Source organism: Mustelus asterias, chromosome 18 (genome assembly GCF_964213995.1).
Source record: "Mustelus asterias chromosome 18, sMusAst1.hap1.1, whole genome shotgun sequence".
Classification (NCBI taxonomy): Eukaryota; Metazoa; Chordata; class Chondrichthyes; order Carcharhiniformes; family Triakidae; genus Mustelus; species Mustelus asterias.
The window spans coordinates 10,921,598-10,993,040 of record NC_135818.1 but is presented as its reverse complement, the minus strand read 5'-3'; the positions used below and the strand labels follow the sequence as shown (position 1 = coordinate 10,993,040).

The window sequence follows — 71,443 nt, the reverse complement described above, 5'->3', positions numbered from 1 at the left end:
CTTAGTTACCCTGCTAATCCCTCTAACCTATCACATCTGGGGTACTAAGGGTTAATTTAGCATGTTCAATCAACCTAACCCGCAATCTTTGGACTGCATTCAAGAGGGCATTGGATGATTACTTGAATAGAAACAATGTGCAGGGATACAGCGAAAAGTCAGGAGAATGGCACTAAGCTATAATGCTCATACAGAGAACCGGTGCAGACACAATGGGCCACAATGAGGATTTTCACAGTAACTACATTGCAGAGTTAATGTAAGCATACCTGTGACTAATGAATAAACTTTAATAAATAAACTTTAACTTTAAATGGCCTTCTTCTGTGCCGTAACAGTTCTGAGTTCTAGCCTCTTGCACAGTCCTCATTTTAATTACTTCACCATTGCAGGCTGTCTTTAGCTGCCCAGGAATTTAGCTCGTAAATTCCCTCCTCTTTTGAGAACATTTCCCCTCCTCCCCCCCCCCCTTCTCTTTCTCCTTCCTGTCTCTCCCCCTTCCCTTGCCCCCTCCTCTCCCTTTTACAACTGTAAGGATGTTATATAAATGCTGATGTAGGTTTCTCAATTAAAAAGCTATCAGCATGCTTTGCACCGCAGCTGTGCCCCAATTGTTGCATACAGAATATCAGCCAGCCTGTAATTTGATACAGAATAGTACATTTGGTACATAATAACATATCCGGTGATTGAGATAACATTGTAATGTGGAAAAGCAAAGTGCGTTCATACCAAGCTTTAGACGTGGTAGTGTTTTGTAACATAACCCCAGGCTTTGACTTTTTCAATAATTTACACACACTTAAGGGTTTGTTTTTGGTAGAAAATACAAACATGCCTAAAACATAATTGTTTTTATACAATGTTCAGCTCAGAAAGCTGCAAGTGGGCCTGCAAATTTGGATGTGGAGATGCTGGCATTGGACTGGGATGGGTACAGTAAGAAGTCTCACAACACCAAGTGCAAATTTGGGAGATTAAGAGATAGAGCGCGTTGTGAAACTCTAGAACTTGCTGGTCGATTTTGTCTTTAGTCTCCCTTTTAACCCATTGGATTTGAATAATAATTTCCATTAAACCCAATGCAAAAAGTTAGGGCTCAAACTTAATAATGTAAGGATCACGATAATTGCTGAGAAAAAAAAACAATAGCTTGGCAGTTAACTGTTCCCTGCTGCGTTCTCCATGCAGTGCTTCTACCGATCAGAGTCAACTTGCCAACCAATCAGTATTCTCTTCTCATGCAGTATAAATTGTTATTCCCTTTGCTGTTGGTAAACTTGCAATCTGTCCTGATGAGTACAAGTTGAAAAGCTTCGATGGCAGGTTTTATTTCAGCAATACTCAGTTTCTGTTCTACCAAACAACTGTTTAAATACCTGGTGGTAAAATAGAAACTAACTGTGCTTAAGATGTTTCGTGCCCAGTTGAAGGTTGTCAGTGACATAGTAGAAGAACTACAAATGTATGATGACAGAGAAAATTCCTGACTCAAAGAAAAGTAGAAACTATCTCTAAAATAAAGCACCTCCATTTATCTCTGTGTCAGATGACCCCTGAGGGAATGTCTTGGATGAAGGAATAGAGAATTGTACAATTGCTGGGAAAAAAAGATAATAGCTCGGCAGTTAACTGTTTCCTGGTGCATTCTCCATGGCAATGCCTCTACCAATCAGAGTCCATTTGCCAACCAATCAGCACTCTCTTCACATGCAGTATAAATTGTTGCAGTTTCAATTTCCGATTTAATTTCTGCAAGCAGAAAATTATTAAAGTATTTTAATAAATGTAAACTTTGATATCTTTTGTCTTTCTCAATCCAATCTAACTTTCCCTCTCTTTATTTCTTTCACTGCATCTAATCTATAGGAACATGGGAATATAATTCAGCCCCTCAAGCCTCTTTGTCATTCATAGGGGAGTTTCACATTAACTTCATTGCAGTGTTAATGTAAGCTTACTTGTGACACTAATAAATAAACTTTTTAAAAAACTTTTGAGTTTCAGATTGGTCCATATTCCAATTCCATTGGCTTCAACCCCGTGAATACCCTTGGCTAGCAAAAATCTAGTAATCTCAGATTTCAAGTTAATAATTGAGTTGATATATAATGATTTTTTGGGGGGATAATTTCACATTTCTACTGCCTATTGCCTTTCCTAACTTATCTCCTGAATGACATAGCTGTAATTTTAAGGCTGTATCACCTTGTCCTGACTATCTGACTAGTAAAAAGATGTTCTCTCCATCTCATCACAGAATCCCTACAGTGCAGATTGAGGCCATTTGGTCCATCGGATCTGCACCAATTCTTCAACAGTCCCACCCTTCACCCACACATTTACCATGGCTAATCCACCTAACCTACTAATTTTGGGACACTAAGGGGCAATTTACCGTGGCCAATCCACCTAACCTGCATATTTTTGGACTGAGGTATACAGCACAGAAGAAGGCCCTTTGGCCCATTTCGTCTGCACCAGTCAAAATCCCAGGGAAGACCTTATTTTAAATAATCCTTTAAACCTCCATATCTCCTGGAATACCAGCTTAGTTAATGTAATTTCTCCTTGTAATTTAACCCCTGGAGCCCTGATAACATTCTGATGAATCTGTAGTCCATCCAAGGACAATATATTCTTTCTAAGGTGTGATATTCTCTTTTATATTCTCACCCTTAAGATACAAAAGTCTACACCGTATTAGCCATTTTGATTATTTTTCTCTACCTGAGCACTACATTTTAGCATTGTGCGGGGGAAGATTGATTGACAAGTCAAAGTCAGGTGGTTTGTTCCCAGAAAAATCCAAGGATTCACTTTCAGTTTTGGTTCAGAGTCAGAAGCTGCCCTGGTTGTCAAGTGGCAGGCAGGTTTTCTCTCTCTCTCTCAACCTGGTCTTGTGAATTCTGCTGGCCAGCTAGAAGCAGGTCTCCTGGCCTTCCTGGGGTGAAAATTCTGCTAGTTGGTGGTTTGCTAGTTAGCACCTAGAGTTTCTCTCCCTCTGGTGTTCTGGGAAGCTGTTCTGACATCAAGCTTATCAAGAGAACTGCAGCATCCAACTAAAGGACTAAGTTCCAGCATCACGTGAGCATTCATATTTTCTGTGTTAAACCTGTGGCAAGGGTTTTGTTTATGGGATTGGTTTGGTTGGAACGGTAGTTAGTTGTCAAGGTTTAGGCAAGATCTTTTTTTTTCTTGTTTGTAAATGGTAAACGTTATTGCTAATTTTCTTTCCAGACATGTTAACTGTATTCTTAAATAAATTTTGTTTGATAAATTAGTTTGATTTGATTTATTATCGTCACATGTGTTAGTATACAGCGAAAAGTATTGTTTCTTGCGCGCTATACAGACAAAGCATACTGTGGTGATATAAACAGGGCCTAGTTTTAAGGCTGATAAAATTGGATATCCTAAATTAAAGAATTGAGCATTTTGAAATCAAACACAGTCAAACCTCAGGCAGGCCAATTGTACAATACACAAATGTGTCTGGGCCTGACCCATCAACCACCCATCAAAGGTCGTTACACTCTACTTGAGACTTAGCAGGAGATCATGGCACCTCATTGAAATGCACCGGCCTATTGTTAGAAGCCCAGATCGGACCAGACTTTCTGTCACCAAGAGTTCCTGTAGATACCTTATCTGATAACGAGTTCAACAACATGGAGATGGACACCTGGGGGGCGGACCCTGGTGTCCTGTCAGGCAGACATCAAGAAACCCACTGGGTATTGGAACCCCCTCCTGGGACCTCATTGGCCGGAAGCCAGAGAAGTTTCTGGAAAGGCAAGCAGGCTGGGGGATAAAGGGACACACTTCGAGTCACACAGGAGTGAAGACTCGACAGGGGAGACGGCCGTGACCATTCGGACGACTGACCAGAGAAGGAAGAAGCAGCCATCGAGACTCACCTTCGTGACGACGGACCAGAGGGACTCAGAGAATCGGACCTGCAGTTCAACCAAACCATCTTTACGGGTAGTATACTTGAATCTGCCATGGTATCCTCTTGTTTTATGTGGGTAATTTAAGGGTTAATAGTGTTATTATTAATAAACTTGTTGAACCTTTACTTGTGTTTGTCCTTTGCCCATCTTGCAAATAAGGGCACCGGGGTAAAACCTTGGAGTAAGTAAACTGGTTGAAAGTATCTGAGAATTAACAGGTATAACAATACCGTTTATAGAGAAGGAAATGAGAGGGTGCATAATGTAGTGTTACAGTCATGGCTAAGGTGTAGAGAAAGATCAACTTAATGCATTCAAAAGTCTGACAGCAGCAGGGAAGAAGCTGTTCTTGAGTCAGTTGGTACGTGACCTCAGACTTTTGTATCTTTTTCCCAACAGAAGAATGTCCAAGGGTGCGTGGAGTCCTTAATTATGCTGGCTGCCTTAATCATGCTGGCTGCTTTGCCGAGGCAGCAGGGAGTGTAGACAGAGTCAATGGATGGGAGGCTGGTTTCATAGAATCATAGAAACCCTACAGTGCAGAAGGAGGCCATTCGGCCCATCGAGTCTGCACCGACCACAATCCCACCCAGGCCCCACCCCCACCCCCACATATTTACCCGCTAATCCCTCTAACCTGTGCATCCCAGGACTCTAAGGGGCAATTTTTAACCTGGCCAATCAACCTAACCCGCACATCTTTGGACTTTGCATGATCGATTGGGCTACATTCATGACCTTTTGTAGTTCCTTGTGGTCTTGGGCAGAGCAGGAGCCTTACGAAGCTGTAATACAATAAGAAAGAATGCTTTCTTTGGTGCATCTGTAAAAGTTGGTGAGAGTCGTAGCTGACATGCCAAATTTCCTTAGTCGTCTGAGAAAGTAGAGGTGTTGGTGGGCTTTCGTAACTATATTGTCAACATGGGGGGGACCAGGACAGGTTGTTGGTGATCTGGACATCTAAAAACTTGAAGTTCTCGACCCTTTCTACTTCGTCCCCGTTGATGTAGACAGGGGCATGTTCTCCTTTACGCTTCCTGAAGTCGATGACAATCTCCTTCGTTTTGTTGACATTGAGAGATTATTGTTGCTCACCGGTTCACCAGATTCTCTATCTCATTCCTGTACTCTGTCTCGTCATTGTTTGAGATCCGACCCACTATGGTGGTGTCGTCAGCAAACTTGAAAATCGAATTGGAGGGGAATTTGGTGTATAAGGTGTATAGTAGGGGGCTGAGAACACAGCCTTATGGGGCACCGGTGTTGAGGATGATCGTGGAGGAGGTGTTGTTGCCTATCCTTACTGAATGTGGTCTGTGAGTTAGGAAGTTCAGGATCCAGTTGCAGAGGGAGGTGCCGAGGCCCAGGCCACGGAGTTTGGAGATGAGTTTCGTGGGAATAATGGTGTTGAAGGCTGAGCTGTAGTCAATAAACAGGAGTCTGACATAGGTGTCCTTGTTATCTAGGTGTTCCAGGGTTGTGTGCAGGGCTAGGGAGATGGCGTCTGCTGTGGACCTATTGCAGCAGTAGGCAAATTGTAGTGGATCCAGGTAGTCCAGGAAGCTGGAATTGATACATGTCAAGGCTAGCCTTTCGAAGCACTTCATAATGATGGATGTCAGTCACCGGCCGATAATCATTAGCCATGGTATAGGGTGGAGTGGTGAGTCTGGGTAAGATACTCTGTAGAAAGTTGGTGCAGACTCGATGGGCCAAATAGTCTCCTTCTTCACTGTAGGGATTCTAAGACCAACCTGTCTATATCTTCCTGCAACCTAAGACTTTCTTCCTATTATTCACCCTGCCAATCTTCCTGTCATTCGCAAACTTGCTCATCATTTGCCCCACATTCTCATCTATATATACTTTATATATATATCACAAACATAAAGGGACCTAGCACTGATCCCTGTGGTACACCACTGGACATCGACCTCCAGTCACACAACAGCCTTCCACCACACCTTTTACGTCCACCACTCAGCCAGTTTTGGATCCCATGCGTTTTTGCCTTCTTTATCACTAGGGAGCTTTTAAGTAGCGTGCCTTAATGATTATCATTTGAATCATACCTGGAGTGAAACATCATATGCTTTCCCGAGTCAAATCCAAGATGCAAATTTATGATCCAGGCAGACTTTATAAAACACTTTGGAGTTTCTGACCTGAATTATAACACCCTATTAACCTGTCCTGCCACTTCAGGGATCTGTGGACAAGCACCCCAAGATCCCTCTGAGCTTCCGAGTGTCCTGCTGCCATTCAATGAGCACTCCCTTGTCTTGTTACCCCTTCCAAAGTGCATCACCGTGCACTTTTCAGTGTTAAATTCCATCTGCCACTGACCTGCCCATCTGGCCCGGGTTCAATTCCTGCTTTGTTTGACTGTCTGTGTGGAGTTTGTACGTTCTCCCCGTGTTTGCGTGGGTTTCCTCCAGGTGCTCCAGTTTCCTCCCACACTCCAAAGATGTGCAGGTTAAGTTGATTGCTAAATTGCCCCTTAGGTTCCCAAGATGTGTGGGTTAGATGGATTAGCCATGGTATAGGGTGGAGTGGTGAGTCTGGGTAAGATACTCTGTAGAAAGTTGGTGCAGACTCGATGGGCCAAATAGTCTCTTTCTTCACTGTAGGGATTCTAAGACCAACCTGTCTATATCTTCCTGCAACCTAAGACTTTCTTCCTATTATTCACCCTGCCAATCTTCCTGTCATTCGCAAACTTGCTCATCATTTGCCCCACATTCTCATCTATATATACTTTATATATATATCACAAACAAAAAGGGACCTAGCACTGATCCCTGTGGTACACCACTGGATACCGACCTCCAGTCACACAACAGCCTTCCACCACACCTTTTACGTCCACCACTCAGCCAGTTTTGGATCCCATGCGTTTTTGCCTTCTTTATCAGTCTCCCAAGTGGGACCTTGTTCAAAGGCTTTGCTACATCAACTGCACTACCCTCATCTACACACCCAATCACCTCCTCGAAAAATTCAATCAAATTCGTTAGGCATGACCACCCTCTGACAAAGCCATGCTGACTATCCCTGATCAAACCTTGCCTCTCCAAGTGGAGATTAATTCTTTTCTTCAGAATTTTCTTCAATAGTTTCTCTATTCTCTAATAGTTTCTCGGTGGCAGCTCACGGCGCCACAGACCCGGGTTCAATACCCAGCTTGGGTCAATGTCTGTGCGGAGTCTGCACGTTCTCCCCGTGTCTGCTTGGGTTTCCTCTGGGTGCTCCGGTTTCCTCCCACAGTCCGAAAGACTTGCTGGTTAGGTGCATTGGCTATGCTAATATTTGTTTTTTATTCATCCGTGGGACATGGGCATCACTGGCTGGCCAGTATTTATTGCCCATCCCTAGTTGCCCTTGGAGGGCAGTTGAGAGTCAACCACATTGCTGTGGCTCTGGAGTCACATGTAGGCCAGACCGGGTAAGGACAGCAGATTTCCTTCCCTAAAGGACATTAGTGAACCAGATGGGTTTTTCTGAAAATCAACAATGGTTTCATGGTCATCAACAGATTCTTATTTCCAGATATTTTTTATTGAATTCAAATTCCACCGTTTGCCATGGCGGGATTCGAACCCGGGTCCCCAGAACATTAGCTGAGTTTCTGGATTAATAGTCTAGCGATAATACCACTGGGCCATCGCCTCCCCTCAGTGTACCCGAACAGGCGGCACAGTGTGGCGACTAGGGGATTTTCACAGTAACTTCATTGCAGTGTTAATGTAAGCCTACTCGTGACACTAATAAATAAACATTAAACTATCCCTTTTGTATTCCAGGTAGTAACACTGATGTGACAAAATAGTTCTAAATTCCAGGGAATGAAAACCTAGTTTGTGTAATCCTTCATGATTTGATAATCTCTTTCTGTCCATTTGTATGTTCTCTAACCTATTGTCAACTGTGTTCATGTCTGTCCTGCTAAATATTTAGTTTGAAATATGGCAGGCGGACTAGCATCATTGAAATGTGGAATAAAAAGTTGACAGCAGAAAAATATTTATTCACTCCTAAATCTGCTGAGCAGGCAGCAGTATTGAATTGCGTTTAGTTAGATTAGGTCAGGATGAACCTCTGTAAATTATTCATGCCTCATATTAGACTGGTCCCAAATGCTGCTATAAACAAGAGGAATAATTCAGCAACCAGGGGAAGAAATGTTGCAACGGCTTAAAACAAAATGGATCTGACTTGAGGATAAACCACAAAGCAGACACAAAAAACGAACTGTGGTCTGGCCAATCGCTGTCACAGCAAGATGATGAGACTGAAAGCCGACAATCGGAGGTGCAATAATAATTTTACCGGGTGTGATATTTATAATCCGGCTTTACATTAGGCATGGGGAGGAGCTGAGAAGATGATGCGAGGGAGAGCCAGGCAAGGGGAGTGGGAGGATCGCAGAGGAGGAGAGGGGAGGAGTGTGGTAAGGAAATAACAGTAAGAAGTCTCACAACACCAGGTTAAAGTCCAACAGGTTTATTTGGTAGCAAATACCATAAGCTTTCGGAGCGCTGCCCCTTCGTCAGATGGAGTGAAAATCTGTTCTCCAACAGTGCACAGAGACACAACATCAAGTTACAGAATACTAGTTACAGAATCAAGTTACAGAATACTAATAATTAGTATTCTGTAACTTGATGTTGTGTCTCTGTGTACTGTTGGAGAACAGATTTTCACTCCATCTGACGAAGGGGCAGCGCTCCGAAAGCTTATGGTATTTGCTACCAAATAAACCTGTTGGACTTTAACCTGGTGTTGTGAGACTTCTTACTGTGCTTACCCCAGTCCAACGCCGGCATCTCCACATCGTAAGGAAATAAGGCAGGGTTTTGATTTATTGTCACATGTATCAGCATACAGTGAAAAGTATTGTTTCTTGCACGCTATACAGACAAAGCATACCGTTCATAGAGAAGGAAAGGAGAGGGTGCAGAATGTAGTGTTACAGTCATAGCTAGGATGTAGAGAAAGATCAACTTAATGCAAGGTAGGTCCATTCAAAAGTCTGATGGCAGCAGGGAAGAAGCTGTTCTTGAGTCGTTTGGTACGTGACCTCAAATTTTTGTATTTTTTTCCCGACAGAAGAAGGTGCCCGGGGGGATGCGTGGCGTCCTTGATTATGCTGGCTGCTTTGCCGAGGCAAAGTCAGAGACAGAGTAAACAACTAAACAAGTCTGTAGACAGAGTCAATGGGTGGGAGGCTGGTTTGCGTGATGGATTGGCCTTCGTTCATGACCCTTTGTAGTTTCTTGCGGCCTTGGACAGAGCAGGAGCCACATCAAGGTGTGATACAACAGATGCTATGCTACATCCGTTTGTGAGCCCAACTCCCACTCATCTGATGAAGGAGCGGCGCTCCGAAAGATCGTGCTGCCAAATAAACCTGGTGGACTTTAACCTGGTGTTGTGAGACTACTTTCTGTAAAAGTTGGTAAGAGTTGTAGCGGACATGCCGAATTTCCTTTTTCTTCTGAGAAAGCAGAGGCGTTGATGGGCTTTCTTAACTATAGTGTCAGCATGGCGGGACCAGGACAGGTTGTTGATGATAAGGACACCTAAAAACCTGAAGTTCTCGACCATTTCTACTTTATCTCAATTGATGTGGACAGGGGCATGTTCTCCACTACGCTTCCTGAAGTCGATGACTATCTCCTTCATTTTGTTGACATTGAGGAAGAGATAGATTATTGTCGTCATAGGGAGAAGGGATGCATGGAGCAATGGGAGAGGAAAGAGATGCGATCTAAGGCTCTGACAAGCTTTCTCAGCCAGCTGGCTGGTAGCAAGCCAACAGTTACTAAAATGAAGGGCTGTCAGAAGGGGTTGAAGGAAGACAACTGCGCTGGAAAAAAAGTTTAAAGTTTTCAGTACAGGGATGATTAAGCAGGTTGTTCTTTGTAGTGACTAACATCCATTCCTACTCACAGAGGAGGTGGGCAGGGGAGAGGTGGGTGCTGTTATTCCAGATGTTAACTGGTGGTAGCTTTAACTGTTCAGGAGTCATTCTGAGATGATCTCAGGTGACAGCTGTTGCGCTTTGCAGCTTTACACTATGTGTTTTGATTTGATTTATTATTGTCACATGTATGAGTATAGTGAAAAGTATTGTTTCTTCTTGCGCGCTAGACAGACAAAGCATACCATTCATAGAGTACATAGGAGAGAAGGAAAGGAGAGGGTGCAGAATGTAGTGTTACTGTCATAGCTAGGCTGTAGAGAAAGATCAACTTAATATAAGGTATGTCCATTCAAAAGTCTGATGAAGGGCGGCACGCTGGCACAGTGGTTAGCACTGCTGCTTCACAGCCGCCAGGGACCCGGGTTCGATTCCCAGCTTGGGTCACTGTCTGCGTGGAGTCTGCATGTTCTCCAGCGTGGATTTCCTCCGGGTGCTCCAGTTTCCTCCCACAGTCCGAAAGACGTGCTGGTTAGGTACATTGGCTATGCTACATTCTCCTTCAGTGTACCCGAACAGGCGCCGGGGTGTGGCGACTCTAGCATTTTCACAGTAACTTCATTGCAGTGTTAATGCAAGTCTACTTGTGACACTAATAAATCAACTTAAACTGATGGCAGCAGGGAAGAAGCACTTCTTGAGTCGGTTGATGTGTGATCTCAGACTTTTGTATCTTTTTCCCAACGGAAGAAGGTGGAAGAGAGAATGTCCAGGGTGTGTGGGGGTCCTTGATTATGCTGGCTGCTTTTCCGGGGCACCGGGAAGTGTCGACGGAGTCAATGGACGGGAAGCTGGGTTGCCCTCTTTGGACTGGGCTACGTTCACAACCCTCTGTAGTTCTTGTGGTCTTGGACAGAGCAGGAGCCATACCGAGCTGTGATACACCCAGAAACGATGCTTTTTATGGTGCATCTGTAAATATTGTTGAGAGTCGCAGCTGACATGCCAAATTTCCTGAGCCTCCTGAGAAAGTTGGTTGGTGTGCTCTGTTTCAAGGTTTATCTATGTTCAGTGACAATTGACTGGATACCATCAGTGCATCTTTGGCCAGGATATATATTTATTGGAAGAGTAGGTTGTTTTCTGTTCAGTGAGGTGAGTGGACTCAATTTCGTTCCATCTTCGTGGTTACAGGTATTGCCTGCTCAGATGCAATTGTGCAGGGATTTTTGAAGATGATTTTGCACTCAGTGGCTGTTTTGCTTTGCAGACTCTGATCCCTCAGCTTCTGCTACATCCCAGCGGTCTTCTGTATTCCCCCGATGATTCACTGTGAACCCATAACCGCCTCTTCAACCCAGGGTGTTCAGGTTTACGTTGCTGTTCTCCTCCAAGCACTTTTTTCAAAAGGTGTGAGTGTTTGTGATACACATTAACTTTGGAGTTTTCAGGTGGAATGTTAACTTAATAGCTATCAAGTACAGATCACACAGGCTGTTTCCACAGTTGGGACAATTCAGTTTAACGGCTCCTGCCATCCAACAATCCTAATTGTTTTCCCCAGGAGTACCTGACAGTTATTAAAGGCTCGGTTCAAGTGGTTTTACTGCACAAATTCCTGTCCCCTTGCAGCCAATTAGTCACATAACACTATTCCACCACCTGCTAGCACACTATCTCTGAAATTCCAAAGCAACTTGTCTTTGTAGTGGCTCAGGGATAAAATTGGACAGAAACCCAGAAGACAATTCGTATATGGAGGGGAAAGGTACATAATCCTCGCGTCATAGAATCCTTACAGTACAGAAGGAGGCCATTTGGCCCATCGAGTCTGCACCCACCACAATCCCACCCAGGCCTTATTCCCGTAACCCCATGCATTTACCCTGCTAATCCACCTGACACTACGGTCAATTTAGCATGGCCAATCAACCTAACCCACACATTTTTGGACTGTGGGAGGAAACCGGAGCACCCAGAGGAAACCCACGCAGACACAGGGAGGAAGTGCAAACTCCACACAAACAATGATCCGAGGCCAGAATTGAACCTGGGTCCCTGGTGCTGTAAGGCAGCAGTGCCAACCACTGTGCCACTGTACCGCTCACAAAGCCACCGCCCATTGTGTCCATATACTCATGAACCTTTTAAAATGGACATCAAATCAGGATTGCTGGCTTTTTTCTAAGAATACAGAGAAAAATCAAAGAGGTATGCCACTTAGGGCCAATATGAGAAGGGATTTCTTCAGTCAGAGGATGGTGAATCTTTGGAATTCTCTGCCTCAGAGGGCTCTTTGGCCCTCATTGAGTATGTTCAAAGCCGAGTTCCACAGATTTCTACATACCAATGATATCAAGGTACAGGGAGATGTAGGAAGGTGGCGTTGAGGTAGATCAGCTATGATCTGGTTAAAAGCCAGAGCGGGCTCGAGGGGCTGAATGGCCTACACCTGCTCCTATGTTCCTAGTTCAGAGAAGCTGATGTCGCCTCTCGTTCTTCCCATACTGTACTGGGGCTGGAGTAAAAACAGAAAATGCTGGAAAAGCTCAGCAGGTCTGGCAGCATCTGTGGAGAGAGAAGCAGAGTTAACTGGGCCTGGGGGGGGGGGTGCAGATTTTTCCAGCCATTCCTGCCAGCGGGATTTATTGGTCCCGCTGCAGTGAATGGAGATTTGGCTGAGCGCTGAATTATTCTCTCTCCTCACTTGCAGCAGGGTGTGAATGGCCAGTAAGATCGCACCCAACATTTTGGGTCCAATTTGATTCCATACATGCTAGATTCAGTTGACTAAATTTTTAAAAATGTCCTTCGCAAATTACACCCTGAATTACTTCATGGCAAATGAAGTACTTTTGAAGTGGAATCACTGTTGTAATTTGGAAAACATTGCGGCCAGTTTGCACACAGCAAACTCCCACAGAATACAAGGCGACGACCATCAGGTAATCATCCTTGTCATGTTGACTGAGGGATAAATATTAGCCAAGATATCAGGGATAATTCACCTACTCTTCTTTGAAATGTTACCATGGGATCTTTCACATTCACCCGAGAAGGCAACCGAAGGATCAGTATGATATCTCATCCGAAAGACAGCATCCCTGACAGCGTAGCACTCATTCAGTATCGCACTAATGCAAGTACTAATATACTAATACATGTGACAATAATAAATCAAATCAAATTCACTGGAGCATTACCCCAATTCTTGTCTCTGGAATGGGACTCAAAACCACAGCTTTCTGCTAGAGGCAGGAGTCTAAACAATTGACACAGAATCTACAGCCTTCCCCATCCATGTTTATGGATACCTGGCTATTTTTATTGGCCAATTTGTGTTCCCAAATTATTGTATGGTTCACTGTTCCTTTTTGATTTGATTTATTGTCATATGCATTAGTACACAAAGTACTGTTTCTTGCATGCTATACAAAGCATACTGTTCATAGAGAAGGAAATGAGAGTGTGCAGAATGTAGTGTTACAGTCATAGCTAGGGTGTAGAGAAAGATCAACTTAATGTGAGGCTGGTCCATTCAAACGTCTGACAGCAGCAGGGAAGAAGCTGTTCTTGAGTCATTTGGTACGTGACCTCAGACGTTTGGAGCTTTTTCCCGACAGAAGGCAGCGTTCCCAGGATCAACTTTTGAATGAATTGATCCCGCTGTTGAGGTAGCTGCAGGCTCATAAAAGTGATTATTTAAGTATGAAGTTTACCTGGGCAGCGTGTAAAAGTTTTGAAGTATATTTATTAGGCACAAGTAAGGCTTACATTAATTAACACTGCAATGAAGTTACTGTGAAAATCCCCTAGTCGCCACACTGCGGCTTGGGTACACCAAGGGAGAATTTAGCATGGCCAATGCACCTAACCAGCACGCCTTTCGGGGGAAACAGGAGCACCCGGAGGTAACACACGCAGACACAGGAAAAACGTGCAGACTCCACACAGTGACCCAAGCCGGGAACCCCAGATCCCTGGCGCTGTGAGGCAGCAGTGCTAACCACTGTGCCACCCATGGCCATGGCATGTGTCGTGACTGTCCAAAAAAAAAGATTCTGGGTACTCATTTTGATTTTGTCATCAAGCCATAACAAGAAATGAGTAATCTCTAGCCACTTTCCTGTGATTTTTGAAGTGATACTGTTAAGAAGGAAAATTACATCAGACAATTCTTTGCATTGGTGGTGCTCAACATATTGCAGAGATTTGTTTAATGTTCCACACTACTGGCAAATGCAGGAAATATCACCGGAGGTGAGCATCAAAAGTATATGGTCTCACTGAGCTTGTACCAGAATGTTTTCCATAATTTAGTTGCTGAGTAGGGCACAGTGGTTAGCATTGCTGCCTCACAGCGCCAGGGACCCAGCTTCAATTCTGGCCTCGGGTGACTATGTGGAGTTTGCACATTCTCCCCGTGTCTGCCTGGGTTTCCTCCTGGTCCTCCGGTTTCCTTCCACACTCCAAAGATGTGCGGGTTAGGTTGATTGGCTATGCTAAAATTGCCCCTTAGTGTCAGGGGGATTAGCAGGGTAAATACTTGGGGTTATGGGAATAGGGCCTGGGTGGGACTGTTGCCGATGTAGGCTTGATGGGCCAAATGGCCTCCTTCTGCACTGTAGGGATTCTAAGATTCTAAGTCCGGAACTCAGCTCACTTAGCTCTACAAATAAATACTCCTAAATGAAGGTTAAATCAAGCTTGGCAGGGACCTGTGCAGATTTGTATAATTTTAGTTGTTCACACTCCTTTATTTATAGGGCTTTCTTGGCTCTTGCCAATTGTAATAATAAAAATTGATTGTTGGCTGATATTCTTTATTGCAAAGTACAGTCTAAGATCTTAGAAACCTCGCTCTTCCCAAAGGAAATCCAGGGCTGTGGTAGGGTTTACAAAGTTCCAAAGTGTTAAATAAAATGCAATTGGTCATCCAAAGTGCTAATTGGGTTAAATGGTCCATTTTTATATCATCTGGCGTCACCATCATGATGAACATCTAGTTCCTGATTCATGTTAATATGTGAGGGGCACTGTTTAGTTCTGGGAAGGTTATTGTTGTGGAGGTAAGGGAACTAGAATGCTGGGTTTGAGCGTCTACCAGAATATCTAAAAGAAAATGGGTATAGAAATAGACACTAGCCAGACTTAAAAGGGAAGATGCCAGTCAATATTCAAATTTGGCAGCCAAACCCATTAAAATCTTTTAACTAACCCCAAGAAAATCCCATTTCTATTTTTCCCCCAAATGATAGCTATTACATAAATTGTAAGTCTGAATTTAAAACACTGCTGCCTCATTGGGAACATAGGAGATAGAAGGGGGAGGCGGCCATTCAACCCCTCAAGCTTACCTTGCCATTCAATCATGGCTGATCATCTACTTCGACACTATCCCATATCCCTTGATCTGCCTTGAACATACTCAATGACTGAACCTCCACAGCCCACTGGGGCAGAGAATTACAAAGATTTACCACCCCTGGAGTGAAGAAACTTATCTTGGAATCTGGCCTACCCCTTATTCTGAGGCTGTGTTCCCGACCACCTGCCCGAGCCAGCCAAGGGAAACATCCTTCACATCTACCTTGTCAAACCCTGCGAGAATTGTGTTTCTCTTCTAAAGTTGAGAGAATCCATACATCATCCCCACCCCTCCTTCCATACCCAGGATCAGATAGAATCAACATGACAAGCACTTCTAGTGCAGTCTGAAAAGTCACATTAAGGTGTTAATGTTCAAGGATAATGGCCTCCTGTTGCAATGTAGGGATTCAATGTAATTCTGTTTATAATGCTTAGAAAATACCCGTTTTTAGCAGTCCAATTTATGACAATATAATAGCAGATAATCTAATACAACTATAAAAGTGGTTCTGCTGCTTGTTGGCATAACGGAATGGGCCAGCTTCCAAGGTGCAAGAGTGAATTAGAAAAGTTTGGTGCAATTTTTAAAATGTGTTGCAATGCAATAGACATGCAAATGTCCCAGTGGTGGGCAACCCGCCCTCTGCAGGCCATCTGGGTTCTGAGTACAGCCCATGAGACCTTTTGTTGACTGTTGTCCACATGCAGGGTTGCTACCTTTTCACTGATTTCCATCCAGTGATATGCACATAAAAGGGCAAGTGGAGTTGCATGCTGATTGCTCACAACATTGACTATGAAGCTGTGCACTCCCTCTACAAGTATAAACATTTTTGTTTTTACCATTTGAAGTTGATGGTATTATACAAGTGATTAAACATCTAACTCATGAGATATTTGGTATTTATTAAACATTTATTCATGGGGGTCATGGTTAGTGAACAAGCTCAATTTCGATGCTATGGCCCACAGATATATTCAACGAACAATGCCTTGCCTCTGATTAGAATCATAGAAATCATAGAAACCCTACAGTGCAGAAGGAGGCCATTCGGCCCATCGAGTCTGCACCGACCACAATCCCACCCAGGCCCTACCCCCACATATTCACCCGCTAATCCCTCTAACCTACGCATTTTAGGATTCTAAGGGGCAATTTTCTTTAACCTGGCCAATCAACCTAACCCACACATCTTTGGACTGTGGGAGGAAACCAGAGCACCCGGAGGAAACCCACGCAGACACGAGGAGAATGTTCAAACTCCACACAGACAGTGACCCGAGCCGGGAATCGAACCCGGGACCCTGGAGCTGTGAAGCAGCAGTGCTAACCACTGCGCTACTGTGCTTTCTGGGTCCAGAAAGCTGTAAAATGTAGTGTTCAACAATTCTAGATCAAACTACCAGTGATTCGGCTATTGACATTTATCTCTAGACCCACCTTTTGCTTCTTGTCCCATTACCTCACAATTGAGGCATTTTCTCTCTACCACATTGCACTCTATGATAGACCTTCCATTGTTATTTCCTTGCCTACATATCAGCTTAAAACTGGGTACATTCCTTAACTTTCAGTTCTGATCCCAGGTCATTGATCTGAAACATCAATGTTTCTCTCTCAGCAGATGCGCAGAGTATTTAAAGCAATTTCAAATTTCTATCATCTGTACTATTTTGCTTTCATAGCCAAGAGATTTCCAGTACTGCAATTGCAATCTATTTTAGCTAGAACTGATAAAAGTTTATTTTATCAATTTCTCACTAGAGTCACAAGTAGGCTTACATTAACACTACAATGAAGCTGCTGTGAAAATCTCCTAGTCACCACACTCTGGTGCCTGTTCAGGTACACTGAAGGAGAATTTAGCATGGCCAATGCACCCAATCAGCAGTTCTTAGATAAAGCTCGACACAACATCGTGGGCCGAAGGGCCTGTTCTGTGCTGTACTGTTCTATGTTCTTGGATTGTGGGAAGAAATTGGAGCCCCCAGAGGAAGCCCACGCAGACACAGGGAGAATGTGCAGACTGTGCACATTGACCCAATCCAGGAATCAGGTCCCTGGCGCTGTGAGGTAGCAATGCTAACCACTGTGTCACTGTAAAAAATGCCAGAAATTTATTTGGACCTTTCTGGAATTCCAGATGCCTCAATTGGCCATTTTTAGCCAATGAAACTATTGTAATACATGAAATGTGGCAGCCAATTTGTATGCTGCACTGATTCACAAACAGCTATGAATTAAAATTACCTATCGTCTTAAGTGATGCTGCTTGAGGAATAAATGACATGCGAAATTCAGTTTTTCCATTAGGGCCATATAATATACCATCTGAGTGACAGCATTTCCCAACAAAAAAGAACTTTCACCTATTGTAGAGGTAATCGGAGATTCCACGTTCAGATCACAAATAGAATTTGAACTCTTGACTGACTCAAAGCAATAATGTCACCACCAAGTCAATGCCAATAGATCAATTTAAAAAAGTGAAAGTTAGAGGGGAAGCTGTTAGTTTATGTCGCCCTGAATAAACTGAACTTTTTAATCAATTACACTCCTATTATTATCCATTTAATCCATCTTCAAAATCTGAACAAGGGAATTGGAGCCCTGTATTTTAATGACTGCAGTGTTGCTCTGCTTTGTTTGGCAGAAATGTGCAAAAAACATTGCAAGTGTATATATTTTCAAACTGCATTGCAGATCCTAGTTTAAAAATATGGCTACAATATGCATTTTACACAAGATTCTAAATGCAGCAATAATTTGTCCATCTGCTCAGATATGGAGCTAACCACTCAATTTTCTGCCCTCCACTTTGTTCCTTAATCCTCATTTTGCACAAAGATTAAGGGTGACCTAATAGAAGAGCAGAAAGAAAATTTCCCCTGGAGGCATCCAGAACAAGGACATCTAACTTGAGATCCAGGTTTTTCAGTGGTGATGCCACAAGCAAGACTGAAGAATTTCCTCCCCAAAAGCTGTTGAGGTTGAAAAATTTAAACAGATTTTCAACAGCATTAAGGGTTATGAAACTATAGTAGGTGGATATAGCTCATCCATTATCTAACTGAATAGTGGAATAGACTCAAGGGACTGATGCATAGGCTTGTTCCAAAACAGAACTCCATATACATCATACAAGCAGGCATTATTTTTCACTAATCAGTTGCTTAAAAAAAACATGCCTAATTGGATCATTACACTCAGCAGTTGCATAACCAGAATAAAGACACATTTATAGATTTCAGCTGAAATTTTTATTTTGATATTAGAACATGATAAAACTACATTTAGCAAAATACAATTTGACAACATAAGCATGTGAAAAATTAGATTAAAAAGGCATTTTGAATCCTCGTTGAAAGTCAAAAATATTCCTCCTATCTTTGCCAAGACAGACCTGACAGGAGTGTTTAAGTTTACACGTGGTACCTGCAACTACCAATCAAATCCTTTTAGCAAGTTTCGAAACAAAACTGATAGTTGAGGATGTATTATGTCCACAGAAGGTAGAGCACAATTCATTTCATAGGGACATGACCTGGTACTATATAACGCAAGTTTCCAAGCATTGCTTACTAGTGGTTTTGAGATAAGTAACTTACAAAATCATTTACAAACGCACACCTTGAAAGTGTTCTGAAAATACCTTAAATGTCAATTTTCTTTTTGCTAACTGTCTGCACTGTGCAAAGGATCTTAGTATGTTGCTTTGCCTAAACTATGCACTGCCTCAAACGTGGTGGACACAGATTTGATAAATACATGGGAGAAAAAACCCTGCAGTGACGTGGGGTAAGAGCGGAGGAGTGGAACGAATTGGATTACTAGTCAAACGAGCCAACATGCTGAATGGACCAAATAGAATAGTATGGCACAGAAGGAGCCGATGATTATATAAAGATTTGAGCTCAGATTTACTTTTTTTTGCTGTCGATTTATGATAGGTTAAATGGGTAGATCACCCCCCCTTCCTAGACAAGTAGCTGTTCTTTACTTGGAAATCCAGACACTAATGGGAGATGGACTATAATTGTCTGGGATAGGGCGTGATTACTGTGCCAGATTCAGTGTGTGTGGACTATCCACTTATTTTCAGGAATCACTGGCAGATCAAAAGCAAGGACTCTACTCGTTTCCCATTCCCAATGCAAAGCAAAGATCACTCTGCAACTACCCAAAGTTCATTTGTCAGGCTCAATTATCTATTGACAATACAATTCATAAATGAGAGCCTACTGTTTTGCACTGGAAACTAATTCTGTGAGTTTTTGAACCAATTTCTGTGCTCAAGAACAATGGCAAGCAACTCCCTTTCATATCTATTAAGTTCCTCTAAAATCTAGATCAGTTGTTAGAAATACTCTAATAGCTCAAAAATCCTGTTACTGAGTGGCTGTGTAAAAAAATGCAAGTAATCAATCTTTAATTATCTCTGCAATGTGTTCTTCACTATCTATATGCAATAAGAGCAGAGTTCCCAGTTGATTAAAATTGATTCTGGGACCTTGTATTAAAATTAACACTACATTATCTCCCAAGTGGCAAGTACAATAGAAATTTCGCATGAATAGCCACTGTGCTAAAGGCAATTTTGAAACTTTAGCAACAATGTGGGTGAACTTGGCAGCAAGTGGGCTCACTGCTGAGTTTATCCATATGGACCACCTTCACTGCTGCTTTAGTCAGAACCAAATACAAAAACAGCAAATCATGTCATGCGGGTTTTGGGGGGGGTAGCCTGTGGTGTACTAGCCTTTTGACAATCATTGTACAGGTACTTACACTTGAATAATGAATACTTGGTCATTTCAGAGTGTGAGCAGCAACATTGGAATTGCATCCCAAAAAAGGATGGAGAAAAGTTGTAAAATTCAAAAAGATTGAAATATTGAGGGCTTAAAATCATAATAGATTGGCATTCAATTTCTCAGAAGAGCAACCCTTCCCCTAAAGGGGCAGAGTGGTGGTGGTGAGATATGTACATTCTGCTCACTTACACATTGCCCAGCCTAACTCCCATGATGAAAGCAATAGCACGGAGGGGCTTTTCTGAGGATGTGGTCCTTCTTGGTAGTAGTCAGATATTTAAGCTCTTCAGGGGACAGAGCAACTCTGGAAAAACCCTCCCCACCCAATTAAAACAGCCGTATCCCTTTCTGTCTTGCACTCAAAATATATATTTTGGCTGCTAAAGTGGTTCCAACATTAGTCACTTTTGAAGCACCACGAAACAGAATCACCATATTCACTGAGATCTCTTGTTGCTTGCTCCACATTCTTTTATAAACTCATTTGTTATAATGGCAAAAGCGAGCTTAAGGTCATGTGCCATTTAAAACACTTTGCATATCTGATTTGCATGCCACAGTCAAGTTTTTCTGCATTGACAAGTTAGAAAAATGCAGCCTTTTCAGTTCAAGCATCACGTGTGGTGATATTGGTTTTGGAGTAATTTACTTACGAAATGTCAACACATCTGCTTCCCAGGATGCAAGGGAAAATTTACAACCACTTGCAACACCGCTGACTTGAGAGAAAGTGAACCTGTACAAAATCCCACTATTCTAGATTAATCATCGTAAGTTTTATTTGACAACCTGCAAAATACACAATATTTTGTGCAAGGAGTTCATTTTGACTATTGTCTACACAGACAAATCAACATTAGATAAAAAATAAGCACGAGGGATGCAACCCAATTTTAGTGACTCCATGCTTCTCCAAGCATCGGCATTACGATTGGCCTGAACTCCCTATCAATATCCAGATATCAGCTGAAGCATTGGAGTCAAGCTGCCCTGTCCACTCCACCTTTGAAAGAGCCATACCAAAGCATGAATCACTATTTCCCTGGGGAAGAAGAACATTTAGCCAAGATCAGCCAGCTCAGCAAAGGGATTGAACCAGAGATCACTGGTAATTTAAAAAAATAATTCAAGTTTTAATCAAATTTCTGGAGCTGCATTGAAATAATTTGATTTCTTTTATAATGAAGCCAATGATATGCCAGCAGTATATAAAAATGCTGCCTTTACATGACATTAAAAACTCTCCATCCACCTTACCTCGGGAGGGGAAAACTACATTTATTCTCATTAGTTCTGCATGCATCTCTTGGGCATACTGAAAAACAGTACTATTGTGAAGATGCTGGTAACTTTACCGGAAACATTTCAACACAACTATCTGGGAAGATAGGAAAAAAAATCATTCTTTAGCCCAATAGGGATTGCAGCAAGTTGCTCAAAAAATCCACCACTACTCTAGCATGGCAATTGTTAAGGAATAAGATAATGTGCTACCTAAATACTAAAGTTACAGGAAAAAACATCAGCAAAACAAGGCAGGGTTTCAATAAGAACTATATGTGCATTCAACATTACAAAACATTGTTGCTCCTTAACCCAATTTTAAGAACTTAGTGGTGTATTGAAGATTTGCTACGAAAACGTCTTAAAACTTACCTAGCAATCAGAAAACACTCACCATCTGCCAGGTGATATGCAGAAATGAGGTTTGTGCAACCCATTATAATGCACACTTTTGTGGAATATTTATTTAAAGCGATGCACAAGAAAAACAATTTTATGAAATTGCATTCAATATTACAGATAGATAAAAACTAACAAAAAGACCAATTAATGAAATCAATGTGAAAAAACCGCACATGAAGCAGGTAAAGAAATCATTCTGAATAAAAATGAATTTATAATCAAGTCAAAATTACTTCCAATAACTATACATATTATGCATTTAAGTAAACAAAAGATCTAAACTCCTTTGACAGAAATTCACCACTTCCTACTTACCATATTTTACATCAACTTTCACTCACTTGGGGGTAAAAGTCCACTTTTGACATTAACATTTAGTCAGCACTCTCAACGGAAGGTGATCTGGACCGGGAACGAGACTTTGACCGGGAACGAGACCTGGACCGAGAACGGGATCGCGCATGCTCCGCCGACACTGGTGACTTGGATGGTGAAGGGGAGCGGCCTTTCTGCTCCTTAGCAGGAGCAGGTGATCTACTACGGGAACGTGATTTACTGTGACTCCTACTCTTTGATCTACTGTAGGACTTGCGGCCCCTGGAACGAGATCGACTACGTGATCGGCTACGAGATCTGGAAGAACTGCGGGTACGGGAACGGGATCTGCTGCGTGATCTGTTTTAAAAAAAAAATCAAGCAGGGAAGAAATTACATCATTTTGTGCTACCTCAGCCTCAAAATTCAGTGCAGCCGGTTACCTGAGTTTTGGAAATAGATTGGAGTGAGCGGTTTTGAAAGTAAACCTGCAGTGTACACAACCCATTCCACAAAGGTTCAAGCCACACAAGACTGCCATTATCTCCGATTCTACTGCTTTGATAGGACATGGTCCTCTGAAACATCATTGGGTTCTCTATCCAGTGGAACATTAACTCAATTTAGAGAAATTGGCTCTACACAAATGCCAAGAGATTGCAGAAAGTTGTTAACCACACTAGGATGGTCTTTCTGGTATTTAGGCAGAATGGTAGAACATTTACCTGTACTGTTTACGCTCTTCAATCAGTCGGATCCTTCTTCCATTAAGCTCTGTGCCCGAGAGCTTATCGAGTGCATTCTTCAAGTCACTGTAAGAGGCAAACTCTACAATCCTATAAAGGAAAAGTCAAGTAACTGTCAGAAAAAACTGTTAAGGCGCTTTGGTGGAAGAAAAGTGACCTGATAGAGATTTTTAAAGTCATACAGGTAAGTCCAAGACAAAAAAGGGAGGAATCTAAATATAAAGTAGCAATTAACAAAATGAGGCAAATTTTGGAACAGAGTCTTTATGCAGAATAGTGAAAACGTTGACCTTGCTGACAGAGCGGATGAAGCAGATGGTCTGACATATATGAGGAGGCGTGAGATAAGATCAGAAAATATATGGGGGTAGGCTTGTGCAGTATATGAGCCAAATCACTTGCATGTACATTCTAGGCAAAAGGAAAGCAAAAGTAAAATGCGTTTCCTGGAAAAAGCACAAATCCCAAGTTGCACTTCAGCATTTGGTGTCATAAGCCACACACTACTACATACTGCACCAAAAATAACAGAAACACCATTAATTAGTTCTTTCCAACTGATTTGGACCATTGTTGCAACCAAACCGAAACTTGTCACAGATCTGCAAAATTCTAATTTAATATTTCCCTGCAAACAGAACAGCTTTGTCCAGATCTGAATAATGTTCAGTTAGTAGGTAAAACATAAGACCATAAGATGTAGGAGCAGAATTAGGCCATTCGGCCCATAGAGTCTGCTCTGTCAATCATGGCTGGTAAGTTTCTCAACCTTATTCTCCTGCCTTTTCCCCCATAACCTTTGATCCCCTTTCCAATCAAGAACCTATCTGTCTTAAATACACTCAATGACCTGGCCTCCAAAGCCTTCTGGGGCAATTAATTCCACAGATTCACAACCCTCTGGCTGAAGAAATTCCTCTTCACCTCAGTTCGCCCCTTTGTGAGGCTGTGCCCTCGGATGCTAGTCGCTCCTAATGGAAACCTCTTTCCCATGTCTACTCTATCCAGGTCTTTCAGTATTCTAAGTTTCAATGAACTCCCCCATCATCAAAACCATGGAGTCCATTGTAGAATAGCAACTTGGTTGCGAATTGATTTACTGAAAAAAACTATAATTTTATCTACACAAGTGGAAGCTTAGGCAGTCAGTTAAATTCCTCGCAGGTGCAAGATCTGAGGGGACTTAATATATGCTTCAGTTACATAACTATTCTGAGGCAAAAGTAGCATTCCAGCCTGAAGTTTTTAACCCCAATCTAAACGCATGTACATGACAATATTTGCATTGTTGAGATCAGATGAGGGTCATCAAGCAGTTAAGATATCAACTCATTCCTGTCACTTACCCTTCATTGAGTTTGTGCCTGTGCGCATCCGCAAAGGTAACTTCTCCAGCCTGTCGCATAAAATCTTTCAGATCCTAAGTAAGACCAGATCAGTTAGGTAAAACAGAGCACAATAAGACATGCAAGCTTGTTATTTTCCAATATACAAGATTATTGGAAAAATGTTAAAAAGCAATTCTAATTTATCAAAATGTGTATTACCTTCCTGTACAATTCCCTAGGCTATTCAACCAGCCAAATGTAACAAGCGCTCGCAGAGGTATCACCACGACTGGAGACCAGATGGTGCTCTTCACCACCCACTTGACCGACGCTATCATTCGATACGAGCCTTCCCGGACATCACCCTACCTTAAAGGCAGACGCTGACATGGGAACAAACATTGCTACTCTTGCGCCGTGACCAGGGACTCCTCACCTCACTCCAATCGAGCTTCCAACCAACCCTACTAGCGAATTTCTCCCATTCCTTTCAATCAAGGACCTCATTTTAGAGTGGGCGCCCAGAACTCTTGACTTTAGGAAGATACCATTTTTCGGGGTGCAGCATGGAACACTGGCATTAACCAAGTGCCCACCATGTAGGTCAGACCACCACACACAGATCTAGATCACCAAATGACAAACGTAGGAGCGGACTGGCATTTCAACTAGGCCCAAGAGACCAAGCCAGAGCGATTAGGAAAACCAACGGCACTCCTCGTCACAAGGCCAACGACATAACGAGAGGCTGGTAAATAAAGGTTTTAATACTTGGTTAAACTTTGTAAACATTTAAGCATAAAAACCAAATAAACGTCATACTTAAGGCTTTCAAGGTTAACAAACAAACAAGTTAACACGGAGTTAACTACTTCCAGAAAACTGAAACTAATAGTGCTGCAAATTAAACAGTTCACAATCTCTTCAGTGTCACACACTAGCTGCACAGAGGACGGGTATGCAATCAGCACCCCCCTAATATTGTTAGAAGCATGCCCAGTATCTTCCTTCATTGTGGGCAGGTTGTCTACTTCCCATCCCCAGTCAGCTGAGAGAAGGAACTATCCATGTGAGTAATCATGGGCACAAACCCACAACTCACTTCAAATATGCTGTTTCACCTCTTCCCTCAATGAGGACAACAGGATTAGAATCACCTGAGACACTCAGCAAATCATATTCAAACGTAATAGGGCTGGAGTTCAGAGAGAACAATAATTCAGGTCAAAATGAGACCTTCCAAAATGGTGTTTTTTTTTCTCTTGTAAAACTGAAAAAGTTAAAATTGTGCGCACGAAAATACTTAATGCATTTTTTTCAACAATTCACAAGACATTACAAGTACAACTACTTAAGGACAACAGGTTATACTTGACAAAGCCATTTTACAGTAAAGGGAACACAGACCCCAGTTTTTCAGTTCCGGTGACCAGTTTGAAAGATGTAGATCCAGATAAAAGGTTATGTTAAGTTTTTGTAAATGTTACTACCGACAGGCTTCTTCATAGTTTAACTAACTAATTAAGTGCTTTTCATCAAGGAAAATACAGCCACTTCCCCATTTCCAGTGCCAATTTAGCAACAGTTTATTCATTAAAAACTGCAGCCTGTCCAAGTTACTTACAGCTAAATGACAATTTGCCACTTAAAACATTAGTTTTTGATTTGGTCAATGGATAAGCTTTTAGCTAATCCAGGAAGACAAATTGATATGTCACAAGTGTGCCCTTCATTGTAAATGGATTCTAGACTAATCTTGAAAGCCTGATTCATATTTAATTCAAACGGAAATACCAGTTTCATTTTAAACAGAGTCAGCCGTTTACAAAAATACAATTTAATGTTCCACATAAATACCTGCCAGCTAACTCTGGAAGACAAATTCTCAACAATCACTCTGTTTTCTGTACGAATTGGAGGCCCATTTCTGAAAGACAACAAATGGAGAGGTCTCAACATTATTAAGATAAAAGTGCTGGGGCATTGGAGTCTAGAGACAATTCACAGAAAGCAAAGACTTTCTGAAAATGGCCAATTTATTCTCTTCCTCAGTGAAATTTAGAAGCTCGGTCAAATGATAAACTTCTCAAACGGGACATGCTAAGCCATGAACATTAGGAGGCCCCATGATTTAAATCAACCTGAACAGTGACAACTGCACAACTAGTGTCACCATCTGAGGAGAGTATACATCAGCCACAACTCCCATTGCCAACTATAATTAATGTAGTAATCTCTAATTAATATTAGGTTTGGTTGTGCTGAAACCTGCAGCCGACCCTCAATGCACAGATTCAGGAATGGATACTTGGAAGCCAGAATACCCAGTTCTCAGACTGTGCTTTAGATTTTTAATGTAATAGTTTTTCCTATTACATCCAGAGCCAAGCAATTGTGAATCTCAGGTTTATCAAATGAGACAAACATATTCAAACAATTTGATTCATTAAAGTATGATGCAATTTTGTATCTGCGATCTACAAGTTATTTCTTCAAGCCACTGTGGAAAAACAACATTTGGGCTCACCTTCCTCCTCCACTACTACCACCACCACGAGACCAACGCTGGTTAAAACGACCTTGAAATCGTCCCCCTCCACGTCCACCCCGAGGGCGTGCTCTGGCATGTTCAACTGTAACTCTGAAAATGTTAAATCATTAATATCCAAAATTATCACCATGTACATGTGTATCATAAATGAATGATTTCTGCATACCTCTCATTGCACAACTCTTTGCCATCCATCTCATACACAGCATCGTCTGCATCTCTGTAATCTTCAAACTCCTAAAAAGAAATTTAACTTTCATTAAAAATGATAAATGAATAGATGTCCTCAACCAATAGTGTATTTTATACAACTGTAAAATAAGTTCAAGACATTTCCTGTGGGATGTTTATATCAACATGCATCTTTTGGCATGTTTTCGAGGCTGCAGTTATGGTGTTGCAATGAAAATTTGAAAATTACTGCTTGCTCTGTTTCAGCCAAGAAAATGCTTCAAATTCTGAAACAATGAATGATGCAAACATTTCAGAGACAGGTTGAATTTAACAGTCTATAACACTAAGAGTACTTAAGCAATAGCTTTTTGCCATTTTGTTCTACAGCTACAGAGAGGGGAGGAGGGGGGGGGGGGGGGGGGGGGGGGGAACTTACCACAAATCCAAAGCCATTCTTCAAATCAATTTCCTTAATTCGTCCATATCCTTTGAAAAACTTCTCCACATTTTTCTCTGTAGCATGAGGGCTCAGTCTACCAATGAACACTCGAGAACTCATTCTGAACAATCAACACTGTTTAAAAAAAAAGGGTAAAACAAAAGTCTTTAAATTGCTTTGCTGAACCACCAGCTGAAATATCATTCAGGCATCAGCGACAGATACGGCTCGAATGTGATCCTATAATGAGCTTGGCCATTTGCCAAGATACTTGAAGGCACCTATATCCAGTCAAGTCAATACTATGACCACTGCAATGCTCTTTTGGAAAGCAGCATACTCTTAACTAGACCCATGCATCTATGAACTCCTCCCCCTAAGGAGAGCTGGTCACAACTGATAAATATAGTGAAACTATAATTGCAATCAGCACACTAGTGGGAGTTCAAAAGTTCCACACAGCAAAAATTCCAAAACTAGTCAATATTAAAGAAATGTTCGTATCCTTTAGGAAAATGAAACTTAAATCAATTTAATCCTTTTAAAAACACCAAAAGGTCCTGAAAATCAACCTAACCTGCACATCTTTGGACTGTGGGAGGAAACCGGAGCACCCAGAGGAAACCCACGCAGACATGAGTTTGCACATTCTCCTCGTGTCTGTGTGGGTTTCCTCCGGGTGCTCCGGTTTCCTCCCACAGTCCGAAGATGTGCGGGTTAGGTTGATTGGCCAGGTTAAAAATTGCCCCTTAGAGTCCTGAGATGCGTAGGTTAGAGGGATTAGCGGGTAAATATGTGGGGGTAGGGCCTGGGTGGGATTGTGGTCGGTGCAGACTCGATGGGCCGAATGGCCTCCTTCTGCACTGTAGGGATTCTATGATTCTATTCTATGATTCTTAAAACAAGCCTTCTTCAGAAGTGTTTAATATATTTCCAAGTTAACTAAGTGAGCCACTTACAACTCTGTAACAACATCAGCAGAGGACAAAAAGTAACAGCCAACAAGACACTACTTATCAGATGCAGAACTGAAAGCTATACAAATTTTGCTTCATATTATGCAAGTCACCAAAACCATTTCAAAGGACAAGACGGGAAATTGAAATGATTTTTTAAACAATGCTTTTAACACATGGCCCTTCCTCTCATGGCTGCCACCATTTTAATCCATGGATTAGAGACCAACAGGCCATCAATTTACATTTTACCGAACAACATTCAAATGCTGAAAGCAAACACTACAGATACTAGAAATCTGAAATAAAAACAGAAAATATTGGAAATACTCAGTCAAATCTGTGGGTGGAGGAAGTTAATAGTTCAGGACTGTGACTTTTTATTTACTGTCAGAAAGTAGAATCGGCTCTTTCCATAGATGCTGCCAGTCCTACTGAATATTACCAGCTATCTCAATGGGCTATGTTTGAAACTTTAAATGGGGAAAGCTAAAGGCGTGCTGAGACAGCTGGAGTTTGGCCTTTAACATAAGGAATACACCATCTCCTGCCACAGACCAGGAAGGCATCAGGAACAGTTGTGCATGTGCACTCAGTTCACGCAGCCATTGGTGCATACATAACTGTGCCTGCCGCCTTTCTGATCAGCAGGCGCACTGGTGAAGTTTGAAAATCCAAAGACAACGAAGACCCGTGCCAGAACTACCTTGCCCAGAAGTTTCTTGCTCAGATGAGGGTGGGGGAAATGTTTTGGGCAGCAGTTGCAGAGCCATTACACAAGTTGGAAAGACTGCAGCAAGTTCCTAAACGGCACAGCAAGCTCACATGGCAGTTAATGGGACCCTTAATCCCAGTGTTCTGGTCTTAGAATCCTACAGTGCAGGATGAGGCCATTCGGCCCAGCGGGCCTGCGCCAACCACGATCCCACCCAGGCCCTACCCACATAAGCCCTTGCATTTATCCTAGCTAATCCCGCTGACACCAAGGGACAATTTAGCATTGCCATTCCACCTAACCCACACATCTTTGGACTGTGGGAGGAAACCGGAGGACCCAGAGGAAACCTACACAGGCACAGGGAGAATGTGCAAACTCCAGTCAGTGACCCATCCAGGAATCAAACCCGGTCGCTGTGAGGCTGCGGTGCTAACCACTGTGCCACCATGCCGTCCATTAAGCCTCATACAATGATTTATTTAAAGGTAGTAAATTTAACTCTAAGCAAGAGACCAGAGTAATTTAACTGAGCAAGAGACCTTGAGACAAGTAGTTTGGGCACAGTTCCAAGGTTTGTTGCACTATGGACAGCAGGGTGGCAGTGGTTAGCACTGCTTTCTCACAGCGCCAGGGTCCCTGGTTCAATTCCAGCATTGGGTCACTGTGAGCAGTTTGCACGCCCTCTCCGTGTCTGCAAGTGCTTTCTCCGGGTGCTCCGGTTTCCCCTCTCAGTCCAAAGATGCACGGGTTAGGTTGATTGGCTATGCTAAGTTAACCCTAGTGTTAGGGGGACTAGCTAGGGTAAATATGTGGGGTTACTGGAATAGGGCCTGGGTGGGATTGTGGTCCGAATGGCCTTTTTCTGTACTGTTGAGATTCTATGAAATGCTGTATCTGACATTCATTAGAATTCAAATTTCACCATCTGCCGTGGCGGGATTTGAACCGGGGCTCCCCAGAACATTAGCTCAGTTTCGGGATTAATAGTCTAGCGATAATGCCGGTAGATCGTTGCCTCCCCTAGGCATCTAGAAATAAGCAGCTAGAGAGTCACATATTGCAACTGGCATTGCCAATACTTGTTCAATGGCATCTTCCCCTCTTACTCCCATGGTTTTGTTCCACATTTTCAGGCAAACTTTTAGGATGGTGCAACTCCTGAATCACTAACTGCATCTTGCAAGTGCTTCCCCCACGACTAAACACAGCCTAATTAGGGCAGGCCACACGACCCATCAAGCCTGCTCTGCCAGTCAATAAGAACACGGTTGACTTGATTTTGTACCCTCCACTTTTCCTGTCTGTCTCCCCCCCCGTAACACTCCTGCCGATTGGAAATCTATCTAACTTAGCCTGGAATTATATTCGATGGCTCAGCAAACACACTCCCCGCCCCAAAACTGGAGAAGTCCAAAGATTAACAAATGGGGAAGAAATCCCTCCTGATCTCAGTCTGAAATGGAGAGCGTGGCCCCTGAAGCTAGATTCCTCGGTGATTTTCAGGCCAGCCTTAAATCAGAGGGGGGAGGAGGGGACAGAGAGAGAGAGTGGCTTGGTGGCCAAACCCAGCCTGGGGTGGGTTAAGGGACTGGGGCAGAGGCTGGCTGCCCTCCCCAGCTCAGTGGGAACAGGAGCAATAATAACCCCGAGGTTCAATCCAGTGCCCCCCCCCCCCCCCCCCAGCCTGACTGAGTCAATGAGCTTCTTGCTTCCCCTTTCTTCTCCCGCAGCACTTCCGGCTCCATTTTAAGTTTTAAACCTCCAGAACCCGCAATATTTAATTGTTTTTTTGCTGAAGAATCTCCCCAGTTGTTTATTCGGCCTGTCTCCAAATGGCGGCCGCGCCCTGGGCCCAGGGACCCCACCCGGCCGCTCTCTCTCCCCTCCCCCCCCCCTCCCCCAGCCGCCTCATGGTTGCGGCGCCTCCGAGGGCGGGGGAGGAGGGGTAGGCCCGACTCGCAGCCCGGGGCCTCGATTTCCAAGGCGGGCCCGGCACAGCGGCTCCTGACACAAACTAACAAATAAAAATAAATAAATAACCAAACAAACCGAGCGGCACAGCTCTCCCCCCACCTCCCCGGTGAAAGGGCAGCGAGAGCGGGCGGCGGGTTTGACTTTATCGCTGATTTTCCTTTCCTCGCGATTCACTCACCCGGACTCGGCTCCAATGACGCAGTGAAAATAAAATCCGCTCACAAAATGGCGACCGCCTGTCAATCACCCGCGCATCACTTCCGGTTTTCCGCCCCATTGCATCACCCCCAGTACGTCACCTCCGGTTCCCCGCCCCATTGCGTCCTCCGCCTCGCATCATTTCCGCCCCCTTATTGTGCCCCCTTAATCACGTCACTTCCGCTCCTGCTCAGAGCCTGAACTCTCTCCACCATCACCCTATTGAGTTTATTTGGTTTGACCTTAAAAGAGGCCATTTATTTCATTTAGACCAGTGGTTCCCAAAGGGTGCGGCGAGAGAGGATGACAAGTGTGCCGGGAAGATTCAAGGACAATCAAAGAAACATTTAAACATGGATAGATATTTTTCCAAAGTGAGAGCAAGGGCATCAAGTGATGCTGAGGACGTTCCGAGTCCACGTTGTGATCCAGAATCGCCGTTCGAACAGAGTGCTGAAGAAGAGTCGTTTAATTCTACACCAGTAGCAGGCCCAATCAAACCTCCAAAAAATAAAGTTTGTCGACAATATATGGATAGCTATCTGAGTCTCGGTTTCACATGGACTGGAGATGAAAACGTACCTCGGTCAATGTGTTTGATCTGTGGTGAGAAGCTTCCCAATTCCAATATGGTCCCAAGCAAGATGAAAAGACATCCGTTGTCAAAACATGGAAATCTGGCAAACAAGGATGTTCAATATTTTGAAAGGCTTTTGGAACAGCAGAAATGCCAACGATCATATTTTGAAAAACGAATGACAGTCTCAGATAAGGTGCAGATTGTATCTTACCAAGTGGCTGAATTGATTGCTCAACAGACAAAACCACATACAATAGCTGAAAAATTGATTCGGCCTGCCTGCAGCTTGATCGTAAAAACTTTGTTGGTGATGATGCTGAGCGAGAAGTTATGGAAATTCCTTTGTCTGATAATACAATTCGCAGAAGAATAGTTGGTATGTCAGCTAATATTGAGAAGCGTGTTTCCAAAAGTATGAAAAATTCTAAATTTGCTATTCAAGTTGATGAAACGACCGACATTAGTGGAAAAGCACAGTTGCTTGCCTATATCAGATTCATTCACAATGACAAAATAATCACACAGTTCCTATTTTGCAAGGAACTTGAAAAACATACCAGAGGACACAATATTTTCCAAACCTTGTCTGAGTATTTGGAAAAAGTTGAGATTTCATGAGATTCTTGTATTGGAATTTGTACGGATGGAGCGCCATGTATGATTGGGAATGTGAGAGGTTTGGCGGCACTCATCAAACAGAAAAATCCAGATGTAATATCAACTCACTGTTTTACACAGAGAGGCACTAATCACCAAGACCCTTGAAGCTGATTTGAAGTTGGTTCTAGATCAGACTGTGTGCATTGTGAACTTCATCAAAGCAAAACCACTAAAGGTGCGATTATTTGCTCAACTCTGCAAAGACATGGAATCAAAACATCAATGCCTAATTCTGCACTCGGAGGTTTGCTGGATGTCCCGCGGAAAAGTTTTAAATCGGGTGTTGGAACTGAAGAACGAATTAAGAGAATATTTGGAACAAGAAGGGAACCCATTGTACCACCAACTGGATGACAATGACTGGTGTGCAAAGCTGGCATATTTGGCCGATATCTTTTCCCGGTTGAATGTGCTCAATGCCAGTATGCAAGGCCGCGATGACAATATCCTCACAACTACAGACAAACTAACTGCATTCAAAAAAAAGCTTCAGCTCTGGCTCGGGAGAGCGATGCAACCTAACCTCGAAATGTTCCCACTGGTAAAAAGTTTTAAAACGAGCAATGAATTGTACGGCCTCATACAGGAACATCTCGCAACACTGGTAGAAAAGATTGATTATTACTTCCCATCGTTGTCTACAGAAAAATTGGACTGGGTTAGAGACCCCTTTGCGGATTCCAGCTGTTCAGGTCTGACATTGGATGAGGAGGAGGAAATGGCCTGCATTTCGAGTGATCGCACCTTGAAAATGAAACACGGGAGTATGCCACTGGACTCTTTTTGGATATACAACCAGAACCAGTATCCACGCATCTCTTCAAGAGCATTAGCTATTCTTCTACAGTTCTCCACGACATATTGTTGTGAACAGGGATTTTCAGCTCTGACAAATATCAAAGACCAGAAAAGAGAAAGGCTCCTTTGTGTTGATGAGATGAGAGTTTGTTTGTCTCAAATTAGACCTAATATAAATGAGATTACCCGACAAAAACAAGCTCTCACCTCTCATTGAGTTTGTATACTTACTTAAGGTTACATATGTAAGAGGCTCGTCTATAAGTATATTTTGGGAATGAATCATGTTTTTATGTAGCTGCATTGTTTTATACTTTCTGGATGTCCCATGATCAAATTATAAAGTAGTTATGTTCTATGTTATGAATCAAGCACTGCTAGAAGTTGTTTTTCTTTGTTTTTGAATGTATTTCTTATCAATAAAAAATTCAGTGTGGCGCGAGCAAATTTTTATTCTGAAAGTGCGGCTCAGTGAAAAAAGTTTGGGAACCACTGATTTAGACCATAAGACATAGGAGCAGAATTAGGCCACTCAGCCCATCGAGTCTGCTCCATCATTCAATCATGACTGATATTTTTCTCATCCCCATTCTCCTGCTTTTTCCTCATAACCCCTGATCTCCTTATTAATCAAGAACCTATCTATCTCTGTCTTAAAGACACTCAATGACCTGGCCTCCTTTACTACTTCATCTTTTTATTTTTCCACTTTTGAAGGCTCACTCTTCACTTGTCTTCCAAACCTGACTCGGGGCCAACTGCCGCATTCTATCCTCAGATTGTCCCCAAGATTCTGCATCTTTGTTCTGCCATTGACACAATGGACGTTTTAAGCACCATTCCCAGCCTTTATCATCACCATTTACATTCCCTTTGTCCTATTATGGCCACCCTCTACCCCCTCCTCACAGTGTAAATCACGTCCTATTTTCTTTGTCTTTAGCTCTGACAAAGGGTCCATAAAACCATAAGATATAGGAGCAGAATTAGGCCATTCAGCCCATATAGTCTGCTCTGCCATTCAATCATGGCTGATAGGTTTTTCAACCACATTCCCCCGGCTTTTCCCTGTAACCTTTGATCCCCTTTCCAATCAAGAAGCTATCTGTCTCTGTCTTAAATACACTCAAATGACCTGGCCTCCACAGCCTTCTGTGGCAATGAATTCCACAGATTCACCACCCTTTGGCTGAAGAAATTCCTCCTCATCTCAATTCTAAAGGCTCATTCATTCCTTTACTCTGAGTTTGTGCCCTTGGGTCCTAGTCTCGCCTACTAATGGAAACATCTTCCTCGAGTCCACTCTATCCAGGCCTTTCAGAGTTCTGTGGGGAGGGAATAGAGCCAACGGCTGAAATTTTACCGACATGCCAACCTGAGGCTTGTAAGATCGCGCCCGAGGCCAACAGAGAATGCCGTTCTGTGAGCCTCGCCTGCCCCGATTCCAGGGCGGGCGTGCCGGTAAAATCAGGGCCAACGCTTCGCATCTACATGACCCTTGGTCAGAGCTGATGAAGGGTCATCTAGACTTGAAAGGTTGGCTCTATTCCCTCCCAGTAAGAAGTCTCACAACACCAGGTTAAAGTCCAACAGGTTTTATTTGGCAGCACGAGCTTTCGGAGTCTCGGTCTCCTCCTTCAGGTGAGTGAGGAGTTCTGTTCACAAACAGGGCATATACAGACACAAACTCAATTTACAAGATAATGGTTGGAATGCAAGTCTTTGCAGGTAATCAAGTCTTAAAGGTACAGACATTGTTTTGCTACCAAATAAACCTGTTGGACTTTAACCTGGTGTTGTGAGACTTCTTACTGTGTTCACCCCAGTCCAACGCCGGCATCTCCACATCATGACTACCGTCTCTCTCCAAGAAACAGAACTAGGCCATTCGGCCCTTTGAGCCTGCTCCGCTCATTCAATAGGATCATGACAGATCCAACATTCATAGAATCATAGAATCCTACAGTGCAGAAGGAGGCCATTCGGCCCATCGAGTCTGCACCAAACATAATCCCACCCAGGCCATATCCGCTTAACCCCATGTATTTACCCTGTTAATCCCCCTGACTCTATGGGGCAATTTACCATGACCAATCGACCTAACCCGCACATCTTTGGCCTCATGTCCACTTTCCTGCCTTTTCCCCTTGTAAATCCTTGATTCCTATACTGATCAAAAATCTATCCAGCTCAGCTGTAAATATACACAAGGACTTTAGTATCCACCCCAGAGACTCCCTCTTTTGGGGCCCTTCGGCCTCTGCAACATTAACATATATACACTTCCTCCTGCAAAGTAATTTTTATCAGATCAGGAGATACATGAGGAGGAATTAGGCCTTCAGCTCTTTTTTTATTTCTCCCAGCTCTCCAAAACTTGAATCATAGAATCTCTACAGTGCAGAAGGAGGCCATTCGGCCCATCGAGCCTGCACAGACCACAATCCCAGCCCCTATCCCCCTAGTCCCATGTATTTACTCTGCTAGTCTCGCTGACACTAAGGGGCAATTTAGCATAGCCAATGCACCTAACCAGTACGTCTTTCGAACTGTGGAGGAAACCGGCGGAAACCCACGCGGACATGGGGAGAAGGTGCAAACTCCATACAGAGAGTGACCCAAGGCCGGAATTGAACCCGGGTCCCTGATGCTGTGAGGCAGCAGTGCTAACCACTGTGCCACCATGTCGCCCTATGGCACAGTGCTGTGCCACCAAGCTGTCATTGCGGAATTCAATTGGATGACAACTTTGTTTTAGCGGTTTGGAATTGAGCTTTTTGAATAAGCAAATTACCACATTCAAATGAAATTGCTCGTCTGATATTTTTAAACGATATTGAGAGGGATTTTTTCTGTGAGTGAAGCATTTCTTTGTTAATGATTGTAGCCCTTGTTTCCCAGGCAAAGGACTTTTGCCATTACGACCCTACCTGGGAGTCTCTTTTCCAAGTCTGACTTGCCGGAGGTTTGATTACAGCACATCTGTAAGAATCATTTTGTTTACCTTATACAGGTTGGGCCCCCTCGGTATTTTTGCCTGTGGTTTTGTGCCAGCAGTTGTTGTGTGTGAAGTTCTGAAAACCAGAACGCCACCCTTGGACAGGCAAATAAGGAATTAGTAAGCAGAGTAGAGGGGAAAACCGAGGGCAGGGAAGAAGGAAAAACCTTAACATTTGCTAAAAAGTTTTAGAATCGATTACGTTTTATTTAATGAGATCTCTCACAAGGGGGGAAATTCCATTTTAAGAGGAATTGTCCAGCATGGAAGAAGGGTCATATTTGACTTGAAATAGTCACTCAGTTTCTCATAGAATCATAACAATCCTACAGTGCAGAAGGAGGCCATTTGGCCCATCGAGCCTGCACCAACAACAATCCCACCCAGACCCGATCCCCCACATATTTACCCTGCTAATCCGTCTAGCATACACATCCCGGGACACTAAGGAGTAATTTAGCACGGCCAATGCACCTAACCTGCACATCTTTGGACTGTGGGAGGAAACCGGAGCACCCGGAGGAAACCCACGCAGACACAGGGATAATATACAAACTCCGCACAGTGACCCAAGCTGGGAATCGAACCCAGGTCCCTGGAGCTGTGAAGCAGCAGTGCTAACCCACACAATTCCTCTTAAAATGGAATTTCCCCCTTTGTGAAAGGGGGAAATAAAATAAATCAAAATAAATCAAATAAAACGTAATCGATTTTCTCCTCACAAATGCTGCCAGACATGCTGAGTTTTTTTTTCATTCATGGGGTGTGGGCATCGCTGGTGAGGCCAGCATTCATTGCCCATCCCAAATTGCCCTTGAGAAGGTGGTGGTGAGCCGTCTTAGAATCCTTACAGTGCAGAAAAAGGCCATTTGGGTCATCAAGCCTGCACTGACAACAATTCCACCCAAGCCCTATCCCCGTAACCCCACACATATTTACCCTGCTAATTTCCTTGACACTAAGGGACAATTTATCATGGCCAATCCACCTAACCAGCACATCTTTGGAACAAACTAGAGCACCCGGATGAAACCCACGCAGACACGGGGAGAATGTGCAAACCCCACACAGTCTGCTTGAACTGCTGCAGTCCATGTGGTGTAGGTACACCCACAGTTTTTTCAACAAGTGCAAAGCCTGGAGTGGGAAAGAAAGGAAGAAAATGAGAAATCTGTGATAGGGTTTTTGGAAAAAATGACTAAGTGACAAAAGGAATGATGATGCAAGGTAATGGGGTAGTAGGTGGCACAGTGGTTAGCACTGCTGCCTCACAGTGCCAGGGACCCAGGTTCAATTCCCAGCTTGGGTGGCTCTGTGTGGAGTTTGCACATTCTCCCTGTGTCTGCATGGGTTTCCTCCGGGTGCTCCAGTTTCCTCCCACAGTCCAAAGATGTGCAGGGTTATGTGCATTGGCCACGCTTAAATTGCCCCTTGGTAGGTTAGGTGGATCAGCCATGGTTAATGGTGATAGGGCAGAAGGGAGGATCTGGCTGGGATGCTCTTTCGGAGAGCCGGTGCAGACTTGATGGGTCGGATGGCCTCTTTTTGCAGTGGGGATTCTATGGTTCTAATGGGACAAGAAACAAAAATTGAACAAAAATTCAATGTTTTACATTTCAGCCGCTGCCCGCCCCTTTCCTTCCATCCCAGAACCACGACAGGCTCCCTTTTACTCTCACCAACAGAAGATTCGCCATCATTTCCACCTCCTCCAGCAAGATGCCATCATCAAATACACGTTCCTCTTCCCTTTCAGCATTCTGCAGGGTCCCTTCCCTCTGTGACACCCAAGCCCACTTTTCCATCCACTGTGCTTTGCTTTGGTTTTCAGGTAAGTAGGTGTTGCTCAGGTTGGAGAAGTGGGGCGGGATTTTTCAGACGCGCTCAGCCCCGAAACTGGAAAATGTCACCCGAGGTCCATGGACCTTTCCACAGTCCACCCCTCACCCGCTCCGATTCCCGTGACGGGTGGTGGAATGGGAAAATTCACCCCTCAGTGTCTCCCCAGGACAGTGCAGAGCCCACCACTGTTCCTGTTTACAGGAAGATAATTGGGTGGCACAGTGGTTAGCACTGCTGCCTTACGGCGCCAGGGACCCTGATTAGATTCCGGCCTCGGGTCACTGTCTGTGTGGAGTTTGCACATTCTCCCTGTGTCTACGTGGGTTTCCTCCGGGTGCTCTGGTTTCCTCCCACAGTCCAAAGATGTGCAGGTCAGGTGGATTGGCTATGCTAAATTGCCCCTTAGTGTCGGGGGATTAACAGGGTAAATACCTGCGATCATAACTCTATCTCCTTTAGGCTTGCATTGGAAAAAGAGAGGATCAGGCAAGCTAGGAAAGTGTTTATATGGAGTAAGGGGAAATATGAAGACATTAGACAGCAAATTAAAGGAGTAAATTGGAAGGAGGTATTCTCGGGGAAATGTACTGAAGAGAAGTGGCAGTTTTTCAAGGAATGTCTGTCTAGAGTTCTACAGGACAATGTTCCGAGCAGACAGGGAGGTGTTGGTCGGTTAAAGGAACCGTGGTGCACGAAAGCTGTGCGGGACCTAGTCGAGAAGAAAAGGAAAGCGTACAAAAGGCTCAGAGAGCTTGGCGAAGATAGGGATTTAGAAGAGTATACGGCTTGTAGGAAGGGACTAAAGAAGGAAATTAGGAGAGCCAGAAGGGGTCACGAGAAGGCCCTGGCAGGTAGGATTAAGGAGAACCCTAAGGCGTTCTATAAATATGTGAAGAGTAAAAGGATGAGACGTGACGGAATAGGGCCTATAAAAGATGAAGGGGGGAAAGTCTGTACGGAGCCAGTAGAAATGGCAGAGGTGCTCAATGAGTATTTTGCCTCGGTTTTCACAGAGGAGAAGGACCTGGGTGGATGTACTGCGGGCGTGCGGTGGACTGAAAGGATTGAGTATGTGGACTTTAAGAAAGAGGTTGTGCTGGAATCTTTGAATGGCATCAAGATAGATAAGTCGCCGGGTCCGGATGGGATGTACCCCAGGTTACTGTGGGAGGCGAGGGAAGAGATTGCAGAGCCTCTGGCGATGATCTTTGCGTCGTCGATGGAGACGGGAGAGGTGCCGGAGGATTGGAGGATTGCGGATGTGGTTGCTATTTTCAAGAAGGGGAATAGGGATAGCCCAGGTAATTACCGACCGGTGAGTCTAACCTCAGTGGTTGGTAAACTGATGGAGAAGATCCTGAGGGACAGGATATATGAGCATTTAGAGAGGTTTAGTATGCTCAAGAATACTCAGCATGGCTTTGTCAAGGGCAGATCGTGCCTTACGAGCCTGGTGGAGTTCTTTGAAAATGTGACTGAACACATTGACGAAGGGAAGGCGGTAGATGTGGTTTATATGGATTTTAGCAAGGCGTTCGATAAGGTCCCCCATGCAAGGCTTCTAGAAAAAGTGAGAGGGCATGGGATCCAAGGGGCTGCTGCCCGGTCGATCCAGAACTGGCTTGCCCAAAGGAGGCAGAGAGTGGGTATAGATGGTCTTTTTCTAAATGAAGGTCGGTCACCAGTGGTGTGCCCCAGGGATCTGTTCTGGGACCCTTGCTGTTTGTCATTTTCATAAATGATCTGAATGAGGAAGCGGAGGGATGGGTTGGTACGTTTGCCGACGACACGAAGGTTGGTGGGGTTGTGGATAGTCTGGAGGGATGTCAGAAGTTACAGAGGGACATAGATAGGATGCAAGACTGGGCGGACAAGTGGCAGATGGACTTCAACCCAGATAAATGCGTCGTGGTCCATTTTGGTAGGTCAAATGGGATGAAGGAGTACAATATAAAGGGAAAGACTCTTAGTACTGTAGAGGATCAGAAGGACCTTGGGGTCCGGGTCCATAGGACTCTGAAATCGGCCCCGCAGGTGGAGGAGGTGGTTAAGAAGGCGTATGGTGTGCTGGCCTTTATCAATCGTGGGATTGAGTTTAGGAGTCCGGGGATAATGATGCAGCTATATAAGACCCTCGTCAGACCCCACTTGGAGTACTGTGCTCAGTTCTGGTCGCCTCACTATAGGAAGGATGTGGAAAAGATTGAAAGGGTGCAGAGGAGATTTACAAGGATGTTGCCTGGATTGAGTAGCATGCCTTATGAGGATAGGCTGAGGGAGCTCGGTCTTTTCTCCTTGGAGAGACGAAGGATGAGAGGAGACCTAATAGAGGTATATAAGATGTTGAGAGACATAGATCGGGTGGACTCTCAGAGGCTTTTTCCCAGGGTGGAAATGTCTGCTACGAGAGGACACAGGTTTAGGGTGCTGGGGGGTAGGTACAGGGGAGATGTTAGGGGTAAGTTTTTCACACAGAGGGTGGTGGAGGCGAACTCAATAGGGTCTTTTAAGAGACTCCTGGATGAGTACATGGAGCGTAATAGGATGGAGGGTTATAGGTAGGTCTAGAAGGTAGGGATGTGTTCGGCACAACTTGTGGGCCGAAGGGCCTGTTTGTGCTGTAGTTTTTCTATGTTTCTAATACATGGGATTATGGGAATAGGGCCTGGATGGGATTGTGGTCGGTGCAGGCTCGATGGGCTGAATGGCCTTCTTCTGCACTGTAGAGATTCTATGATTTCTATTCTATGACAGCAGCAAGTACAGGTGTTCATTTCTAGAGTAATGGAATTCAAAGTTATGTGAAACTTATGCAGAACCTTGGTTGATGCGATTACACTGAAGGGGATACAGAGGAGATTCACCAGGATGCTGCCTGGGATGGAACATTTAAGTTACGAAGAGAGGTTGGACAGGGTTGAGTTGTTTTCGTTGGAGCAGAAAAGGCTGAGGGACGACCTGATCGAGATGTACAAGGTTATGAGGGTTGTGGACAGAGTGGATCGGGAGCAGCTGTTCCTCTTAGTTTGAAGGGTCAGTCACGAAGTGACATAAATTCAAGGTGAGGGGCAGGAGGTTTAGGGGGGATGTGAGGAAAAACATTTTAACCCAGAGGGTGGTGGCAGTCAGGAATGCGCTGCCTGGGAAGGTGATAGTGACGGGTTGCCTCACATCCTTTAAAAGTACCTGGATGAGCACTTGCACATCATAACATTCAGGGCTATGGGCCAAGTGCTGGCAGATGGAATTAGGTGGGAGTTCAGGTGTTTCTAATGTGTCGGTGCAGACTCGATGGGCCGAAGGGTCTCTTCTGTACTGTATGATTCTAGACCACATTTGAGAATACAGTGTACATCTCTAAACTCCATTTTAAAGGATATAGAAAAATATGCAAACTGGCCTAGATTTTAATTTAGTCGGATTTAGTTTGCTTGATTAACGTGAGCATTTTTAAAGGCTAAATTCTGCAAATGGCTATCAAGGTCAAACGCCAATTTGTGTTAACACATATATAAAAGAAGCCATTTTGTGATTTGAATACCTGCTGCCAAACTATGCAATATTTTAATACTTTTAACCAATAGTTTTGAAAAGTAGCAACAGATGATTGATTATAAGTACCACCTCAATTATTCTGTAATTTAAGAATAATTAAGCAGATAGTTAATAAAAGTTAGATTACATCCATTTATTTGGTTTTCTACCAACATTCCTATCGGTGTTTTAAACATGCTGTGAAAATGTTTGTGAGAACGAGAGACCAACCTTTTTGGCCAACCAAATAAACTAATTTCAAATTAGCAAGGGGACAAATTAAAATGGGCAGCACCCAAAAGGAGGGGAACCGCCCGAAACAGAGGACAAAGTAGAAAGGAAATGGAGAACAAGAGATCCTGATCAAAACAAAACTTGACTGGGGTCAAATGAATAAGGCACTTGTGCAGGATTGATTTAAGGAACACATCTTGAAATAATCCATTGTCCTATGTTTAAGGCAATATGCACAGACGGGCAAATGCAGTTGAACTAACCCTTATACTACTGAACAATTAACTGCTAATAACTTTGAATCAGACAGGGGTAGTCTCAGAATTAGGTATAAAGTCGGGTTCTGGGAACATCATGCCTGTGTACAGCAAATAAAGGGAGCCTGTATCGGGTTTTCTCGGAGGGAGAGGTAGAATTCCTGTCAGCAGGAGCACGGGTAGTAAATGGGCCCGGGGATGGAGGTAGAATTCCTGATGCAGTGTGCCCCAGAAAGCACAGCTTACTCCCTAGAGAGAGTAAGAAGTCTCACAACATCAGATTAAAGTCCAACGGGTTTATTTGGAATCACGAGCTTTTGGAGTGCTGCTTCTTCATCAGGTGAGTGTTCCTTCATCACTCATCTGATGAAGGAGCAGTGCTCCAAAAGTTCGTGATTCCAAATAAACCTGTTGGACTTTAACCTGGTGTTGTGAGACCTCTTACTGTGCTCACTCCAGTCCAACGCCGGCATCTCCACATTATTCCTAGATGGAGGCAGAATTGTCCGTTGTAGTCATGGTGTATTATTGATAAATATACCTTGTGCTCTTTTAGTTAATTGATAAGTGTTATTTTGTTTTAATCCTTTATTTGATAAACTTTAGCACTATTTGCCAATTCAGTGTTGGATGTCTTTACCTGATGGTTATATTTGTCAAACTAAAACATTCTAAAGGGCTAATTTGGGATCCAGTAATAATTACGTTGTCTAAATTTATGAAATTGTAAAAACACACATAAAAGTACAACAATTAATTACAAAGTTGTTGCTGGAACTGGGGCAGGTACAGTGATCAAGAAAAACTGGGCATGTTGGAACTTTCTTTTGAGGGAGTGCAGCGAAGGTTTACCAGGCTGATTCCTGGGATGGCAGGTCTGCCATCTGAAGAGAGACTAAATCGGTTAGGATTATATTCACTGGAGTTTAGAAGAGTGAGAGGGGATCTCATAGAAACTTATAAAATTCTAATAGGGTTAGAAAGGGTAGATTCAGAAAGAATGCTCCCAATGGTGAGGGAGTCCAGAACTAGGGGTCATAGTTTGAGGATAAGGGGTAAATCTTTTAGGACTGAGGTGAGGAGAAATTTCTTCACCCAGAAGGTGGTGAATGTGTGGAATTCACTACCACGGAAAGTAGTTGAGGCCAAAATGCTGTGTGATTTGATAGAGGTTTATAAGACTTGATAGAGGTTTATAAGATGATGAGGGGGATAGATAGAGTGAACGTTCAAAGACTATTTCCTCGGGTGAATGGAGCAGTAACTAGGGGGCATAACTATAGGGTTCATGGTGGGAGATATAGGAAGGATGTCCGAGGTAGGTTTTTTACTCAGAGTGGTTGGGGTGTGGAATGGACTGCTTGCAGGGATAGTGGAGTCAGAAACTTTAGGAACATTTAAGAAGCTATTGGATAGGCACATGGAGTACTTCGGGATGATAGGGAAGAAATAGCTTGATCTGGGTTTCAGACAAAGCTCGGCACAACATCGTGGGCCGAAGGGCCTGTTGTGTGCTGTACTGTTCTATGATTTCAAGAAGAAATTAGATATAACTCTTGGGCCGCAAGGGATATGGGGGGGAGAAGGGGGAACAGGATATTGAATTTGACGATCAACCATTATCATAATGAATGGTGGAGCAGGCTCGAAGGGCTGAATGGCCTCCTCCTGCTTCTAGTTTCTATGTAACTAAAAGATAAACTGAGTGGTGACCTGATAGAGATTGTTACAATTTATGAAGGTGTTTGATTGGGTAAACATAAAGATTTCCACTTGTGAACAAATCAAAAACAAGGGGCCATAAATATAAAATGGTCGGCACGGTAGCACAGTGGTTAGCACTGCTGCTTCACAGCTCCAGGGCCCTGGGTTCGATTCCCGGCTTGGGTCACTGTCTGTGTGGAGTTTGCACATTCTCCTCGTGTCTGCGTGGGTTTCCTCCCACAGTCCAAAGATGTGCGGGTTAGGTTGATTGGCCATGCTAAAATTGCCCTTAGTGTCCTGAGATGTGTAACTTAGAGGGATTAGTGGGTAAATATGTAGGGATATGGGGGTAGGGCCTGGGTGGGATTGTGGTCGGTGCAGACTCGATGGGCCGAATGGCCTCTTTCTGTGCTGTAGGGTTTCTATGATTTCTATGAAATAAACCAGAGAGAAATTCAGGGGAAACTGACGGGTAAGATATGGAACTCGCTACCATGAGTGGTTGAGACAATTTGGATAGTATTTCTGGGGATACTAGAGGAGAAAGTCATGGAAACGTACGCTGAAAGAAATCAGATTAAGGTGGAAGCCTCTTGTGTAGCACGAATATTAGCATAGAATTCCTTTTAGTTTCCTGATATGAAAATTTGATCTGGTAAATAATTAGGTAATACATTTAGAAGGGAAACATGAAGAATGGGAATATACACTTAATAGAAAGACAGAAGGATGTGGATGAGCGAGCAGACAGACCATAAGATTTGATTTATTGTCACATATATTGGGATAGTGAAAATAATTTTTCTTGTGCGCTATACAGACAAAACATACTGTCCATAAAGTACACAGGGGAGAAGGAAAGGAGAGGGTGCAGAATGTAGTGTTGCAGTTACAGATAGGGTGGAAAGATCAGCTTAATATATGTCTAATCGATCTATCATTGTAACCCTCTATTCCCCTATCCATAGAATCCCCAGAGTGCAGAAGGGCATTTGGCCCATCGAATCTGCACCGACTCTCCAAAAGAGCATCTTACCCGACCCACCCAGGGATATGGGCCAAATGCGAGCAATTGGGACTAGCTTAGTGGTTAAAAAAAAAGGGCAGCATGGACAAGTTGGGCCAAAGGGGTTGTTTCCATGCTGTAAACCTCTGACACACCTTGCCGTAACCCTGTGGATTTAACATGACTAATCCACCCAACCTGCACGTCTTTGGACTGTGGGAGGAAACTGGAGCACCCGGAGGAGACCCACATGGACACTTCTCCCTCATCTGCTTGCCTGGCCTTCACCTAACTAACTATATCCTATTTGCTGCAACCGATACAGTATTCATTTTATTCAATCACAAATGAACCTCCACAATGTAAGAAATATAGTCTATATCTTACCGATCTTTTTGTGTTGTCTATGTGTTCTGCCATTATCTCCCTTTTGCTTTGCTCTTAGCTAATCCTTTTGCTGGTCATATTTTCTTGCACTTTTGTTGGTGGGGGAAAGAGATGAAACGTTGTTCAGAGTTCAATGCTCAGCAGAGCAAATATGTTCCCATCCTATTTCCTAATTCCTCCTGCTACTTTGATGTGTCTTCTACCACTTCAACATTCTACTACCCTTCTCACTACTACTAACCCTCAACTCCCAAGACTATACCTATTTGTTACCACAACCCCAGAACTATCCAGTTAATTCTCCCCTACACAACCCTTTATCCATCCTCGCTCACTCCTAAGATGGATGCTGACAGGCCAGAGGGTCTCATTCCCATTCTTCCCCTCTACCACAATCCTATTTTCCTCAAGAGGCTTTCAAAATTATAACAGGATAGCCTACCTGTCTCTTTCGCTGCTAACAATAGCCAGTAAGTGTAGTAATTGTTGTCAAAACACAATAGTCAATTTACACAAGATCCTATAGACAGCAGTAAGGTGAATAACTAGAAGAGAAAATGCTGGAAAATCTCAGCAGGTCTGGCAGCATCTATAAGGAGAGGAAAGAGCTGACGTTGAGTCCAAATGATCCTTTGTCAAAGCTAAGAGGCATTGAAAGTGGGAGATATTTATACTGTAGGGTGGGGGAATGAAAGATGAATCATAGCCACAAAAACAAGTGGAAAGGCTGCTAATGGCAGTCCATAGAAAAGGTGTGAATGGCCAAACGGCAGAGAAGCTGAAAGGAGGGTAAACTGTGACAGATGAAGATGTGAGGGGAGGGGGGAGATGGGTGAGAGAGGGGTAAAATTGAGAAAAAGGGAAGCAAAGGGGGAAGAAAAGGAAAAGGGGGGAAATGGTGGGAGGGAATAAAGAAAAAGGTAGACAACAGTTAAAAATTAAATAAAATGGGGTGAATAACCAGTTAATCCGTTCAATGGTGTTGGTTGCGTGGTAGATATTGGTCAGGTCATTCAGCGTACTCCCCTCTTCAATTGCCTCAAAAATCTTCTGCCTGGATATCTCATTGAAAAGACAAGCTGAGAAATTGGTTCACATTGTGTTCAGCTTTCAAAAGCGACAAGGAATGATGCGCTCATTATGAACCACAGACACACCTTTGTCACATTAGATTAGGCCTCTCCTATCGGTTCAGAACAACTGCCAGAGCAATTAACATAAGGATCCTCCATTTGTTGGGACTGCCCCAATGCCTGACTCGTTCAGCAACCCTGTGTCCCTAAAAGGCATGAAGCAGTGCTGTGCTACTGCTTATAGGTTAGTTCCTGGTTTCTCATTTCAGGGTGTTTTTTGGCTCAGACTCAAGAGAAAAAGATTTTTTTGCTGGTGTTGCAGTACTGCTGGCTGCCTGCTAAATAAGTTGACTGCAGTCGTGGGTCCAGAGACGCCACTTATGTCTTCAGTTCACTATTTTAAAACGTGCTCATCGTCCCGAACACTGCTCAGCTCCCTGAACATTGGCCAGACCAAGGCATTGGGGGGCGCTAGCAGTATCAGGAGGAAGGCAAACTGCATTGGGGTTGTCATTGCACTGGCGTGCTTTGACACTCCACCCAGTTTAGTTAAACCCGGGCTCCTGAGGAAGCTTTACACCTGATAGGGACAAGCTCTATGTACATCAGTGTGAAAGCCTGGCTAAGTAATGGAGACTGCTCATTTTGCACATTGGAGAGGCTATTTCTGAGCAATCAAAAGGTCCTGGTTCCAGCATAAATCGACTCTCCACAATCTCTGATGCCATTGTCACCCTTGGCAGCACTGACCGTCGCTGCTATTAGGATTGGAAGATCTGGATCATGTGAGCCAACAAATGTTAAGTGTGTAATCCAATTATGAGAATTACAATAATTAAAAGGCAAGTAAAAATGAGGTGCTCATTGAAAAGGACCAAAAATACTGTAGTCAAAGTTGGCTGCATACATTTTAAGCTTCCTGCCTCTGAACCAGAGCTCCAGGTTCAAGTCGAACTCCAGACTTGATGGAAAAGGAACACATTCATAACCTGCCCAAGGAGATTGGAAACATTTACAAATCAATGCTCAATGTACACCCATGGCAGGTGTCATGAGTGGGAAAGATACCTCAGCAACCATGGGATGGAAGTAACTCAGAGGCCCAGTATCCAAAACTGCAGGCTACATCATGCATACAAGGAAACATTTCCACAGCAACTCTTCTCTTAGGGGGCAAGTTGGTTCCTTTGGCTGGAACAGATTGGTGTCAATAGCAGAGGGCTTGATTCCTGTTCTAGCTGTGGTGATTCAGGACTTGCCTCCTTGCCCTACCTGTGGTGGTGGTCGTGGCACTGGGGGTTGAACTTTCCTTTGGGCAGAGAACTCAAGGTGATCAAAATGGTATAGTGGATCAGGCATTCAGGCCTATTCACCCAATTTGGGAAAATGCACATGGAATACAAGGGCTGACTTTCTCTGACTACACCATTGCAGAATCAGACCAATAATCCAGTGTGTTTTGAGAGAAGAAATTAATGCAACGGATGTGAAGTCTATCATTGCTATTTACAAACACTTCTAAAATAAGTGTAAATATTTTACTTGCAATTGGTGGAATCTAACAACGAAATCCAGTTGTCATCTCTGTTTATACCAGACCATTATTCTGACTCTCCCACCCCAAAAAAAGGCTATAAACCCATATTTCAGTTGTTGAGGAACAAAAGACTGATGAACACAATATCATTTGTGAAGAGGATCATTCAAACCACTCCTTATGCAATGAAATATCCACAAGTCCAGATGGGAAAAATATGCACTTTTTAATGTATTAAACTTGCAGCTTTTACTGAAGAACTAAATAATGAAATGCAGTTATATTTACCACTGTGAAAATACTCATGGAAATTTAGCTGCAACTTTAAAATAATAATGAAAGATGATGATGGAATAAATGGATATCATGTGCACACATTTATTTTCAAACTACTGCGAATGTAAACAATACAATTCCAACATATTTCCAATAATTGCAAGCACTCTGGTCTCAAGTAAAATACATGAAGTTTCATATTTCTTGAGATTTATTGACTACTTTCTACTTACATCAACCTCAATTTACATGGACAAAAGTCCACTTATGCTATAATAATAGTCAATATACACTGATTAATCAGCACTTGCAACAGAAGGTGACCTTGACATTGACCGAGAGCGAGAACGAGATCTTGGCCGCTCCAACGACGCAGGAGATTTGGACGGCGAGGGCGAACGGGCCTTTTGTTCCCTGGCAGGGACACGAGATCTACTGCGAGAGCGGGATTTACTGCGGCTCCTACTCTTTGACCTACTGTAGGATTTGCGGCTCCTGGAGCGAGATCGACTCCGAGATCTGGAAAACGTACGGCTACGTGAACGCGATCTGCTGCGAGACCTAAACATCAAGGGGAAAGAAGAACTGCCCGCTTAGCCAGTGTTTCTCATCAGTTATTACTCATTAATTTATATTTGCATCTGTGTTTCGGTTTAAAATGCCAACACTACATTTCTGCCAAATTGATTTCCAAAAGTGACATGTTACCCCTTTTCTGCTGTTATTTTGGCAAAATATTTAAGATTAATAAACTTTGTTTTTTACTCCAAATTGTACAAGTTCAATCCTCCTCTCGTCAGTTATAAAACTACGTTTGAAAGCTTGGCCATCTTCCCGAGAAGCAAATACACAAATGTTCTATTCTTGTACCAATTCAGAAATGTGAATTCGTCAGCATGTTAAAGCAAGTCACCAAGTGAAACCAAATAGTTATTCAATTTATAAGTAAAGGAAACAGTGATGTCTCTGTAGCTGATACTTCAAAACAATAATACAATGATCTAACATTTTAGTTGGAAATAAACCGCAGGTGAGACCATTTTATGTGGCACTTACCGATGTTTAGGTTCCTCAATCAGTCTGATCTTTCTTCCATTTATTTCTGTGCCAGAGAGTTTTTCAACAGCATTCTTCAAATCACTATATGAGGCAAACTCAACAACCCTAAAAGAATATTTAATATTTTTTCCATGAAATTCAATGCTTTCCAATTTGAACATATTACTCAGGCACTTCATAAAAATAAATCAAGACAAGTACATCCTAAGCCAAAAGGGGAGCTAACTAAAAGCTTATATAAAGAAGTGGGTTTTACCAAGGGTCTTATGAGAGATGGCGTGGAGAGAATTCCATGTCATAGGGTTTAGATGGCTGATACCAAACAACAATGTTTGCACAAGCAGCCAAAATTGAAGAAATGTAGAGTTCTGGAAGATTAAATGGTTCAAACATGTTACAGGAAAAGGTGAGAGCTTGAACAAGGTTAAGCACTAAGATGTTAGGGGACGAGGAAACAAAGTTGATAGTTGAACTGAACCTGGAAAATAGGATATGGGAAGCAGAGTTTTGGATCAGCTCACGTTTAAGGGCAGAGGATGTGCTGTAGCCAAATCTGGAGGTCACAAAATATATAAATGAGGGATTCAGCAACTGAAGTTTTGAGGCAAAGGACAGGTAATGGAGTCAGCTCTGGAGTAAATAGGACCCAGAGTTGCAAACAGTCTTTTTCAACACAGGATGGTGGCCAGGAAGGAAAGTGAAATCGGCAGTGAAGATATGAAGTTTGTCGTGGAGGGTCAAGGTGCTAGTTTTGATCTTTCCAATATTTAACTGGAGGAATTTGCAGCTCATCTAGCATTGGATATCAGTCAAGCCAGCTGACAAAGACATAGCGGTGGGAATCAGAAGAGGTGGTGGGCCTCAGCATAAATGTGGAACTTGACTGTGGCTACAGATAACATTCCCACGGGCACCATTTAGGTGAGCTCAGTTTGAAAGTTGATTTCAAAAGTGTCATCATGTGCTATAATTCTGGTCCTATTGATGCAAGTCTGAAAATTGTTTTGTGACTGGATATAGAGACTGATTTCTACAAATTTCCCCCAATTATCAAGCTTTTGTCAACACACAAACTTAATTATTTCCCTTCACTTACCCTTCATTCATTTTGTGCCTGTGCGCATCTGCAAAGGTAACTTCTCCAGCCTGTCTCATGAAGTCTTTTAGATCCTATGTAAGATCAGTTGAGTTAAGTAAAAACAAGCCAAATTCATACTTACTCAGTCATCTTCTAACAAAGTTACTACAAAAGAAACCAAAGCTAATTTCATCAAAATTTATTACCTTCCTGTACAATTCCCTAGGCTATTCAACCAGCCAAATGCAAGAAGAACTTGCAGAGGTACCATCACGACTGACGACCCGATGGTGCTCTTCAGCACCCACTCGACGTGAGCCTTCCCGGACATCACCCATCCTAAAGGCGGGCTTTGGCGGTGCCATGGGAACAGGAATTGCTATATCTTGTGTTGTTACCAAGGGCTCCTCACACTTGAAATCGAGCTTCCAACCAAACCTACTAGCGAATTTCTTTCAATCAAGGACCTCATTTTAGAGTCAGCTCTCACAACTCGACTTTAGGACAACTCGTTACCAGCATTTTCAGAGGCGCAGGAACGACCCCGGCACTTAAGCTAGCGCCCACCAATGTTGGTCAGACCAGCATAATACAGATCACCAACTGATTGAAACGTAGGACTGGCAATTCAACTAGGCCCACCAAGAGACCAAGCCAGAGCGATTAGGAAAACGTCACTCGTCACAAGGCCAACGATACGAGAGGCTGGTAAATAAAGGTTTTAATATTTGGTTAAAGTTTGCACATAATTGAACACAGAAACCAAACAAAAAAGTCACATTTAAGGTTTTCAAATAAGCACTTTAGACAAATTACATAATTCTGAATGTTAACTGTTAACACTCCTGAAGTTGCAGTACTTAATGAAAATTTTATAAATGGACAAATTAAAATTAGTTAAGTATTTTGCACCTTCAAATCAATTTCCTTTTACCACTTTTTCCTTCCTTAGGTCAGTCTTTGTGACTTAATGTTTGACAGAGGGAAACCAAATAGGTGCATCTTGGGCCAAGCTTCTAGACAACTTGCCCAGCAAATATTTAAATTAGGTAATTATTTTGTTCAATTGGGCTGACGTTGCTACCAAGCAACGTTTGGGAGGGAAGAAAAATATGTCTATCATGATGCTGATTTCTGACCACTATCAGCAACCTCTGCTAGAAACATGAATATCAGCAAAAACAAAGTCAAGATGGGGCTTGACTGCAATAAATGCCAAGTAGAATTACTTGCCAATGGTGACCATCCAACCTTACATACAAGTAAATACAACTTGGTCAAAGGTTCCGGAGAATCAGTACTCTCCATGGAATCATACCCAGCAAGAGTCACTGGCTTCAGAAGCGAAGAAAAGAAAAACGCGAGGGACAAACGGAGGTAGAAAAATTAATACATCTAAAATTAAGGAACATTCCATCACTGCCTCTAATTTTAGACTTGTTACCAATACTGCACATTTGTCCTTTAAAGGTCTCTAGATAAAAGGCAAACTTTTGGATGACATTAATCAAGGTCTACTGGCAAGAGTTCAAACAAGAGTCAGGTCACAAAGTTTCGGCAGTTTTCCTGAATCCAAATGCTACTGGGAAGACAACAACATGGAATGGCACCTTGTGTTTGTATGAACAGTAGCAGCACCATCTACGAAGTACATCCTGCAGAGGTAATTCTCTTTCAAGAGAAACTCTCAGTTCACCTGCTGCAATCCATTAGTAGTATTCTTTTCCCCACACAAAATGATCACAGAAATTAAGTAGCTAATTCCACATATTCTAGCAGGGCAAGGAAAAGATCAGGTTCCAATCCTCACTTTAGTCCTCAACTGGCAACATAATAGTGCAAGCTCTGAGTAAGATTTTAATTGAAGATTTTCACAGTTCCCGTCTCACAGGTCCTCACCAGTACTGCCATATCCATCTGTTTTTTGCTGCAAAATTCTCAGCTAGCCTTGAAAGTATATTTCATATTAAATTATATTTCCTCTCAGATAATACGGTTCACTGTTATATGCAACATACCTGCCAACTAACTCTTGAAGACAAATTCTCAACAATCAGCCGGTTCTCAGTACGAACTGGAGGTCCATTCCTGAAACAAAGCAAACGAACGGAGATTCATAGCTGTGTTGGAGATTCCTGCGTTCAACTTTGATTGAAATTTAATGCCCATCAGGCAAACTGCCAAGTCACAGATTTTTGCATATGACAATAAAAGATGTTCAACATAACCACTCAGGAACCAATATATTTGTATGCCCTACAAATCACTCGCACTTGTGCTGTGATGAACTGGCATCTCCAGCAATGAACAAATGGAGGTCAATGATGCCAATCCCAAAAGTTAAATGGGAAAATTCACACAGAGGGTGGTGGGCGAGTGGAATCGGCTGCCGTCAGTGGTGGTGGAGGCAAACTCAATAGGGTCTTTTAAGAGACTCCTGGATGAGTACATGGAGCTTAATAGGATGGAGGGTTATAGGTAGGTCGAGAAGGTAGAGATGTGTTCGGCACAACTTGTGGGCCGAAGGGCCTGTTTGTGCTGTAGTTTTTCTATGTTTCTATAATTTTCAGGATTACATTATGAACACGTGGCCTTATAGCAGCATTCAAGTGAAACATATACCTTTAAATCAATTCAAATACTTAATCGATCATGGAAGCACACCCAGCTAACATATGAGAATTTAAAACTGGTGACAATTCCCCATACTCCTCAAATAATTATTTTAAATTTCTAATTTACTCAAATGAATTTTAACGCACTTCATTAGATATAAAGCACTTCTTGGATTTTCTGAAGAATTATAATGTATTCTATAGGATAGTTATTGACTCGAGATAGAGGGCCTTGATATTAATCTTTCCACAACAGGCGCAGGAGGAGTTAAAAACAAGAACATGTTCAAAGGGTGAAAGTTATTAGAGCACCCAAGTATCCACTGTGGGGCTTTTAAGATCATCTTATTTAAATCTGACTCCCACAGTGCCAATGCTGTGTGAATTTCCCAGCAATTGGAGAAAGTGTGATCCCTCCACTCCGATTGCATGGAATAGTGCCCGGCTGTGGTGTGTTGTCGTGGTTCGGAATTTCCAATTGGCCAGTTGAACAGGAAACTGAGTAAAAAACATGAACAGAATCTTGCTGTTAAGCCTGGGGCCTTGTTCAGGGAAGTGAGGGTCATTTTGTATATGGGTTGCTCACGCGTTACATTGAAAATAACCCTCAATGAAATTATCCTCAATTTTTCAATAGCAAAGAAATCAAATTCCCATCAAAATAATAAACCTGTGTGTTTGTTTGCAGCTCCATTTTTATTTTCTCATTCAACCAATAATGTGTTGCTTGTGTACTTGCCCAGCACTGTGACATTTAACTGAACATGGATAACACTGAACAGTTGACTAGCAACATACAAGCTGCCAAGTGCAGCATGAGCATTAAAGAACAGCACAGTGACAACTACAATTAAAACTGGAAGCTAAACTGGACTGCACTTCCTTACATCACAATCAATATCACTTCACCAGTGTAATCCAAAAATATTTTAATATTCAGAAATACACAAAACTTTGTAATGTGCAGCTATCGCATTGAATTCTATGTATTAGTTCAACATGATAAGTATTCTTTACAAGAGCATCTTTATTGTCCTCATTCTGGACCAATGGTTTCTTTCTTTACTACTAGTTACCACCTTCTGTTATTTAATCTCTCCTAACGTCCCCCATCCTATTCCCAGACCTTCCGTTCCATTCAACCATCCCGCTTGCAACGTATAAACCCAATCACATTGTGATGGCACAGTGATTAGCACTGCTGCCTCACAGCACCTGGAGGAGTAGGGTGGCAGTGGGTTAGCACTGCTGCCTCACAGCGCCAGGGACCCTGGTTCGATTCCTGGCTTGGGTCACTGTCTGCGCGGAGTCTGCAAGTTCTCCCCTTGTCTGCGTGGGTTTCCTCCGGGTGCTCTGGTTTCCCCCCTCAGACATGCTGGTTAGGTGCATTGGCCATGCTAAATTCTCCCTCAGTGTACCCAAACAGGCGCCGGAGTGTGGCGACTGGGGGATTTTCACAGTAATTTCATCGCAATGTTAATGTAAGCCTACTTGTGACACTAATAAACTTTACTTTTAACTTCCTTCACTTCCATAGAATTGCATTTAACTTGAAATGTTTCTCTCTGAAGATTCTGACAGACCAGCTGAATTTTTCCAACAATGTTTTTGATTACAAAAACATCAGGATCAGAAATTATGTTCCAATTTTCCACTCTCTTATAATTGGCATTGAGGCCATTTGTGGCACTCTTATTGCTCTACCAAAGTACAGCACAAGCTGGAGATCAAACCTGGGGTTTTGCCTCATTGCTCAGCTTTTCACTGGATCATGTTGGGTGTTTAAATTATCTCACCTTCCCTCGCTCCGTGGACGGCGCGGGCTAAAGCGACCTTGATAGCGCCCTCCTCCACGACCCCCTCGAGGCCGCGCTCTGGCGTGTTCAACTGTAACTCTGCAGGAGCAAAATACCCACTTCATCAAACTCCCCATTTTAATTGAAGAAAGTCACAACTACAAAGCATCCTATTTTGCCAGTTAGTTTACCTTTCGCTGCACAATTCCTTCCCATCCAATTCATAAACAGCATCGTCTGCATCCCTGTGGTCTTCAAATTCCTAAAAATAGGCACAATAGCAATAACATTATGGTTACATTTATGTACACAAGTTGTTTTGTTCCAAAGAGTGTTTCTGAATATTTTATTGGTTAAATTACAATGCTCAAATCTGTTGAGCTGAAAAGCAACCTTACCACAAATCCAAATCCATTCTTCAAGTCAATTTCCTTTATTCGCCCATATCCTTTGAAGAATTTCTCCACATCCCTTTCTCTAGCATGAGGGCTTAGTCGACCAATGAACACACGGGAGCTCATTTTGTCTGGTGGCATTCCAGAAAAAATAAAATTAAGAAACAAGATGAATTAATTTTGGATAGTGAATGGAAAACTGATTTTATACATATTCAGTAGACAAATCAAAATATATCAATATATATTTGCATGGCTCCGAGAGATGACGGAGGCTAACGACAATAAAGGTATGTCATGTCATATAACAGGAAGTAAGGCTGTGTAGACAATGCTTGTGCATCTACTTTTCTCGGCATACAGAAAATTGAGTTGTGATCTAAGTGTAGCGATCAAGATGATCGAAGTAGTTTATAAAGCTAGGAAGTAAAATGATTCCTCCTAGTGGGAGAGTCAGGAGTAAGGGGGGAATGGAACCTTAAAATTACAGGCCGACCAATCGGTTGGGGGTGCTCAGGGGCACTACAGTCTATCATTGCTACAGCAGGGAGTAATGGCCATTTGGTTCAGGAAAAAGTGAAATGGGCAGGTAACATTGTGTACTTCACGCGGTAGATGAATTATAATCGGTGAGTATGAGGAGGAGGAAGAGTGGGCAAGAGTCTGGAATACAATATTGGTAAATGTGGGGTCACCCATTTTGGTAGGAACAACAACAAAATGGACTATTATTTAAATAGTAAAAAATTGCAGCATGCTGCTGTGCAGAGGTGTCCTTGTGCACGAATCACAAAAAGTCCATTTGCAGGTGCAGCAGGTAATCAAGGCGGCCAATGGAATTTTGTCCTTCATAGAGGGATGGAGTTTATAAACAGGTTATGTTGCAGCTGTATAAGGTGCTGGTGAGGTCACACCTGGAATACCGTGTACAGTTTTGGTCTCCTTACTTGAGAAAGGATATACTGGAGGGGGTGTAGAGAAGATTCACTAGGTTGATTCTGGAGTTGAGAGGGCGGGCTTACGAGGAGAGACTGAGTAAACTGGGACTATACTCATTGGAATTTAGAAGAATGATGGGGGATCTTATAGATATGTAAAATTATGAAGGGAATAGATAAGATAGAAACGGAGAGGTTGTTTCCACTGCTGGGTGAAACCAGAACTAGGGGGCATAGCCTCAAAATAAGGGGGAGCAGATTTAGGACTGAGTTGAGGAGGAACTTCTTCACCCAAAGCATTATGAATCTGTGGCATTCCCTGCCCAGTGTAGCAGTTGAGGCTACTTTGATGAATGGTTTTAAGGCAAATATAGATAGATTTTGGAACAGTGAAGGAATTAAAAGTTATTGTGTAAAGGTGGATAAGTGGAGTTAAGTCCACGAAAAGATTGGCCATTATCTTATTGAATGGCAGAACAAGTTTGAGGGACCAAATGGCCTATTCCTGCTCCTAGTTCTTATGTTCTAAGATGTAGAGGTGCTTGAAGCAAAGGTAATAAAGTGGAATGCAACATAAGTAGCGACAAAAATATAGTCATTCAGGATAAGAGGAACAAAACATTCCAAGAAAGAGGGAACAGGAGGAAAAGTTTAGCTGTTCAGGATGGGAAGCAAAGAGAATGAATCAGCCGAAGACTTATAGAACATGGGAGACCCGAGTGAGCAGTAGACACAGACAGTTTGCACTTGAGTGTAGTGGCTTTATGGGATGTGTGTAATGGTGTTATTGAGAAATTTTGAAGTCACTCGCAAATATCTTTGCCCCCACACACTCCCAATGATCTCTCCCTGGATCTCACTTCAGCCCTTCCACGTTTGTTAATTCTGATCTAGCTCGAATGCTGTGCTCAAAGTGGTGGCTTTTAAACATTGTCAATAAAAGTGCTCAAAATGCAAATATAACTCAGCAACATAAGAAACTGCCAATTTTTGCAAAGATCACATGCTGAGGACAGGCGTACAGAGGATGGACCATGGGAAAATAAGAGTGAAATCAAACAGCAACAGACCAATATAGGAGCAACTTGGACTAAACTGGTGCTAATTATTATCACAAAGTAAATCTCAGGGCAGCAGGAACATAAACTATATTTTAAAAAGTATATACTTGTATACAGTGGATTGACTGTGTAAACTACCCCTCAAGTGTCCCAAGATGCAAGTTAAGGGGGATTGGTGGGGAAAGTACACAGGTTTGAGAGGAGAGGACAGGGGTGGGTCTGGATAAGAAGCTCTGTTGGAGAGTTGCTGCAGATTCAATGGGCCAAATGGCCTCTTTCGGCAGTGCAAGGACTCTGATTCTACTTTGTGAAGGGCAAGAAATACATACCAGAGATAAAACAGAACACATACATTTCAACACACAGCTCCCTAATAAAACTGTCAAACCATGGTACAGCCATTCTGCATTGCAGGAGCTGCTTGAGTATATTAGGAATTCATACTGTTTCACATGGAGCCCTTCGCTTTCATGAACAGAATTGCTTAATCAAGCAGCTTGAGTTAACTTTCCATAATGAAGTCCTATGCTGCACTCTGAAATATCCAAACTCAGGAGAAACATGATTTGAAGCAGAGGGTTGGGGAAAACCAAAATGAGCATTTTGGCTCTCATGGGGAGGGAGAGAAGGGCTGCTGCAGCCGGATGGCATCAAGGGAGAGGAGGTCTCCCTGCATAATCCTGATGTGGGCAACGTGGAATGGCCTTTGTGAAAGGGACAGCATGGGGATATGGGGGAGGGGAGGAATGTTTTCCCCAGCCCCATTTGCACAATACAGGAAAGGCAAACCTTAACTACCATAGACCTAAGCCTGCCATCCTGATCCGGGGGGAGACAGCCACACCAACACACTGGCACATGGGGAGAGGGGTGAACAACCCCAAGGGCAAAACTCTTCCACACACCGCGGCTCCAGCCCCCCTCCCCGGGCTCTCGGTTTCCAGGCCCCCCTTACCCCCGGGCTCTCTGCTTCAAGGTTGCCCCTTTTTCCAGGCTCTCCCTTACCCCCCCCCCCGGGCTCCGTTTCCAGGCTCCCCCTTACCCGCCTGGGCTGTTTCCAGGCTCCCCTTTACCCTCCGGGCTCCGTTTCCAGGCTCCCCCATACCCCCCGGGCTCCGTTTCCAGGCTCCCCCTTACCCGCCTGGGCTGTTTCCAGGCTCCCCTTTACCCTCCGGGCTCCGTTTCCAGGCTCCCCCATACCCCCCGGGCTCCGTTTCCAGGCTCCCCCTTACACCCCCGGGCCCCGTTTCCAGGCTTCCCCTTACCCGCCCGGGCTGTTGCCAGACTCCCCCTTACCACCCCGGGCTGTTGCCAGACTCCCCCTTACCACCCCGGGCTCCGTTTCCAGGCTTCCCCTTACCCCCCGGGCTCCGTTTCCAGTCTCCCCCTTACCCATCCAGGCTGTTTCCAGGCTCCCCCTTAACCCCCCCCAGGCTCTGTTTCTAGGCTCCCCCTTACCCCCCCGGGCTCCGTTTCCAGGCTCCCCCTTACCCCCCGGGCTCTGTTTCCAGGCTCCCCCTTTCCCACCCTGGCCGTTTCCAGGCTCCCCCTTTCCCACCCAGGCTGTTTCCAGGCTCCCCCTTACCCGCCCGGGCTCCGTTTCCAGGCTCCCCCTTACCCCCCGGGCTCTGTTTCCAGGCTCCCCCTTTCCCACCCAGGCCGTTTCCAGGCTCCCCCTTTCCCACCCAGGCTGTTTCCAGGCTCCCCCTTACCCCACCCCCTGGCTGTTTCCAGGCTCCCCCTTACCGCCCCCCGGCTCTGTTTCCAGGCTCTCCCTCTCCCCCCGCCGCTCGATTTCTAGGCTCCTCCTTAACCCCTGGGCTCCATTTCCAGGCTCCCCCTTACAACCCAGTCTCCCCGTTACCCGCCCGGGCTGTTTCCAGGCTCCCCCTTACCGCCCCCCGGCTCTGTTTCCAGGCTCTCCCTCTCCCCCCGGCGCTCGATTTCTAGGCTCCTCCTTAACCCCTGGGCTCCATTTCCAGGCTCCCCCTTACAACCCAGTCTCCCCGTTACCCGCCCGGGCTGTTTCCAGGCTCCCCCTTACCCCCCCCCCCCCCAAAGGCTCCATTTCCAGGCTCCCCCTTACCCCCCCCCCCCCCCCCCAGGCTCCGTTTCCGGGCTCCCCCTTATCCCCCCCGGGCCCCATTTCCAGGCTCCCCTTTACCCCCCGGGCCCCCCTTCCAGGCTCCCCCTTACCTGCCCAGGCTGTTTCCAGACTCCCCTTTACCCCCCGGGCTCCGTTTCCAGGCTCCCCTTACCCGCCCGGGCTGTTTCCAGGCTCCCCTTACCCCCCCCCAGGCTCCGTTTCCAGGCTCCCCCTTACCCCCTCCCCCTCCTCCCGGTCTCCGTTTCTAGGATCCCCCTTCCCCCCCCCCGCTCAGTTTCCAGACTCTCCCTTACCCCCCCCCCCCCCGGCTCTGTTTCCAGGCTCCCCCTTACCCCCCGGGCTCCGATTCCAGGCTCCCCCTTACCCACCCAGGCTGTTTCCAGGCTCCCCCTTACCCCCCGGGCTCCGATTCCAGGCTCCCCTTACCCACCCAGGCTGTTTCCAGGCTCCCCCTTACCCCCCGGGCTCCGTTTCCAGGCTCCCCCTTTCCCACCCAGGCTGTTTCCAGGCTCCACCTCCCCCCCCCCCCCAGGCTGTTTCCAGGCTCTCCCTTAAACCCAGTCTCCCCGTTACCCGCCCGGGCTGTTTCCAGGCTCCCCTTTACCCCCCAGGCTCCGTTTCCAGGCTCCCCTTACCCGCCCGGGCTGTTTCCAGGCTCCCCTTTACCCCCCGGGCCCCGTTTCCAGGCTCCCCTTTACCCCCCGGGCCCCGTTTCCAGGCTCCCCTTTACCCCCCGGGCCCCGTTTCCAGGCTCCCCTTTACCCCCCGGGCCCCGTTTCCAGGCTCCCCTTTACCCCCCGGGCCCCGTTTCCAGGCTCCCCTTTACCCCCCGGGCCCCGTTTCCAGGCTCCCCTTATCCCCCCGAGCCCCGTTTCCAGGCTCCCCCTAACCCCCCGGGCCCCGTTTCCAGGCTCCCCTAACCCCCCCGGGCCCCGTTTCCAGGCTCCCCTAACCCCCCGGGCCCCGTTTCCAGGCTCCCCTAAACCCCCCGGGCCCCGTTTCCAGGCTCCCCTAAACCCCCCGGGCCCCGTTTCCAGGCTTCCCTAACCCCCCGGGCCCCGTTTCCAGGCTCCCCTAAACCCCCCGGGCCCCGTTTCCAGGCTTCCCTAACCCCCCGGGCCCCGTTTCCAGGCCTCCCGGGCCCCGTTTCCAGGCTCCCCCTAACCCCCCGGGCCCCGTTTCCAGGCTCCTCCTAACCCCCCGGGCCCCGTTTCCAGGCTCCCCTAACCCCCCCGGGCCCCGTTTCCAGGCTCCCCTAACCCCCCCGGGCCCCGTTTCCAGGCCTCCCGGGCCCCGTTTCCAGGCTCCCCCTTACCCGCTCTCTGACGCAGGTGGAAATAAAAAAACTTCCACACAAAATGGCGCCTCTTCCTCACAGCCAATCAGCGCCGCGTCCTGCGTCACGTCCGGCGTCGTCGCGTCACCCTCTCCGTGCTGACCACGCCCACTCCCCGGCACCAGGCTCCGCCCCTCTCACCCCACTCCCCGTCCCAAATCCCTACCCTTCACCCCAATGTCCTCACCCCCCACATTCCCCTCCCCAACTCTCCCCCCTCCCCAAACTCTTCCCCATCACCACATAAGATACAGGAGCAGAATTTGGCCATTCGGCCCATCGAGTCTGTCCCGCCATTCAATCATGGCTGATATGATTCCTGCCCACTCTCTCCCCTCCCCCCAATCTCCTCACCCTCCCCAATCATCAGGCCCAGTCTCCCTTCCCCACCACCTCACCCCATTCCCCCTTCCAAATCCCCTCTCCCCCACATTCCCCTCCCCCAATCACCATGCCCACTCTCCACATGTTCTCCCCTTCACATTTCCCTCTCCTCACTCCCCATCGCCCCACCCAATCTCTTCCCCACCTCCGCGTCCCCCACAACCCCATCACCACGCCCACTCTCTCTTCCCAGCCTCCCCATTGCCTCAACCAATCTCCTCACACTTCCCACATTCCCCTCGCACTCTCCTCACATTGTCCTTCCCAGCCCCCTCCTTACATCCCCATCGCCCCCTCCCACAACCCCACCCCCCTCCCACATCCCTTCCCCCCCCTCCCACATGCCCATTCCCCCTCACATCCCCATCCCCCCCTCCCACATCCCCACCCTCCCCTCCCATGTCCACATCCCCCTCCCACGTCCCTATCCCCCCCTCCCCTATCCCCCCCTCCCACATCCCCATGTTGCCCCCCCCCACGTCCCCCACCCACCTCGCCCTCCACGTTTCCCCCCCACGTCCCACCCGACGTCCCCCCACCTCGCCTCCCCCACGCCCCCCCACCGCCCCCCCCCCACGTTGCACCCACCACATCCCCCGCACGTCCCAACCCACGTCCCACCCCCCATGCCCCCCCACGTACCCCACCCACCTCCCCACCACATTCCGTCCCCCCGACGCCCCCCCCACCTCCCACCCCTCCTACGTCCCCTCTTCCCGTGTCGCCCCCTCCCGCGTCGCCCCCTCCCACGTCGCCCCTTCCCGCATCGCCCCTTCCCGCGCCGCCCCATCCCGTGCCACCCCATCCCGCGCCGCCCCCTCCCGCGCCACCCCATCCTGCGCCACCCCCTCCCATGCCACCCCATCCCGCACCGCCCCCTCCCGCGCCACCCCATCCCGCGCCGCCCCCTCCCGCGCCGCCCCTTCCCGTGCCGCCCCATCCCGCGCCGCCCCATCCTGTGCCACCCTATCCCGCGCCTCCCCCTTCCGCGCCACCCCATCCCGCGCCGCCCCCTTCCCGTGCCGCCCCATCCCGCGCCGCCCCATCCTGTGCCACCCTATCCCGCGCCTCCCCCTCCCGCGCCGCCCCCTCCCGCGCCGCCCCCTCCCGCGCCGCCCCATCCTGCGCCACCCCCTCCCGCGCCGCCCCCTCCTGCGCCGCCCCCTCCTGCGCCGCCCCCTCCTGCACCGCCCCTCGCCTCCCACACCCCCCCCTTGCCTCCCACGCCTCCTCTCGCCTCCCACATTCCTCCTCGCCTCCCACATTCCCCCTCGCCTCCCACCCCCCCTCGCCTACCACGCCCACCCTTGCCTCCCACGGCTCCCACATCCCCATTTCCTTCCCCTCCCCCATCGCCATTCAGCATGTCCGCATTCCGCCTCCCCCCACCCACTTTCCTCACCCCCCCCTCCCACATCCCCATTTCCCCTCCACTTGCATTGATATAGCACCTTTAATGTGCTAAGATAACCCAAGGCACCTCTCAGGAGCGTTGGCAAACACAAAAAAATTGACTCTGAGCCATCTTTGAGAAGTGATGATGAAAAGCTTGGTAAAAGAGTTATTTAAAGTATCTTCAGGTAATAAAGAGCGGTTCATGGAGATGTGGGAAGAAATCAAACTGGCATGAACTAAATCATTATTGTGTTCAAATATACAATAGATGTCGTGTGGTGCCTACTGGCCACAGAAGATCTCAAGCTTAATGGTGTATGCCACACAGAAATCTGACGTTGGGCATCAGACCATAAGATACAGGAGCAGAATTAGGCCATTCAGCCCATCGAGTCTGCGCCGCCATTCAATCATAGCTAATAAGATTCTTAATCCCATTCTCCTGCCTTTTCCCTGTAACCTTTGACCCCCTTACCTATCTATCTCTGTATTAAATGCACTCAATGACCTGGCCTCCACAGCCTTCTGTGGCAATGAGTTCCATAGGAGAGCAGGGACAGTAGAGGCGTTGATGGAGGAAGTTCCAAAGAGTTGAAGCAGCTAAACGCTATGTTAAAATGGTGGAGCAGAAGGTGGGAGTCCAGTGGGAGTGGTGAGTTTGGAAATGAAGAAAAACGCTGAAGCAACAAAGCTTCAGGTAGTGAATGGATGGGAAGGGGACAGGCGGTGAGAGAAAATCGTACAATCGGCTGCTCAATTAGTCTCAGTTGTAAAGATGCTCAAGTCCACAAGCTTTGGATGACCGTAGCCCATTGCATCAATCAAACCAGCCTCCCATCCATTGACACTATCGACACCTCCCGCTGCCTCGGAAAAGCAGCCAGCATAATTAAGGACCCCACCCACCCTGGACATTCTCTCATCTACCTTCTTCCATCGGGAAAAAGATACAAAAGCCTGAGATTACGTACCAACCAATTCAAGAACAGCTTTTTCCCTGCTGCCATCAGACTTGAATGGACCTACCTTGTGTTAAGTTGATCTTTCTCTGCACCCTAGCTGTGACTGTAACACTGCATTCTTCACCCTCTCCTTTCCTTCTCCCCTATGTACTCTATGAATGGTATGTTTTGTCTGTATAGCGTGCAAGAAACAATACTTTTCACTGTATCCAAATACATGTGACAATAATAAAGTTTAAAGTTTATTTATTATTGTCACAAGTAGGTTTACATTAACGCTGCAATGAAGTTACTGTAAAAATCCCCTAGTCGCCACACTCCGGCACCTGTTCAGGTACACTGAGGGAGAATTTAGCATGGCCAATGCATCCTAACCAGCACGTCTTTCAGACTGTGGAAGGAAACCTGGGCACCCGGAGAAAACTCATGCTGACGTGGGGAGAACGTGCAGACTCTGCACAGATGGTGACCCAAGCTAGGAATTGAACCTGTGTCCCTGGAGCTGTGAGGCAGCAGTGCTAACCACTGTGCCACCATGCTGCCCAGTAAATCAAATCAAATTAAGATTTGAGGTGAGACTGGAACAGCAGAGGATAGGGTTTAGTTATGGTAAAAAGAGGAGTCTAGGATTGTTGTCATCCTCTAGAATGTTTCCAGAGGTTGTTTTGGCTGACAAAGGAGAGAGACATGCTCATTGGCTGACTTAATTCAGACAATCTGAAGTTTGAGGACCAGCTATGACTGAAGCAAGTGAAAATGGGAATGGCAGGGTTGCAAGGAATGAGTTATTTCCAAAGGTGAGGGAGTTACTATACAAGATTGCCAGCAAGAGATTCTGTGATGGGTGGAGAATCAGAGAGTACAGTTGGGAAGTAAACCTGTGAAATTTAGGAATTTGCCTTGGACGATGGTGCAGAACAAGCAGTGTCAGCTCAGCCACCAGTTCCCTCCGCAGGAAGGGAATGAGGACAGCAGCTCTGAAGGAGGGTAGAGGGATGTGGGTGGAAGAGATAGTCACATCAGAAACCATGGACGGGATTTTACTGGCTGTCACTCAAACCAGCCTCCCATCGATTGACGATGTGGTAAGAGAGGACGAGAGGCGAAAAAACCGGGTTTGCGTCCGGTTTCCCTCCTCTCGCAATCTTGTCGGCCCCGCTTTGCTGGCGAAATCAGCTTTGCGCCCTTTTTAAGTATTGACATGTTTAAGATGTCATTAACGAGCTCTGGATGCAATAGACCGGGTTCACTTACCTTAGTTCCCTCGCCAGTCGAGGTCCTCACGGCAAGGATCGCAGACGGTCCCCACCGATGTGTACACAGTGTACAGTGTATACTGGGAAATCAGAGCACCTGCGCAGTGGCGTCCCAAGAGATCAGCAGCCGGCCTCACAAGCAAGCTGAGACTCTACCCCCCCACCCCCACTGGCGAGATTCACATTATGGCCTCTGTATTGCACAGAGCGCCATAAATTACCATTACTTAGCTTGTTGAAAAAACGGGTGAAAAAATCTCCTGTTTTGTCACCCGTTCGACATTTCTTTGAAAAAATTCCATGGACCAGATTTTTGGCACAAGGCTGGCAATAATATAGATAGTAAGAAGTCTCACAACACCAGGTTAAAGTCCAACAGGTTTATTTGGTAGCAAATACCATAAGCTTTCGGAGCACAGCTCCTTCGTCAGATGGAGTGGATATCTGTTCTCAAACAGTGCAAACAGACACAGAAATCAAATTACAGAATACTGATTAGAATGCAAATCTCGACAGCCAACCAGGTCTTAAATGTACAGACAATGTGGGTGGAGGGAGGTTAAAGAGATGTGTATTGTCTCCAGACAGAACAGCTAGTGAAATTCTGCAAGTCCAGGAGGCAAGCTGTGGGAGTTACTGATAATGTGAATTTAAGACCTGGCTGGCTGTAGAGATTTGCATTCTAATCAGTATTCTGTAATTTGATTTCTGTGTCTGTTTGCACTGTTTGAGAACAGATATCCACTCCATCTGACGAAGGAGCTGTGCTCCGAAAGCTTATGGTATTTGCTACCAAATAAACCTGTTGGACTTTAACCTGGTGTTGTGAGACTTCTTACTGTGCTTACCCCAGTCCAACGCCGGCATCTCCACATCAATAATATAGATGGCAGAAGAGTTAATCAAGGATGAGATTGAGATGAATGGGGGATAGGAGTGTCAGAAGAATCAGTTGGGGAGTTTGGGTATGAAACAATGCTTCTACTCCACCAGGAGTGCAGAAATTCTCCTACACAGGATTATTTCCCCAAATACGTCTTTGATCTGAGTGTTAAACATATGGAGTCAGAGCCTGTGAATGATGGGAAACACTAGTTTGTCTGCACTTCAGTGATTGGAACACAGCATCACAATTCAATTTAACAGATGCCAGCTTTATGAGTGAATGAGGAAATTCTACAGACCTCAGTCAGTTCAGACATTTGTCTCTTGCATCAGATACTCCCTCCTGGAGTCTGGTCTTTCCCTGATAACAATTGTAGCAACAAACTGTTGATTATTTATCTCGTCTGTTGGCTGAAAATGTTTGCTTATCTGGCATTTATCACAGTGACAATTGAGGGGTACATTCTTTAAGGTGATGTTTTGTAAAGTTAATTTATGTACAAGCAACGCCCAAGGATGGGGCAGCACGGTGGTTAGCACTGCTGCCTCACAGCTCCAGGGATCCAGGTTCGATTCACGGCTTGGGTCACTGTCTGTTTGGAGTTTGCGCATTCTCCTCGTGTCTGTGTGGGTTTCCTCCAGTTTCCTCCCACAGTCCAAAGATGTGCAGGTTAGGTTGATTGGCCATGCTAAATTGCCCCTTAGTGTCCTGGAATGCGTAGATTAGAGGGATTAGCGAGGTAAATATGTAGGATTACGGGGATAGGGCCGAGATGGGACTGTCGTTGGTGCAGACTCGATGAGCCGAATGGCCTCCCTCTGCACTATAGGGTTTCGATGATTCTATGATATAAACTACTTTACCTGTTAAAAGTTGGCTTTACCTTGGACAGTTCAAAAGAGATCAGCAGTCTTTTGTTGCTGCCTCCAAGGTGTTATTCTTTATATGTGAGTGTAAAGAGATTCATGCATCAGTATAACCAAGTACAATCCTATTATCAGTAGTGCGTTCAAGGATAATGATCAAAAACAGGTACCCTAAATCATTTGACCCCAGTTGAAGCATCATGAAAGATTTTATTTCATCTGCTCTACATTTGCATCATCATCACATTGGGCGGCACGGTAGCACAGTGGTTAGCACTGCTGCTTCACAGCTCCAGGGACCTGGGTTCGATTCCCGGCTTGGGTCACTGTCTGTGTGGAGTTTGCACATTCTCCTCGTGTCTGCGTGGGTTTTCTCTGGGTGCTCTGGTTTCCTCCCACAGTCCAAAGATGTGCGGGTTAGGTTGATTGGCCATGCTAAAATTGCCCTTAGTGTCCTGAGATGCGTAAGTTAGAGGGATTAGTGGGTAAATATGTCGGGATATGGGGGTAGGGCCTGGGTGGGATTGTGGTCGGTGCAGACTCGATGGGCCGAATGGCCTCTTTCTGTGCTGTAGGGTTTCTATGATTTCTCATTGGGTTTCTCTTTCCAATTTTCTTCTTGTCCCCACCTATTTGGTTTCCATTTCTCCCCTTTCCTCATCTATGTTTTTCTTTCAAGGATTTGAAAGCAAGTATACAAGTTTTAAGTTTATTTATTAGTGTCACAAGTAGGCTTACATTAACACTGCAATGAAGTTACTGTGAAAATCACCTAGTCGCCACACTCCGGCACCTATTCGGGTACACTGAGGGAGAATTTAGCACGGCCAGTGTACCTAACCAGCACATCTTTCCAGACTGTGGGAAGAAACCGGAGCACCCGGAGGAAACTCACGCAGACACGGGGAGAACTGCAGACTCCACACAGACAGTGACCCAAGCCAGGAATCGAACTAGTTACTTTACAGCGACTTTCTACTGTTGCCTGTATATCTGTCCACAACCGTTGCTGATCAAACATGGGCGGCACAGTGGTTAACACAGCGTCAGGGACCTGGGTTTGATTCCTGGCCTTGGTCACTGTCTGTGTGGAGTCTACACATTCTCCCCGTGTCTGCGTGGGTTTCCTCCGGGTGCTCCGGTTTCCTCCCACAGTCCCAAGATGTGCGGGTTAGGCAGACTGGCCATGCCAAATTGTCCCTTAGTGTCAGGGGGACTAGCTAGGGTAAATGTATGGGGTTATGGGGAAAGGGCCTGAGTGGGATTGTAGTCGGTGCAGACTCAATGAGCTGAATGGCCTCTTTCTGCACTGTAGGGTTTCTATGACCATCAAATGGGCTGACCAGAAGAATTGGCTAAATTCGCACAGAGTGCCACAATGCGAGGTACTAAAAGACCACCTACACTTTGAGGAGCCCTACCCTTACATTAGTTGACATCTTTAGGAAGGTGATACATAAATGGGGAGTAGGGACAATTAGAAAGATACCATTTTAGTTGATCGCATTGTTTCAATCCCTGAATTAGATTGCAAGCTTGGGTTTCCTCACCAATTCCAATATGTTGCTAGCTAGATATTTCTGCCAATAAGTGCGATTGCTTTTTGTAAGTTTTATTACGATGAAAACTATTAGCACCATTCTTCAGGCCCAAACAGCACGTGTCAGCAAGGTAACTAAAACAGGTTAATATTCTGGACCATTTAAGTTCAAAAGTGAATCCATAAATCTGACTAAGTATTGCATGGGGTAAATTAAGAACTGCCAAATTTCTTTAACTTCTAATTTGTCTCTAATTTCTTTGATGTTAAAAAAAAGGAGCTTGTTCACAGTCCTCTTCCATTGCTTCTCAGTGCCTGTCAAGCGAAGTCAGTTGATTCTGTTTCCTGTCTCCATTGTGGGAATGTTCTGCGCAGCCCGTACCCTAGTTGGGATTATGAACTTGACGGTGGAATCGCAGTTAGAATTTACTTTCTAATCTTCATGAGTTTGCCCCTTGTGTGTTAAATCATGTGTTCATTTTTGTTTTCTTTCCCTCACCATGCATGTGGCTATTTTTAGGCTGGCATTAGAAGTGAAATGGCATAAATCTGTGCTTATTCAGTTTTTCCCTTAGAAGGTGCAATGGGTTTTTGCCTCAACCTCTGCCAAAGCATTTCCCATTTCAGCAATTAATAGAATCAGATCTTAAGCTAGGTGGATTTCAATTTTATTTATGAATTGCTTTAATGTTACTTGATTTCCCATGCAAGTTCAAAACAGAACTTCTGGAATGTACCTACAAGGTGCAGCTGGTCGAAATCTAGGTATAGATTTCTGCCAGAGAATAATGAATCCACAAAAACATATTTATTTTAAATAGTGCTGAAAAGAGAAACATATTGCCAAAGATTTATCTTGCACTCATCAGGACAAATGCAAGGTTGTCACATTTCAAACAGTGTAGTATAAATTATTGACTGTTTGAAATGTGGCATTCTTATATTTGTCCTGATCTGTGCAAGATCAAGAGCTTTGGCAACATTGCTTTCTCTTGAGTAATATTAATATTTCTATTATTCTGTAATATTTATTTACACAAAAAATTAAGGCTCAATCTTATGATTGTCCAAAGATGTGCAGATTTAGGTGGATCGGCTATGCTAAATTGTCCTTTAGTGTTAGGGGGACTGGGTAGGGTAAATGCTTGGGGTTATGGGGCTGGGGCCTGGGTGGGATTGTGGTCGGCGCAGACTCGATAGGCCGAATGGTCTCCTTCTGCACTGTAGGCTTTCAATTAAAAAGAACTGACACCTCATTGTTGTCACAGCCCTATTTTCCTCCAAAGGAAATGCAGGTGACACGGTGGCTAGCACTGCTGCCTCACAACACCAGGGACCCGGGCTTAATTCTGGCCTTGGGTGACTGTGTGGAATTTGCACGCTCTCCCTGTGTCTGCATGGGCTTCCTCCAGGTGCTCCAGTTTCATCCCACAGTTCAAAGGTGGGCAGGTTAGGTGGACTAGCCATGCTAAATTGCCCTAGTGTCCAAAAATGTGCAGATTAGGTGGATTAGTCAAGGTAAATGTCCAGGACTATAGGGATAGGGCAAGGGTAAGATGTTCTTTCATAGGAACATAGGAATAAGGAGCAATAGGAGGCAAATTCAGTCCTTCAAGCCTGCGTCACCATTCAATCAGATCACGGCATTGCATGGTCCTGTTAAAAGGTGGTGCTTTTTCTGTGTTCAGAGATTTAAAATGCAAGTACACAGAGAGCCCAAACTGAAACATTGTATCGAAAGGCCAAGCAGCAGTGTTACCAAGACAACAGGCTTTTGAATTTAACCATTCAATTTGAATCAGGCACTTAGATACCAAGAACCTATTAAATTTAAATCTGATGGTTTTGACAACCTAGGACCAATCCTATTTTGGGAAATATTGATATGTCATCACTGGTATAAAAGAAGGGGGCAGTGGGACAAAGAGAGGAGAGCAACTGCACCTGCCAGAGCTATCAGCTCTCTCTCTAGAGAGAGAGAGAGAGAGAGAGAGAATCGCTGGCTCTCAAAGCTTCATCTATGTCTTGGAGAAAGTACCATCTAGATACCAAGGAAGAAAGAAGTTCCAGACAGAAGAATCAATAGAGAAAGCCCAGAATATTCCAGAGGACACAAAACCTGGTTGTAATTTAGAGAGTGACTAAATTCTATTTTGTTAATGAGTGGGAATTGTATTTATTTGAACAGCATTCCATTAGAATCTTGTTTTATTCGGGAATAGTTAATAGAAGGGATTTATTTGGTTTGTTAATAGTTTAGTTAATTTGTTCACTGTTAATTAGATAAATTGTTACGTGTTGATTTTAGAGAGTGCGTCAGAGATTTATTTTGTATTTAACCACCAGAAGTGGTAAGAGCCGGTCACACCACTTCTCACACACCTTTTACAGATTAAAAGGCGAGGTATTCCTCTTTGGGGGTTTCGGTGTCAGTCCTCAGGAAGGGGGGATCAACCGCCGCTTTATAACATTCATCAACACCAGAATCAATCTGGTGATCCTGTCTCCAATGCCACCACATCCTTCCTCAAATAAGGAGACCAAAACTGGACACAATACTCCAGATGTGGTCTCACCAACACCCTATACAATTGCAGCAACACTTCTCTTTCTCTCTTTCGGAGAGTCAGCGCAGGCTCGATGGGCTGAACGGCCTCCTTCTGCACTGTAGCGATTCTATGGTTCTATCTCTCTGGCCAAACACAGAGAACCCATGAAAAATAATAGTGGCAATATCTGATTTGGAAACAGGACTCAGAGACAATGCAGAAGCTATATTTGAAATGTAGTTATTGTTGTAATGAAGAAAATATAGCACAGCCATTATACACTCAGCAAGGTCCCACAAAACAGCAATGAAATAAATGATTAGGACATGTTTTGAAGGAGCTGCTTGAGGGATCAATGTTGGCCAGGAGTTGCCCATTTATCTTTGAATAATACCTTGGGATCTTTTGCATCTACTTGAAAGGACAGGCGGCATGTTGGCACAGTGGTTAGCACTGCTGCCACACAGCGCCAGGGACCCAGGTTCGATTCCCGGCTTGGGTCACTGTCTGTGTGGAGTCTGCACGTTCTCCCCCTGTCTGCCTGGGTTTCCTCTGGGTGCTCCGGTTTCCTCCCACAGTCCGAAAGCCATGCTGGTTAGGTGCGTTGGCCGTGCTAAATTCTCCCTTAGTGTGCCCGAACAGGTGCCGGAGTGTGGCGACTTGGGATTTTGACAGTAACTTCATTGCAGTGTTAATGTAAGCCTACCTGCGATGAGAATAATAAAGAACAGATTTGATGTCTTATCCCAAAGAGGGCACACCTATAGTGTAATGCACCCTCAGTGTAGCACTGAAGTGCCAACCTAAATTATATGTTTGTCTCTGGATTGGAACTCGAATCCATGACCTCTGACTCCAAGGCAAAAATGCTCTCACTGAGCCAAGGCTGACAAAGAAAAAGATGGAAATACGGTCAAATCATGCTCTAATAAGATGATTCTTTAAAAATGCTCAGAGGTCACCACACAGTTACAGTTGAGCAGCCACGGCAAACATTTAATTCAAAGCCTTTCGCTTGGCAATAGCAATTAAATAGTCTAAGCAAATGAAATGTTGTGTAATCATATTTATTTAGTTTCAATCAAAAGTATCAGTTATAATTAACAGAAAAACTAATATGAACTCGAGAGTGTCAACAGCTTTTCACAAACAACATTCTGCTATTAGTTTGCTCAATCTATCCGT

At 44.8% G+C, this 71,443-nt stretch overlaps 3 protein-coding genes across 10 annotated transcripts in view; all 3 read right to left on the bottom strand.

Moving 5' to 3' along the window:
- Positions 1-18,487: 18,487 nt before the first annotated feature.
- Positions 18,488-31,228, bottom strand: LOC144506940 (serine/arginine-rich splicing factor 5-like). Of its 2 annotated transcripts, none has more exons than XM_078233345.1 (8): positions 31,130-31,228; positions 27,301-27,438; positions 26,857-26,927; positions 26,667-26,780; positions 25,997-26,066; positions 24,158-24,231; positions 22,791-22,901; positions 18,488-22,425 (listed from the first exon to the last, which is right to left on the bottom strand). In XM_078233345.1, exons 2-8 carry the CDS (start codon positions 27,421-27,423, stop codon positions 22,125-22,127), a joined length of 864 nt encoding a protein of 287 aa, XP_078089471.1. In that variant the 5' UTR covers positions 27,424-27,438; positions 31,130-31,228; the 3' UTR covers positions 18,488-22,124. The 2 variants fall into 2 exon arrangements, with proteins under 2 accessions (XP_078089471.1, XP_078089472.1); XM_078233346.1 differs by having other exon boundaries at positions 31,027-31,160.
- Positions 31,229-48,123: 16,895 nt separating this feature from the next.
- On the bottom strand, positions 48,124-60,520 carry LOC144506939 (serine/arginine-rich splicing factor 5-like). Of its 5 annotated transcripts, none has more exons than XM_078233340.1 (8): positions 60,400-60,520; positions 54,982-55,109; positions 54,775-54,845; positions 54,584-54,682; positions 52,191-52,260; positions 50,191-50,264; positions 49,092-49,199; positions 48,124-48,596 (listed from the first exon to the last, which is right to left on the bottom strand). In XM_078233340.1, the coding sequence occupies exons 2-8, from the start codon at positions 55,102-55,104 to the stop codon at positions 48,332-48,334; spliced, it is 810 nt and encodes a 269-aa protein (XP_078089466.1). In that variant the 5' UTR covers positions 55,105-55,109; positions 60,400-60,520; the 3' UTR covers positions 48,124-48,331. The 5 variants fall into 5 exon arrangements, with proteins under 5 accessions (XP_078089466.1, XP_078089465.1, XP_078089467.1 ...); XM_078233339.1 differs by lacking the exon at positions 60,400-60,520 and adding an exon at positions 58,020-58,350; XM_078233341.1 differs by lacking the exon at positions 60,400-60,520 and adding an exon at positions 57,776-58,317.
- Positions 60,521-71,309: 10,789 nt separating this feature from the next.
- LOC144506941 (serine/arginine-rich splicing factor 5-like) overlaps positions 71,310-71,443 on the bottom strand; it is a 43,072-nt gene continuing 42,938 nt past the window's right edge. For all 3 annotated transcript variants that reach the window (XM_078233348.1, XM_078233349.1, XM_078233347.1), the window contains one exon: positions 71,310-71,443. This exon is cut by the window's right edge and continues 462 nt beyond it. The gene's annotated coding sequence lies outside the window, so the exon portion shown is untranslated.

What these genes read in the sequence shown, in the direction of transcription:
- LOC144506939 (XM_078233339.1), bottom strand. Translation starts at nt 58,080, where the DNA reads ATGGGGGAGCCTGGAAACGGAGCCCGGAGGGTAAAGGGGAGCCTGGAA. An exon ending in AAGGAATTGTGCAGCGAAAG is followed by an intron (nt 54,683 to 54,774) that starts GTAAACTAACTG and finishes TTGCTCCTGCAG; the next exon opens with AGTTACAGTTGAACACGCCA. An exon ending in ATTGAGGAACCTAAACATCG is followed by an intron (nt 48,597 to 49,091) that starts GTAAGTGCCACA and finishes CTTGATGTTTAG; the next exon opens with GTCTCGCAGCAGATCGCGTT.
- LOC144506940 (XM_078233345.1), bottom strand. Translation starts at nt 27,423, where the DNA reads ATGAGTTCTCGAGTGTTCATTGGTAGACTGAGCCCTCATGCTACAGAG. An exon ending in AAAGAGTTGTGCAATGAGAG is followed by an intron (nt 26,781 to 26,856) that starts GTATGCAGAAAT and finishes TAACATTTTCAG; the next exon opens with AGTTACAGTTGAACATGCCA. An exon ending in CTTCCAGAGTTAGCTGGCAG is followed by an intron (nt 24,232 to 25,996) that starts GTATTTATGTGG and finishes GGTCTTACTTAG; the next exon opens with GATCTGAAAGATTTTATGCG.